Below are 71153 nucleotides of genomic sequence, written 5' to 3' on the forward strand. Positions count from 1 at the left end.
ATTTCTAGTCTTTAGTTTCTGCTTAGTTAAATCTTCAGCTGATTCTGCTATTTTTTAGTTATGTAGTTTCTTGATGTTTGGGAGCTGCTAGGACAGAATGTTAATTGCTAAAAATGAACTTGAAAGATGTACATTGTAGTTTTGGATACCTAGACTGATTTTCCAGAACTTAGAATCTATTTGAAGTCAAATATGCATAGGGTATACAATTGTTTATTAAGATAAGGAGAAGATATACATTCGATATACATATCGTGATGTGTATATCTTAGGTATGTCGTGTATATGATTAAAACAGATCGATACTAGACCACCTTCATAATTGCCTTTTCATCTGTAAGTCTAAGTTTTCTGTCTTGATTAATGCTAATGTGAAACAGTGGCAGTGAGTATTGATTATTTGTTCTTCTGTGATTTAGAGGTTACTACCCTATATTAAGCATTTTTTTGAAAACATGGTTTAAGATTTGTGTTTCACTATTTTATAAAAAACATGTCTCTGGGAAATTTCTTTTATTCCTGAAGTGCTCTTTTGTATGAGACTTAGCTGCTGTCCGTATCCAATTTACATTAGCATAATTTTCCAGAATACATGTAGCCTGTGGAAAATATGGTTTAAGGTTCCTGTTTCATTAGGTATTACGTAAGGTGATACGCTCAAATTACACCTATTAATGGCGTAAAGCGGACGTTGTCAAATATAGTAACCCAACAAGGTTGGGGTCGAATCCCACAGGGAATATGGAGAGAAAAGAGTACTAATCGTATGCGATACCAATCTTTAAATGCTTTAATCCTATTCCGGATAGTTTGAATTGATTGTTGAATAATGTAATTGAATACTTTGACTTAGAATGTAATTAATATGAGAGAGAGACTAAGGTTGTGTTTCCCAATTTGATTAGATATTATGCTTCGGATTTCAATGTGATATACTTCTAATGGTTGTTCTAAGAATATGCACTTGATCTCTTAAAGACTTCTTAATGTTTCCCAACAGTTAAGCAGTATTTCCTCTTTATGATTCTTCCGAATATAAAAGAGTTACAATCGAAGAGCGACCAATAATGCCAATTTAGACTTATTCTTATTCCTAAGTTAGTCTATTAAACGAGGGTTAACGCCTCGAGTCATTGTTATTCAATCTTACCATTATTGACTCTCTTTCCCAAGAAAAGTCAATATAATGGCTTCGGCTAATGCTTGCAATCATTACCCAACGTTACAACACAAAGATAGAATAAATAACAACAACCATTATGCATATATCAATAATAGAAACCCATTCACATAATACCCATCATGGGATTCACAACCTTAGAATTGAAATTAGCTACTCATAATGTTTCTTGACAGAAAAAGCTTAAAGATTAACATAATACACTTACAATACTAATACAAGATGGAATGAGAGTGAAGTTGTTGCCTTAAATGCTCCAATCACTTCAAGATTAAAAATCTAGGGTTTATGCCTCTAAAATAAAATCTGAATAATGAATTAAAACCCTACATTATGTATTTATAGAGCCAAAAATTGCGCCAAGTTTCTGGACAAAAATGCCCTTACGCCGCATTGTTACGGACCGTAACTCAGGTTACGGTCCGTCCTTCATTTCGTCATTTGACCACTTCGACGTTACGGCCACCATGCGACGGACCGTACCCTGTGTTACGGTCCGTCCTTCTGAAGCGTAAGTGGTGACAATTACTTGGCTACTCTCTGGAATTTTGGATGATGTTACGGTGAAGGGTTACGGACCGTAACATGAGTTACGGACCGTAACACTAAACCGTAACACTGAAGATTTTATTGAAACTCTCTGGAAATTTAGCTCATGTTACGGTGACATGTTACGGACCGTAACACTTCACCGTAACACTGATGGTTTCAATGAAACTTTCTGGAAATTCAGGCCTTGTTACGGTTCAAAGGTACGAACCGTAACATGAGTTACGGACACCGTTACGGTCCGTAACATGAGTTACGGACCGTCGCTTAGCTCAAATTTGTCCGTTTTTCCAGCATTACTTCTCATTTCCGATCCTTAGTTAATCAACCCTATAAAACACAAAAATAACATAAGAAACAATATAAAAACACTTAAAATCAAGCAATATTTCTAGTTACAAAGGCATAAAATGTGCCAAAATTCACGGCACAAAAATGCCCTTACGCCGCATTGTTACGGACCGTAACTCAGGTTACGGTCCGTCCTTCATTTCGTCATTTGACCACTTCGACGTTACGGCCACCATGCGACGGACCGTACCCTGTGTTACGGTCCGTCCTTCTGAAGCGTAAGTGGTGACAATTACTTGGCAACTCTCTGGAATTTTGGATGATGTTACGGTGAAGGGTTACAGACCGTAACATGAGTTACGGACCGTAACACTAAACCGTAACACTGAAGATTTTATTGAAACTCTCTGGAAATTTAGCTCATGTTACGGTGACATGTTACGGACCGTAACACTTCACCGTAACACTGATGGTTTCAATGAAACTTTCTGGAAATTCAGGCCTTGTTACGGTTCAAAGGTACGAACCGTAACATGAGTTACGGACACCGTTACGGTCCGTAACATGAGTTACAGACCGTTGCTTAGCTCAAATTTGTCCGTTTTTCCAGCATTACTTCTCATTTCCGATCCTTAGTTAATCAACCCTATAAAACACAAAAATAACATAAGAAACAATATAAAAACACTTAAAATCAAGCAATATTTCTAGTTACAAAGGCATAAAATGTGCCAAAATTCACGGCACATCATAAGGGCATGCCAATAAGAAATTCTATTCGAAAATGCTCATCTGAATGTGGTGTGTTTCTGTCCATATCATGAAGTGTCGCTCTGGATTTTCCTTCCTCTGTTTGGAATTATAAAACATAGATTAGAACCTTGCATGCTATTATTTGTTACAACATAGTGTAATTCCTCCCCTCACGTTGTCATTTAGCTATGTAACATGGCTTGTTAGTTTGGTACCTAGCTTCAAGTTTGTTTGGATTTGTCAAAGTCCAATCATGTTATATCCCTGCCTGTTTTCTTCTATGTTGTTTTGCCTTGCTAAACTGACTATGTCCAGAAGTTTAACATTTTGCCTCATTTTTGCTAATCTAAATCCTTTGGCATGAGAATGATAAGGGGCTCATGCCTAAATCTTTGAATATTCAAGTCTGCGATAGCTCCTTCTTGCACTTAGCTGCCATTGCATGAAAATTAATTCGGAACACTGATTGCAAATTGGTTTGAAACCTCACATGTATTCTTGATAAATGGCCATCTCCTTCATGTATTATTAGTTGGTTTTTTTTTCTCTAAATCTTCCTTGCTGCTCGAACGACAGTCATTACATTTTAGAACTAAAACGCATCTCAATTCTCAGAATCCTGCCTTGTCAAGTAACTGTCTGTAGAACTTTTGGAGATGAAACTGTGTGTTGCTTCAGTTTAACATTGCCAATAATGACTTTCTTTTGATTTCTGAAATCCTTGTCAATCTATTCTGATGGCAGATGATTCTTTGGTTTAAGTTTAATTTCATTTGATAATAAACTCTCAGTTTCTTGGACTTATTGGATACTTGCTTTTGCATTCCTTGATACTGTTTTTGTTTGCTTACTGAAAGGGATACTAGACACCTCCATTTACCATGTTTGTCATTGCCTCATGCTTGCTTTTGCATTCCCATGTCTAAATCTCCCCTTAGCCTAAAATGTGCTTATGAATTATGTCCATTTATGCCTTCTTTATAGTTGTGAATGAAATGTTTATCATGAACCAAATGATGATCCTGCGCTGCTCGCATTACACTGTCCTCAGATCTGCCCTATTCCTTCTTTATGCTTTCGAACTTTAATAAAGAGGACTTAACTGGTTTTAACCTATCATGTGTAAGTTAACAACGGATTAATCTTATTTATGCCCAGTTATTATATTAGAGGTTCTGGCCATATGGAACCAAGCAGGTCATATTTGGAATATCATCTTGAGGATTATTTTGGCTTGGCTTAGAAAGAAAGTTCAAAGTTCTCACAAGTGGGACAAAATTAGAAGTTGCCTTAGCTCCACAACAATATTTGCTCAATTGAATCAAAACTATAAAATGACCCAAGGTAGTTAATGAATTAGGCAAATCTGTAAGGAATTTGTTTTGATGACAAAGTGTACAACCAACCTTAGAATAGGGATCCTAGGTTCGCTGCATATATAGCTATATTTGTTGAGGTTTGGTATAGCATGTCATTTGATTTTTAATTGACTAATCTGATATTCGGTATGCCATATGTTTCCATTAAAGTATGGAAATTAAAACCATCTGCCTGCAGCCATTTTCGTGTAAGATTCATCAGAACATGCTATGAAGGCTTTTAAAAGGGTCTTAAATCAGTTTTAATATCTACAAATGTTCGTCCACATCATGCTAAATTTAATAAAGTCATAGGATGTTTCCAGGATAGCGAACATACTAACTGCACTCCATATGACTGTTTCTTGGGTAAACTTGAACCCATTTATGCGCTTGTGGACATTACACGAGTCATTTATATTGGAGATTGAATTCGCCCTTGCTCTATTTGTTTCTTTAGTTGTTGGAACATGATTAAAGGCTTGGATTTGTTTCCTCTAATTGTTTTGTTGGTGTGGGCCTTACTGCCCATTTTAATTAAGTTCTATATGTCGTCAGATCAGGCAAGTGAGCTTTGTTTGGACAATCATTATTTACGTGATGTTTTCCTTGTTCTTTCTTGTTCGGCTGCTGCCCTTTCTTTGTTCTTGTGTCTGAAGTATAGTTATTATAAATCCTCACCGTACTAATCCTTTTCTTTTTTCATTTTTTTGTGCATGACCATTTCGCATACGAGTCCGAGAGACTCGTCCTTCTCCGCATTCGGTGTTGGACTAAAAGCCCAACAAGATATTCTTCTCGTGACGCTCATTTGAAACAGTTCCTAAAAATGTTGGGCCAAAGCCCAATAAGAACAGTAGCAGACAGCAGCACTCCTAAATGGGCTGAACCCATTTAAATCATCTTACTCCATTTTATTTCTTTAGTACATTTAACTTGTATTTAATTTAGAAACTTTAGCGAATTAGTGGAGTTTAGTTTAATAATGAGTAGTTAATTTAAAAGAGAGCTAACAACTAATTCATAGGTGTTATTATTACTATTTTTTATTTATTTATTTATAGTGTCTATACTATTTATTTTTTAGAACGATTGATTTTAAAATATCATGACCACATATTTTGAGAATCAAGATTTACTCTTACTATCTTAGAAGTTTAAATCGTCACAAATTTCACACTAACGTTAGCTTATTTTTGGGAAATAAAAGGGCAAACTAAATTAACGAACAACCCTTTCGCTTTAGTTCTTTTCCAACACTTAGAAATACACATTGAAATACATATTTTAGAACAATTTTTAAAACTTTATTAAATAACTCTTTTAAATTTTAGTCATTTCCTCCACATATAAGCATTACATGTCCCGCTTTCTTTTAGTTTTATTTTTAACTAAACTCTTTTATGCAATTGCTATTTTCTACAAGTATTATTTTAAACAACGTTATTATTACTTTCGTCTTAAAATCTTAACAACATTTATAAGTCGTATTTTAAAATAGCATTAAAAGTACTCTTTGATACAAATTATTATTTTCTACAAGTTCTATTTTAAGTAGCATTCTTACATGTTTATCTATAACCTTAGGCATACTTACAAAGCTTCTTTTTTCTATAATACTATATTTACACTTAGCCTAATTAATTATAAGTCCGGTCGGTTAACCATTGTTAATGGGTCTTAAAGGATGCCTAATACCTTCCCTTTAGACTAATTGAACCCTTACCTAGAATCTTAAGTTTCGCAGATCTTAAACAGAGTTAACTTTAAACATAACTTTAATGAACTTTAGGTGTCCTAATTCACCATAAATAATTAGGTGGCGACTCCTTAAAAACAACAAAAACAGGAATCTCCAATATGTTGTACTTCTAATTTAACCCGGTTAAAATGGGGTATGACAATAATTACTACAATTGTCTTCTTATATTACATATTCAAAACTCAGACACTTTGATTTTAACAGATGTATTTGAATTACATTTTACTAGAAAACACAACAATGAACACCACAAAATATGTCACAATCTCAAGAAAAGGAGAGAAAATTAACACCTAACATTACATAGCAACCATATAAGGGGTTAATTTACACAAATGATCCCCTCTCAAAAATAATTCTAAAACTCTGTCCAGAGACTTTGATATTTATCATTGTTATCTAATTTTTTTTTTACAGTAAAAGACAACAATCAGTACCCATTTCTATCTAAATTTGGGAAAAGAAGAAAAAATGTCATTAGTTTTCACAGGCATAGAGTTTAAATGAAAAGGATGAAAGGTGTCAAACTATTTATGCAATTGGATTTGAAGAACTTAAAAGCATTGCTACGTACCTCTCCCCTAAAATCCTTGAAACTTCTATATATCCTTGTGGCTCCAACTATTGGTTGAAGTCTTAAGAGGGTATTGATTTCTTCTGTTATCTTTACTTTCTCATAATCCCTTTTCAAGTCTAGAATTTCCGCCTCAAATACACTTGAAACTTCGAATGGCGTACCTAGTGACCTAACATAACTCACCTAACAAAAAGAGTAAGATAAATAAATTTTTTGATATTAATAATAATATGCTTATGGCTCTTACCAAGTGGAAAGGTCATAATTAAGATACATTTGGTATAGGTGTGACATCTTTTCTCTTCTATTCTACCTTTTGGGGTAGTCTTCATCTTTAACCAACCTCTCTCGCGGATAAATCGAATGGAGCTAGTATGTAGGTGGAAGCATACAGTTGTGGCTCAAGGTGAAGTTAGTAAAGCATTTGCTTCAGACTCCCAAAATTTTGATGCCCCATAAAATTTTAATAGTGAATTTTACAATTTTATTTTCACTTACAATAATACTCAAGATCGTTAAAAAAAAAGGTACAATTTTACTGAAAAAGAAAGAAAGAAAAACTATCTAATTTTTACTAGAAATATTCTAGAACTTTAAATGAAACAACTCAAATCTTCATATTAATAAATAAAGTTTTTGCAACAAAGTCTAAGATAATGTATTGCAAATAAATGGCTAACATCTTATCAACTATAACTAATTCTTTACTTTTATTAATAACAAATATTACTATGTGAAGTCAAAAGGTTTTATGTCTTAAGAATACTATACTAAAAACAAGTAGCATGTAAGAATAGTTTGGGGTAGTTTAGAGTTCGTAGTATTTTAGATCCCCTTCAATTGGTCAATAAGAAAATGTAATTTTAGTTATAAATTGTAAATGAGTTGTGTATTTTATTTTGAGTGTAATGTTGTTTCTAGTTGTAACAAGGTCGTGTATACATTTGGCAGAATTTAGTAACTACTAAAAACTGATGAAAAACGACCTACAAAAATCGACCTCATCAGGTCGGTAAAGGCCTCATAACTTTTTTTTTCTTTTTTAAATAAACCGATCACATGAGGTCGGTAATATTATACAAAAATACGTAAAAGAATATACCGACCAAACAAGGTCGGAAATTTATAATTTAAAAATAATATTTTAAGATACCGACATCATGAGGTGGCTTATTTTAATTTAAAATATAATAAATTATGTTTTAGAACCCAACCTCGTGTGGTCGGTACTTTTTTATATTTAAAGAATAATTATTAAAGTTATCGACCAAATGAGGCCGGTCAGTTTAATAAATATCTACCCATAACTTTTACCCCATTTCCACGAATTCCCATCTCTCAAAACTGTCTCTTTTTTCATTCCCTTTCACCTCCACCATACCCTAGCCCACATCGCCATACCTTCGCCGCCGAGCAATCTCCGGCGTCGGCTTAGCTAGAGTAAATCAATTCTCTCCTTTAGCTGCTCTGTACATTTTACCCCAAAAAAATAGTGTATTTGAGTAGTGACATTTCTTTTGGGTGTTTTACTTTGGATATGGGTCGACTTTGAAATGATCAAAATTGGAGTTGTGTAATTATTTTGCTGCCCCAAAAAGTTGAAGAGAGTTAATTTTACAGTATGATTGATCAGATCGTCTAGATCTAGGTCAACTCTTTCTATAGTTTCCCATTTTATGTAAAACATGCTTATGTATGCATTAGTAATTTAGCTCTGTTGGTAAAATTGAGGTATGTTCAATTTAGTTAAGCGTAGAATCTCGTTGATATTATAATCTTCGGGAGTTTAATTTAGCTATATAAGTAAGCCTAATTAATTTTATCCAATTTCATTTTCTTTGCTTCTATTAGTGGAAATGAACAAATATGGGCATTACATATATGCTACTAGTATGGTGATAAAGCTCAACTTCAAGACATTTACTTTTTTGCTCTTTTGTGGGTTTCTCACTAATTTGATTTATGGGTTAGTGTATTTGGTTGAAAAAGTTTCTGCTTATGTTTCAGTTTTTGTTCGATATTGTTATCTGGTTTTATATGCTCAAGTTTTAGTGCAAAAGATACTATCACTGCAACTGACTTTCTAACATGTTAATTATCTTTGAATCACCTTCTTAATTTTTAATGCTTTTGCTGAAAAATAATAATTTAATATACAGACCACATGAGGTCAGTATGTTAATTTTTTCTTTTTTTTTTTGGGGGGGGGGGGGGGGGACAAATCATGTACCGACCACACTTTTTTCCGACCTCATCAGGTCGCTAATTATTTCCGACATGTCCATCCCCGGCCTAGTTTTGAGGTTGCTTTTTATTTTTCAGAAACCGATCTCGTGAGGTCGGACAAATCAATTTTGTTTTGGTCATTTCTCAGCAGTTTTTTAGTATTACAAAGTAACACAAACAATTTTTCTAGGAGAAACAACACCTGATATTCCAACAACGAATTGTTCTTCCGTATCATGAACAATATCATTCAAATTGACCTCTAGCAGATTCTTATCTCATTGACTTATTCTACTCACTCTCACCTTGTGCTTTTTTAATTCATTTCTTCTAGTGTTCTCCTTCCAATCCTCATTCACCTATCCATATCTATTTAATAGCAATGTTTTAAAAGGCGGGGCGTAAGGCAGGGCGTTTTACATACGCCTCGACGAGGCGTAAGCCTCGAGGCACGGGGCGTAAGCCCCATGGGTATTTAATTTTTAGTATTTCTTAAAATAATATAATTACAATAAATATTTTTAAATAGGTAAAATTACATAAAAAAAATAAAAGAAAACTGTAAATAAATGAAATATATATATATATATATATATATATATATATATATATATATATATATGTATATGTATGTATGTATGTGTGTGTGTGTGTGTGTGAGCGCGCGCGCGCTTAATCCTCACAAAAAAAATGATCAAAGCCCATTATACACTGCTTATAACTTATAATTATATATAACATAATTTTACAAGTATAAACAATATAATGAAATAAAAGCTATTATGAAATACAAAACAATTCTAACATTTTAAATTTCAAACACGGAAAAAAACACAGTTTCTTAAAACACTATTACTATCATACTATTCATTTTATCTCCCTATAAGCAAATAATCAATAAAATTTATCAATATTACAATTAAAACATAACTTCTTCATGAACAAAAAATAAAATTATATGATAATTCTGATACATAGGACTTATGACCAATGACAAGTGAAAATGTACAATTCCGCTATGTGTTTTTTTTTTTTTTTTTTAAATAAGTGATATTCACCCTCACGACATTCTCAAATAGTAAATATCCAATACTACGACTTGTTATATGAGTTACACCCAATCTTCTATTTCAATAGATGAAAAACTATTAAGTATCATTATTTTGTTAAACAATTATGAGGGTGAATGATTTTAATTAAGGAATTTAAAATATAATTTGTGTAAGAACTGTTAGGCGAGCCCTGGGCGTTGGGCGTTAGGCGAGTTTAAGGCGTACGGGCGTTAGGCGTGTTTAAGGCGTTCTTCTCCGTTCACACACCCGAACCATCTCAGTCTCGTTTTCCTCATCTTTTCCATCATGAAAGCCACTCTCATCTTATCCCGTATATGTTCGTTCCTAATCCAAAGATTATATAACTAACAAAATATAATTTCTGTTGAAAAAGATAACAGAGTCGAAGTGAGAGAAAATGATTCAGAAAAATAATTTGTTTCTGTACTTTTATCACGTTCATAGTCATGAAAGTCTCTTTACCTCTTTTAAACTCCAAATGCTCATTATGTCATCTAGAACCACCTCATTAATGGCAAACCTATGGAATATCTGTGTCTCTGTAAGTTCCCTGCTCGTACCCTCTCGGACTATCCACTTTTAAGTAACACATCTTTAGCACTAATTAAATTGGATATATAGCAAGTCAAATGAAGAAGCTATAAAAATAAAAACTCAGTAACACACTTTTCATACTAAATTTTGAGAATAACAAGGATATTCTGGTACAGTTTAGAAGGGAAGTAACAGAGTATTATGCCTCATATAATTTTGAATGCTGAAATCTGTAAGGAACATTCGGAATCTACATGGAACATCCGATTTTTCACCATACTAAATAGACGTCAAAATTCCATTCTCAATCTTATACTTTAAGTTGAATATTCTTACCAATGTAAAAATCAATTGCACAAACGCATTGTAATAGTAGTTATTTGTAACATTCTCAACAAACTTTAAGCTGAATATCCTTACCAAAATCAACCCCCCCCCCCCCCCCTGCGGGGTTTGAGACGGAATACCCGAATATTTTATATGGCAATATTGGTGCGAGATGAATTATTTCACCTGATGAACATTTTTCTTCAAAATCGAAGACCATTTCATGGCCATGTTCCAATTTCTCTGTTACCATTGGCAGTCACTATCCTTCTTACTGAAGATGAAATGTCAACACTTAGCAAGTCCTCCATTTTTGTATTTAATTTAATTTGCCCTGTGAAGTTTCAATTGTGGCCCTTTGTTTAGAAATAAGGAAAACTGGTAGAGACTGTGGTATAGAGTCGAATTGCAAGAGATTCATAATAATCTACTCCAACTACTCGGGAATAGCGAGTCATCTTTATTTGCGTCACATTAAATACTTAATCTACGAAAGAGTAACTGAGATAAGACTTCACATAAAGCAAGGTATAATACATGACCTGAAAACCAAGGAAAGTTGGGACAAAATCTAGAGAAGTAGAACTCATTTACATGATTTGTAGAACATAATGACACACTCGGTTCACAGTGATAACTTATCACTTAGTTGTCACTTAACTATCTGCTACTGCTTTTAAGTCTGCGATTAAACTAATACTGAAGCCAAAGGTTATGCAAGACAATTCATAATTGCTCCCGTCCACCATTCTCATCGTAAGGGTATATGAACCCTGTATGTATAAAAGTATTCTCTGTTAGGTTCGACAAAGCAAGCAATATAACATTTTCTTCGAATTCAGACAATCGATTATCAGGGAAATGAAACAAGAAATCCACGATTGGTTAATGTAAGTAAATTCTAAAATTCACGTAATCCCATAGCAAGATTTATTTCTTATAAACTGTACAATTTAAATATCTGCATTATGAGGATTCATCACAAATTGACAAGTTTTACACTGCACAACCCTCCTCCTCTATTCTTCGGTCCGGCAATAAGAGCAAAGGTCACACAGGCGGAGATAACGGTTCATTTCAGATATTTAGTTTAAATAAATCGGACCTTACTCAGACCAATAAAGAGTTGAGGCTACAGCCAAAGCCACTAACAGGTGACCTGACTTCTTCTAAGCTTCCTTCAAGGAAGAATAAATTATCATAAAAGACTGAAGTGGAAGAAAATCACTACAAAATCAGGCTATACAAGTACTTGAAGGGGGTGTGGAAGTTGAAACAAGAGAATTGAAACTCAAGGCCGGTTGTCACAAGGAATAGAATTAGAGAATAACAAAACTACAAGTTGTGACTTAAAAACATACATGATGTGTTTATCACAAACAATAGGATCAGAGCAAAACAGAACTATAAGTTGTGATTTAAGGCAGTGACTTAAAAACATACATGATGTGTTTATCACAAACAATAGGATCAGAGCAAAACAGAACTATAAGTTGTGATTTAAGGCATATACCATTAATTTCAGCGTTCCATGCACTAAAGAAGCACAGCGGATTGGTGCTTGAAACTTTTAAGAGTGTAGAAATTCAAGGAAGGAGACGAGCACCTTTTTATAGAGGAAAGTTGTACAGGATGAAACACCAGAAAATCATGTCATGAAAAGATTAGAGCAAAACTAGAAAGATGACTTACAGGAGGAGTAACTCCGGGTAATGCTTGAGAGTGAGAAATCACAAAATCACCAGACACGGGGCAATATGTCTCTTTACATATGTCATGGCTCTCTTGGTGGACGTGAAGGAATAAATACTTGACGTCAATCACCAACTTTCCGCCACTGATACTCTCATCTGCAAGAGAAAAACTCAGAACTTTTATCCCAGTACTGTACAGTTGTCATGCTTGATATATAATTTTGAGAGGTCCAAGCTTCCTTTGTACTGCAAATTTTACATAAACTATGCACAACGAGAACCTGCAAAAGAAGGGGAAAAGATACCTAATACCAACCCGACTAGAGCACATTACTATTATGAAGCAATGCAAGCAATAGCAAATAGCAAATAGCAAATATATATATTCCATAGCAAAGTGATCGCACGAATACAACTGACCATAAGAACATAACCAAGTAAAGTATTTTAATTGCATCCCAATATATTCAACTTTTCAGACTCAAAATTTTAACGCCGTAGTATCGTAGCCAATCCAACCAACAAAGCCAACAGGCCAGAAGTAGAAGGTTGCGTTTCCAAGCATCAAAGTGAAGTAAGAAACCAAGTTCACCAATGCCATTTTACTTAGAAGTAAAATACAACTGCTTGTACAATTGAAAGGAAAAATGACAAAGGCCTAATACATAGCACAGCACGGCAAATTGAATACTAAAGAACACATGTGCCTTGACCCCAATTTTCCCTCCACTCTTCCCTTCTTTCCAACTTTGTATAACTCAATAATCCCAGACAATCCAGACACCAATCTGGCATCATACTCATGCCACCATTTTCCACAATCACACAGTGTCCTAACTCCTAATATCGGCAAAAGTATTAATTATTTCAAAAGTTAAGAGGGCAACTGCCAACAAGTTAATTAAATTTTAACTTCTTAAGGATTACAGATGACTAAATACAAGATCTTAACTTTGGCTGAAAGACAAAGGATTAAAAAACAAAAATGAGAAAATGCATGATCAAGGTAGATCAAGCCATTACCTGTAGTTGCAGCAATACTGAAAGTGGTCTCTTTACCTCCTTTAACAGGATAAGGTGTTATATCTACTCCACTCACCTTAACTGCATAGTTGCCCTTCTTATCTACATTATTAAACCAAAAATAGTCCAGCTGTTAGAATCAAGATTATTGTTAATACAGTTTGTGCCTATGTTTTTCCGTTGATAATCTAGATTAGCATTTAGGAGAATCCATGGGTCGAACATTAAAATTATGAACAATTTAAGATAAGGTACAGACTATGGTACATGGGGCAATGAAGATATACTGCAGGATAAAAAAAAAGAATGAACAGTTCGTCCAAGGGCATTTACCGTGATTATGCCTCGCAGTCACTATTGGACCGAATTTATTCCCCTTTTGCCTTTGGTTATTCTCTCACATCATATACTTAAGCTAATTACATCATTTAACACTACAGAAACATAACTATATAACAACCATAAACTTACAAAATATTAAGAACATACGTACCTATGGAAATAAAAAACTAAAATAACCTGAAATATAAAATTTCAGAAACTTATTCACTTTAGTTTAATTAATTAAGAAAAGAAGTGCTCCTAATTATGAATACTTTACTAAATATACTTTTTTTCAGGTAGAACCCCTGGTCCTACTAATCCAGACTCGCATTTTGTAAGATGCATTCAAGGGAGAACTTTCAGGAATTTCTTCATTCCCAATGCTCGAACCACTAATATCTAATAATCTAAGGTAATTTCGAATGGTTCTAACATCTACTAATTTAAGGTAATTTTGAATCATTTTTGAGTTCAAAACTAAAACACCGTCACATTAGTAAATTAAGGAGATATCTGAGTATAAAGCGACCTACATTTTCATGCACATTTGTATCAAGCTTCCAAACTTCAGCTGAGGAGATAGTTACAGTACAAGAATAATTCTCTATTCCTTACCCAAAAAAGGCTTAAAAAGAATGGTATTAGTATAATATATTTGGAGAAAGAAACAATTATCACTTCGACTAATATTTTCTTAAATATTCTTTAAATAATGCTACTTTTATCCATAAGAAATTCCTCCTTTTTATGTATTTATAAAGTTTATTTGAAAAAATAAGAAATCATCATCCCAATGAAAATTATATGAGTAGACTATTGTACTCCGACCTTTCCTCCCAATTTGAGAAAACTAATGAATTAGAACACAATTAATCTACCTAGCGCACCAACGACTTATTTAACAAAAAAAATAATAATCAATTTTCCTAATGATAAAATCATACTCCCTTTGTTCCTATAACACAATTTCCATTTGGAAATAATTATCTCTACACTTACATAATTTCCTTTTCAATCCGTTATAAAAAAAAAAAAAAGATTTCTAAATTTGAAGATAATTAACTTTAGTGAGATGCTTTTATCACCACAAAAATGTCACTCCCTTTGTCCCAATTTAAGTGAAATATAGTATAAATTATAATAATTAACAACTTAAAATATTAAATAAACATATAAAAATTCCGGTCAAAACAAAACTTGGTTGACTCTCAAAATTCTAATTGCGCCACACGGGTACTAGACAAATACTAAAACATGTGTTAGATCACGAGTTCAATAAAGTTTTCAACCATTTCCTTTTTTAAACTTCGTGTTAATTCAACTAATACTCATATCACACAAATTAAAACGGAAAGAGTAGTAAAATTCTACAAATTTTGCCTTTTAAAAATAGGAACCAATCAACTTAATAGACGAAAATTAAAGGAAAGCAGAATTAAGGATGAAAAAGAACTAACTGCAATAGTCGAAGTCAGTGGATTTAGCTGATGCCAATGGAAGGACAATAACACACATTGAGAAGAGAAGAACAACAAATAGTTTCACTGAAACCGCCATTATTGATTGATCAAAATTTTTAGTAATGATGTGAAAATTAACAGTGAAGATTTGGAAATTTTATTAGGCTTTGGGAATTGGGGTACGTGGCAATGTAAGTAACATGTATGTTGACACGTAAGTAATAGGAAACCGATATTTTCCCTCATGCCGATGCCAACTCATCAATGCTTGGGATATTTCTTTTTCATTTAGTAGAAAAAAGAAATTGGGGTTATAATTATAATAACTAAAGAGGTGTATTAATAAAGTTAAAAAGAGTTATTTTTCGTATCATTATAAAGTTCTCTTAACTAGTCAACTTTTTCGCGCTTCGCACGGTTATTAAAAAAAATAGCGAATTTAATGTATAATCTTGTTGTAGCATAATGAGACAGAAGAGATATAATTTTCATACATAGTATGCAAATATAAATAATTTAAACATAATTAATTTCTCATATTAACTTCAAAACTCACAATATTACTAATTTCAAAATTTATTCACATACTTCACTCACTCTCGAATAGAACATCAAAAGATTGCAACTATTTAATAATTAGACTTTGATAAATCGAATCACAACTATTTTTGTTAAGATCCTAAATACTATTATCATCTCATCGGTAACATATCGGAGAAGGCGACAATGGAATGGTGGTAGTAATATACATTCCTTCTTAAATGAAATTATTGTTGCTTTCAAGTTCCATTTACTTCTTTCCTCCTAACTTTTCACGAAAATATTGTTAATTCCCGCTAACACACACAAAAACTTTGTAATTCATTTTGATTTTTGACTATACATAAACATTTAGATGAAAAAACATATAAAAATATAATTCAACAAATACGATATTCCTTGCGTGATCTGATCAAATCCTTAGAAAATGTACGATTTTCCCAAATTAAACAAACTTCTATAAACAATAAAAATGTGATATTTCTTTGGAGCAAAACATGTAGAAAAAGACAATACAATTCCATATCTCAAAGAAACTAAACATTCAAAACCTACCAATCTTTCTTTACTTACCTAATACTTAATATGACAAGTTCAGGTGAAAAGGCGATGGATAATTGAGAAAGCCAGCACAATAAATTATTACTTCCATCCTATGTACCAACTACTCCGATGTCTCTTCCTTTGTAATTTATCCTTGTCTTTTCCAAAAGAATAGGGTCTAAACCGAAAAATCAATCTTCAAAACTATCAGAGAGAGAGAAAGAGATGAGAAGTTGTTCTACCATTCCTTATATCGTGTCCATTACTAATATTTTGTTCAATGCAATTAATCTGACTGAACATCAATACTAATTTGTATACTTTCTGAACAATTATTTGCTTTGGATGCGAAAAAAATCTAAAAGCACATAGATATATCTAAAAGTAAATTAAAAAAAAACTACTATATAAAAGTATAAGATGTAGATACTAAAGTATCTTTTTCGTCAATAAATATCTTATCCAAACTTATTCTCTCCATTTTTCTTGATAGTAATAGCATCCCACAACCGACAAATCCTAACAAAAATCATCAAATTACCCTATTAGTATTCAACTTTGAACCAAAAATATAACATTCTTCAAATTCAATTAAAAAAAAAATAGAGTAAGCAAGTTACATCATGCAAGAAACTCACTTACAATCAATATATAGTGCAAAAGATAGTGTAGAAATAGGTAGAAGAATGAGTTGATAGTGTAATTATCTCTGATTAATATCAAGAATTAATATACGTGAAATCATTGTAAGTACAAAACCTTCATGCGAATGGGGGCAAAAAGAACGGTTATGTTTTCTTTTTAACCGAATAAATTGTACAAGAAAGTGAGCACTGAGTTGACTTGGGGGAAAGAAACGGCTTTAGATTTTATTGCAAATAAAATGTTTTCCACTAATTATTGCTTTTACTGTTTTACATGGGGTGAAATGTGAATCAGAGTTAACTGGCCTTTACAATTTATTCATTTAGTAGGCTCATGCTATGCCTCTTCATTTATATAATTTATTACTATAATTTTTTATTCGTTATTTTCTTTATATGGGCTTTTAAATATAATTAATAATTAAAAAAAATAGTCTGAAGCGAAAAAAATGATAAAAAAATGAAAAAAATGTCCAAAAAAAGGAGATGAAAGATAAATACATCTAATGCCCATAGAGAGATGCCACATAGGACTGGCTATTCCCAACTTTAATATATATGTTAATGAATCTATCAGCGCTCCGCGCGGTTATAAAAATCTTATCAAATCTATGATTTAATATTTTCCTGATACTCTAATATAAAAAAAAATATAAAATAAATTTTATGAACACTAAAGTTATCTTAATTTTTCTTTCAAAAGGTAATAATCCAAACGTATAGAGTTCACGTGTATTTTGTGAATCTTAAGTTTTAAAAAATCAAAACATCACTTGCATATTGATGTTTTGAGCAAATTAAAAAGCTAAATATTAAAAGTAACAACAATGATATAGAAACTGGTTTGAATTCCCATTTGTAAGTTGACTTGAACATCCTAATTTCCAACATTTTTTGTCTAAGCAAGTAACTCGAAGCCATCCGGAGAGAAAAATATCCAAATAAAGCTTTCACTTTAAATTAAGGATACATAAGCCTCAAGCACACATGAAATGAGCAAATACTATCTGGTATCGTCATGGACGGCCAAACAATAACAAAAGACAATAAATTTACGGTACGAACTTTTTCCCAAAATCATAATACGATGTACAAAAATATTTTATTTACACTTTCAACATTTGAAGATATTGTTGTTTATTTTGTCACTTGTTAGTTAACACGAAGCCACTAGCAAAACTAACAATCACTATATGAAGAGAAAAACTTGCCTAATAAATCTAATATCTACGAAAAATACTCAACTTTAACACGCAATTATGAGAAAAAAAAACTGTGCAGAATTTGTACTCAACATCCGGATATCATCATCAAATTAAGGAATCAACTTCCTCCGCGCTCAAATAGTCAAATTAAATCGAACCAAACTGTTAATGCGCACTCTGCTTTTGTCTAATTATTTTGAATATTAAAATATAGAAAAGTGAAGGAAGGATTCGAGTACATGTAAGATTTTTTTACAAAATATCCGAAGCAAAATTACATATGTAAAGGGAATACACAGGTTTGAAGCAAAAGCAATAAACAAAAATATGCAAAAGAAATCGAAACAAATAGAAAAACGAAGGGATAGGCAAAGCTTAAAGATGTTTGGCTATGTGTGAATAAATTTAAAGGGAAGCTAGACTAATATTTTTAATGAGAATTAAGAGGTATTATAAATGTGCAAGATCATATTCTACCGTTTCAAGCTTTTCCTATCCACTATTTCACATGAACAAATAAGTAATTTTAGAGGAAGAGGAAAAGTTTAGGTAATTTAATTTAAAAAGTATCTTTTGAATTAACACATCCAAAAGTGGGAAATATTAGGGAAAATGCCAAAAAAAAAAAAAGATGAATGCCAATAGAGGTCATAGAGAATTGTCACATAGGATTGTCTATGTCTAGTTTTATATTATATATAGATTGAACTGATTAAAAGTCATTCCTTCACCAACCTTTTCCAAGAAACGATCTAAAGAAGAACAAAATATTTTAAGCAAAGTTGGGTTATAGTTTATGTATTAGGCGAATTTAACCTTTAAATAGCGTCGTTTAGTGGCATATGGGGAGTAGTTGTCTTGTTACGGATAGATCCAACTTCGTGAATTGATAACAATACACCGCATTATATATATATATATGTGTGTGTGTGTGTGAGAGAGAGAGAGAGAGAGTCAAAATTTTACTTAGTGATTCGATGGAACAATTTAAATCACTGTAGACTAGTTTCCTCCCATTTAAGCCCCACTAGTTGATGTGTATTTTCTACCATTGAAGAAATTAGAGAAAACAGTTAATCCTACCGATGCCGTAGATAAGAGAGAATAATATCTATTAAATTTAATTAACGACTAGTGTCAATAATTTAATAGTTACCCAAAAAAAAAAAAGAAAAAAAAAGCTAACTGGAGGTGACTCAGAAGAATATAGAGTTATCAATGCGCATAAGTTTATAAAGTTTGAGTTTCAGTATAATAATTTTATTTAATAAAATTTTAATCCGTAACCTAATATAAAGGTAAATGACATACTATCACAAATTGATCGACGTTGTAAAATTTCTTATACTATTAAGTTGTATAACTTAAAATTCATTTACTGTATCCGTTCTTCCTAGTAGGGATGTTCATGAGTCGATTTTGGGTTAAAATTAAAATAAACCAATCTAGTCGGTTTTACAATTATCAAAATCAAACCAAATATAACACATATTCATCGGTTTGGTTGTAGTTGATTTGCTTGCTTTTTAAGAAAATTAACGGTATTTCTCTCTTTCATGTTTTTTCCTACAATTAGGAGAGAATTTTCTCTCATTTTCCAACTTATAATCCATTATTACTTTTATTGTGGTAGCTACAGTTTCTTGTGGAGAAAATGTCTTAGGGTTTTTATTTAAATTAAGTGAATAAAGTTTATAAAAAATATAAAAAATAAATCTAGGTAAATCTCATATAGTTGTTTCTTTAAATAAATGATCTCATATAGTTGTTTCTTTGAATAAATGAGTTTGAATTCATGAATTTCTTTTTAAAAATAGGCTTAAAGTATAAAGTTCATTAGCCTATTAGGGGTTGTTTGGTTCAAAGACAAATTATACATGAATTAATAACGCAGGGATTAGTAATACAAGGATTATTTTTGTTTTGTGTTTGGTTCCTTGCACTAAAATTGGACACAAAAGATACCATTTGAATTTTTAGTTATTTTCAAAATTTAAGAAATAATTTGTTCCAATTATACCCTTGGATGCTTGGCCATTATAGGTTTCTTGGAACAAAACAAGGCTAATTTTGTCACTTTAGTTTTTTTATCTATGGATAAGCTACCCATGGATAAGTTATCCCATGGTGGTGGTGGGATAAGATAATACACCCTTTGGTGTATTAAATAATCCATGTATTAGTTATACATGCCCCAAAATGCTCAACCAAAAATGATATTAAATAATACCACATCTAATACCATACTATTTTAGCTAAGACCTCCTACCAAACGAGCTCTTAGAGATAAAATAAACTTTTGCTTAACAATTATATAAATTATTTAAAAGTATTTATAAAAATTAATATATATATATATATATATATATAAAATTATAAAAATTATGTACAAAATTTGTCGGTTCGGTTTATTCTTTAGTTTGCTTTTAATAAAACCAAAACAAAATCAAATATTATCGTTTTTTAAAATTCAAAATCAAATCAAACCTAACCCAAGTAAATATCGATTTGATTTTAATTTTCGGTTTGGATCGTTTTTAACCAAACCGTGAACACCCCTACTTCCTAGTAAGTGTGGTGACCTTTTTCAAAAAAAAAAAAAAAAAAAAAAAAAATTATTACATAGGGGATAGGGGAAAGGGCAAATGGGGAAAGAGATTACAATGTGGGGATTCGAACCTTCACCAACAAGATAAGAGTTTAGATAGCCAACTAACTGAGCTACTAAATCCCTACCAGTGACCTTTAATACTGTGTTTCAAAATTGCCTAGACATCGAAAGAAGCCGTAATGACGACCAAAGCAATTAATTAATCGATCGAGATTTTGTACTTAGACGATATAGTTGAAAGAAAAGAAAAGACTTAGAAGCAACATCTGGAATTGGATGAGAAACTAGTTTTTTAGTTGTCCACCTGGTGGCATTCGGTGTTTGACATTCGTATTAGGCCCATCTATTTTGGATTCGTTTCGTGTAAGATTAATTAAAAGGCCAGAAAAGTACTCGCTACCTAAAATTTTTCCGTACCCAAAATTCAAATTCGAGATCTCTAATTAAGAGTAAATAGAGTTCGTATATCTCATCACAACCTTTGGTGGTCCTAACTAATTGGTCTTCTTCTCATACACTCAAATTAAAAAGCAAAACGACATATAGAAAGGTCTCTATAAACATTGAGAGGATTTTTAGGTAGGTAGGTGCAACTGTCAAGTGTAATACTTAAATTTATTGAGACATAATAAATTCATATGCACCTGCCTTTCTGCCTGTCTTTTTCGATCATGTTATTGTAATTCGTGAAATATTGTAATTGGTTTTAACCACTTAGACAAGGTGGGATTAGGCCTCAGTCCTAATCATTTTATTGCTTTCAAAAGTGGTTACACCAGTTACAAAAAGGGGTGAAAACATTTGTCAATGTCACCCTGAGATATCAGAGGATAAAAAGTTCATCCTTATACAAAAGTCTTCCTATGCTAGAAATAGCAAAAGAGAAAATGCAGAAAGCAGTAAAGATGAGCAATATGTTATCCTTCTTAATAATACATAGAAACTTGCATATATACTGCAGATTATAGCCACGCGAATTTAAATGTCATCAACCAACATTGCATAGCAGCATAGGTTATATAAGGATTTTATTCTATGCGGCAAACCAAATATTGTGCTTTAATAACTTGGAATTTTGCACTAGGGATTAGTTTCATTAATTAACCCGACTAATCAAACGGTCCCTAATTGTTTATTAATCCACACCCCTATTATCTTCCCTTATGCCTAAGATCCACAAAAGAAGAAAAATTAGGAACTAGAAAAAACAATAAAAAAAGAAACAATTGCATGACACAAGAACTCAAGATAATTGACTGATCAATGTTTCCTTTTCAAGGACTAATATATTACAACTGGACGAAAATTTTGAGAAAATGGGGTCAATGGAAGAGATAAAAACTTAGAAGCAAATTAAAGAAGAACTAATTAATCTACAGTTTACAGAGGGCAATTAGAAAGGAGAAGCGAGATCAAGCAATTATTTTCATTACCACCAAGGAATGTGGTACGATGGATATACAAAATTCTTTCACCCTTAAGCAGAAGTCCAATATTCGAACCTAGCTGAGAATGAAGAAATTTCTATTAGGAAGCGCTTGATCTTTAACAGCCCCTTACGCCCTCAAATCTGGATTAGTTGGGCCGGCATGAATTCATCCCAAAGGTCTAGTTGCCAAAGGAACAACCTCAGCCAAAGGAGTAGATTGTGGTGTTGGTAAAGGAGAAGTTCTACAAACTGGACAACTTGGATTCAACATAAGCCAAGGATCCACACATTTCAAGTGAAACAAATGTTCACAATCAGGCAACAACCTTAACATGTCCTTATTCTTGTAATCTGCTAAACATATAGAACAACAACTAGCTGTTGAGTCCTTGTGATTTACCTTAGCTTCAGAGTACAACAACTTAGGGTAACTCGAAAGGGTTGCCTTATCAAGCCCTATATCGACTATACAACTATTTTCTTGGACATCAAGTAGCGCGTTACGATTAATTCGATGTCTTCTTGGTGGTGGTAACTCTGTTGTTTGATTTCTGGTACAAAAATATGAAGTAAGAGTTATAGTTGTAATTAAAAGAAGAATACCTACAGAAACACCGATCCCATAACCGAATCCTCCGATATTACCCGATCCGAGGAACCCATCGGTGCTGGAACTTGGATCGGAGATGGTGGTGTTATAATTCATGATGTTTTAGGAGAATTATGGGAGTGGTTTTGGGTTTGGTTGGCCATTGGTATTATATGACCAAAATTAAGGGAATGGTCTAAAGATTATTTGGAAGTCAACGGTTTTTGATTGAAGGAAATGAATTTGGACTTGATAGAAACGAACAAATAAGAATAGGTACTAATATTTAATAAAAAGAGTGGAAAAGAAAGTGGTTTCTTGTGAATATATGTATGGATATATATATAGTTTTTTTCCCGTTAAGTTCATGCTTGGATGGAAAGTTTTGAGATGTCAACGTCCCCTCTAATCTATCATTTTCTTGTAAGATTTGTTTCATGTGAGCAACGTCTTTTTCTGCTACGTTTCTTCAACTTTAACCAATAGTAAATTAATTGTATAAGTTTTGCTTATATAGCTAGTTAATCATTTGTTTGACTCTCTCTCTCTCTCATCTTAATGAGTACTCTACTAATTGCACGTTCCGTGCACCAAAGATTTAGGTGGTCATAGGATGCCTATTTTATGTATTTTATTTTACATGACATTAATATAACTTCTTTGTTTCTTTCTTTATGTTCCAGAATTCTGGATTATAACTAGCATATCATCACACACAAATTATATAGGAAAAAAAAATAACATAAAGATTTAATGAGGTATAGCCACGTCTTCGAAAGAAATAGAGAAAGTTTTCTATTATGATCGATGATATGAGTAAAAGGTAAGTGATATTTTAATTAAAAAGACTTAGTTTGATGACTTCTCTGTGTAAAAATATTATAAGTAGATGACTTTATGTGAAATTACCCTTTGAAACGGGATAGACTGTAATAAATTCATGTAACCTGCTTCTCCCTTTCCTTTTAAATCATGTTATTAATTGTAATCCACATGATCAGTATTATAATTGATCATAACTCACTTGGACACACATGTAAGCTTACCCTCTATCATCAACCCACTTTACAGAGGACAAGGAGATGAGGAATTAAACAGCATCGATAGAAATTGATGCCATTGTTAATATATATATATATATATATATATATATATATATATGTGTGTGTGTGTGTGTGGGGTGGGGGGGGGGGGGGTGGGTGAGAGAGAGGGAGGAGAAGAATAACATTTTTGCTCCCTCAATTGCTCGTAAGTTCAACTTTTAATCCTTGTGATAGGCTTCCTCCGGATAAAAAAAAAAGTGTCCACTTATTGAATCAAGAAACAATAAGCCTTATTTTTCCAGATTTGCCCTTATTAAGTGTTATAAGTAGTTTTTTAAGGAGTGTGCAAATGGCTAAGTGGATTTTTTTTTTTATCCGGAGGGAGTATGACTCAACACATTTAGCCTTCAATTAATTAAAATATGTGTTTTGGTCCGTCCCTTTATGTATGACATATGTTATATTTGAACTAGTTTTAGAAATATTTTGACTCAAGAAGAGGAGGATATATATATTAAACGACAGTTAAAAATTCTGAAAATTTGTGATTATTCATAAGCAATGAATTCAGAATTGCACATTTCAAGTAATCGAAGATTAAATATGCTAGGTTAGATATCACGAGGCGTAAAATTAGAATAGAGAGAGACCAAAAGTGTTATTAACCCCAAAAAAATCTAAGCATGCAACATCAATCCTGAAGGTCTAGAAGCCAAAGGAACAACCTCAGCCAAAGGAGAGGATAATGGTGTTGGCAATGGTGAAGTTCTACAAATTGGACAACTTGGATTCAACATAAGCCAAGGATCCACACATTTCAAGTGAAACAAATGTCCACAATCTTGCAACAACCTAAGCATGTCATTGTCCTTGTAATCTGCTAAACATATGGAAAAACAAGTACTAGCTGTTGAGTCCTTATAATTGACCTTAGCTTCTGAATATAACAACATAGGATAACTCAAAAGTGTTGCCTCATCAATCCCCATTTCCACCACACAATGTTGTTCGTCGCGATTTATTGTTGGTGTTTGATTTCTAGTACAAAAATATGAAATCATTGTGATAGTTGCAAAGAAGAGGACAATTCCACCTGAAACACCAACGGCGTAGTCAAATCCTCCGGCTTGTTCCGATCCGAGGAACCAGCCGGTGCCGGAATTTGGATCGGAGGTGGTGGTGTTATTCATGATCTTGTGAAATTTAACGAGTTGGTTTTTAGGAGAATTATGGGAGTGGCTTTTATTTGGTTAGCCATTTGGTATAAGACTAAAAAAGAAATGGTCCAATGAAAAGATTTTGGAGTCAACTGTTTACGTGAGAGATTTGAAAAGGAAAAAGAGGGAAGATTGGTGGCGTTTTGGTTGAAAGAAATGAATTTGGACTTTAAGAGAAATAAAGAAAAAGAATATTAAAAGAGAAAGGCAAAATACATCAAAAACACCCATAAACTATACCCAAAATGTCAATATCACACCTAAACTATACGAGCGACCCATTACACACCTTAACATCTTAAAAGTGATATTTTTTACCCCTCCAGAGCTGATGTGGCATAAATAAAATTTATAATTCAAAAATAGGCAAGTGAAGTCAAAATTAAAATAATTTTTTTAAAATTATTCCTCCACCACCACTGCCCCCCCCCCCTAACAACCCCACCCCACGGCCACCCCCATCTCTTCCAGCTTCAAACCACCGCCACCGCCACTGCCACCCCGCCCTCCCTTCTCCTCCACCTTCACGCCACCCTACACCCCCAAACTCTTTTTCTTCATTTCACCAACACCACCCTCCCCCCTCCCTCCCCACCGCTGTTCTCCTCCCCCTCCCCGGTCAAACTCCACCACCAAAGCAACAATCCTCCATCGGTATACTTGTGAAATTTCCATTAATGTAACGTTGATAGCAAATCTGTTGCTCTAATCTACCTATAAAATAAAATGGGAAATATTGCAGAAATTTGCATCAAATGGGAAATTTTCTTCATTGTTGTTAAACAACAATGAAGAAATTGCACGGACTGCCCTTCAAATGGGCAATGAAGAAATTGCACGCACTGCCCTTCAAATGGGAAACAATGAAGAAATTGCACGAACTGCCCTTTGGGGGGTGGCAGGAAGGTGGAGGAGAAGGGGGTGGGGTTGGGGGTGGCGGGAATGTGGAGGAGAAGGGGAGGGGTTGGGGGGGATGGTTGAATAAAGAAGAGGAAGTTGCAAAAAAAAAAAATAATAATAATAATTTTAAAAAGAAAAAAGAAAAAGTACTGAAAATAATAAAATTTATTTTATTTCCACGTGGCGCTGACGTGGCATGCGCATGTGGAACACCACACGCTGTGAAAGTGGTATAATACCTTGCAGGGTGGTCTTAAATTCACTTTTAAGATGTTAAGGTGTGTAATAGGTCGCTCGTATAGTTTAGGTGTGATATCGACATTTTGGGTATAGTTTAGGGGTGTTTTGATGTATTTTGCCAAAGAGAAAAAATAAAAGTGTGGATGAAGTGGTTTCTTGTGAATAGATATGCATATGTATACTTCTTTTTAAGTCATGTTCAATTAAATTCGGAATTTGGCTCGTCAGTAATATTTCCGACGAATTTCCGATGAAATCTTGATCAATCCTATTGAAAACGTCCGTAGAAAATTCTCATTTTTTAGCGATATTGTGTGGACAGTGATAGTATAAAAATATTTAAATAATCAAATCAGTTAAGATAATAATAAATATTTTTATTTGATAACATTAATTAGTAATCTAGAATAACGTTAAGTGACATGTTATAACTGATTAGTTTATACTTGGCATATAAAATTATTAGTATTTAATATATAATTTAAATTTTGGCGGTTTTTGCTTCATTTCATGCTTGAATGGAGGGTTTGAGATGTCCCAAGTTCTCCTATAAGTCTAATCTATCACTTTCTTGTTAGCTTTGTTTCACGCGAGCAACGTCTTTTTCTGTTACGTATGTACCAAGTTCTTCAACTTTATCCAATAGTAAATTAATAAATATAAATTTTCCTATATAGCCAGTTAATAAATTATTTTACACTCTCTCTCTCTTCTTAATGGGTCTACGAATTGCACGTTCCATGCACCAAAATTTTAGGTTTTTGCATAGCATGCCTATTTCATTTTCCTGTATAAGTTTTCTTTCATCTGAGCAACGTCTTTTTCAACTTTGTCCAATAGTAAATTAATTACATAAAACTAAGTTAATAATTTATTGGAATAATAGCAATCTTTATCCCTAAGTAATTGATAAATTTATTTTGATCCTTGTGATATATGAATTCAACATATATAACCTTCAATTAAGTAAAAATTCATGTTTTGGTATCTTTATTAATTAGAAAATATGTTATATTTGGCTATTTATAGAACTATATTAATATACCCTCAAATATAAAGTGATAATATAAATTTAACGTATTAAATGAGTAATTAAGTGGTGTGCGGTTAACAAATATGATGAATTTGTAAATATTGATCACGAGCAAAGGGATCAAAGTACACATTTCAATTAATTGGAGGTTTAATATGCTTAGTCAGACACCAGAGGAATTTAAACCAAAATTTATCAATAATCGAGGGACCAAAAATGCTATTAAACCTTAATTTATTTGATTTTCTCTCTACCTTCCGTGAGTTATATGAATTGCTCCAGGCACCCTAGATTTAGATGGTTGTGTCTCATGCCTAGCTATTTTATGTATTTTGACTTTTAGAGGACATTAAAATATTACTTTTGTTTAACTTCTATACATGCAGTAAACAAAACCAAAAAAAAAAAAAGGTATCCTATATTTGTGCAATATGAGACTAGCTAGTAAATAGGACATTATATTCTAGGAATTGATAACTATGTAACAATTTTTTCTGTAAAATTATCATAGCACAATTATGATAATCATAAATATTAAAGGTATATAAGACGCGTGTCCGCATATTTTAATTTGGAAACACTAAAATTTATTACAGCACTTCATAATAATGTATAGAATATGATAAGAGGTTGAGTTTTCCTAATCCTAAATTAAGAAAAGAGAAATATGAGATATTAAAAAAAAAAAACTTTATGTACGAAAGTTAATCAGAATTTCCAGTACTTCGTGTACTGTTATCGAGTTACTAATATAAGTACATTTTTCGTTTCACATTACATTTTAAAGAGAACAAAACTCAAGAATACATGCTAGGAAAGTTAGCGTGGGAGCATTATTACAGTACAAATATTTTCTTATAAATTGGATACAGGTCAGTAACGATCAAAAAAATGAGAAAATTATTAATTCTCCTGGATAGGGTAGGGGTAACTACAGTACATGTAAACTATGCAAGACCTCATGAGAATGTAATTAAACATATAAAAATATGCTCTATTTAATTAACTGAAGTTTTACTTTTTAGACGAGATTATCACATGATGCACATATTTAGCTCATGAAAAAGAACTAAAAATGGACCTGAGGAGGCGTATTGAGAATGCAATTGACTATATAAAAGTATGTTTTTTCTAACAATTTAACCTTTTAGATGAGATGATTACACATTTTAACGAAATTGTTTTCAGAGGAAAAAGAGAGCCTATTAAAGACCTTCACTAGTCGTTATATCATCTTCCTTGCCCTTTCATACTTGAGTACTATATATAGAATGTCGTAATTAATTCAAGAGTCATGATTTGTTGTTAGTTTATTAGTGTAGTCACTAATTCAACTGTGAGAGTCCCCCAATCAATTGTTCATTTAAATAAGTTCCATTATTTCAAATAAAAAATTATAAGTATCAATTAACTGCATGCAACTTGTAATGATATGTGGTGCAATTTCCACTATGAAAATAAGAGTTAAGTTGTTTAAAAATAAACCCTTCGTAAATTCTAAACAATGTGTGCTCATTGACAACACATATTGAGCATACAAATCGTTAATAACAAACTTAACATACACATCATTGACTTTGGCAACTTGTTTTTTGATATTGAAATTCAATCATATATTAGAATAAAATTCCAAATGTTTCTGATAATTTTGCTTGAATAATTGCATCAGTTGACAAAGAGTATAATTTCTCTTTTCTTCAAATAACACATCCAACTTGCTTCTTACAACATACCTAAGAATTTTTTATTTTTATTTTTTTAAAAACAAATCATTGTTTTTTGTGGAATATATAGTACCATTTTTTTATGGGATTAGTTATATCTCTCTAAACCCACCCTGGTTTCTTGTTTAATTAAGTTCAATTTCTGATAAATTAAGGTACCTATTTTTCTATTGATTGCAAGATTAATACATTCTATATATATTCTCATCTTGCTTAATCTTGCTACAGCACGAAGTCTTTATCAATAGGAAGATATAACTAATTTTTAATGTGGATCTACACAATTTTAATAAATGTTTTTTGTAAAATAAATCCTATTTTATCCAAAACTTGAACTTAGCTTGGAAGTGTGCGCACACCCTCAAGAATAGGAGGCAGTAACAAAGTGAATATGAACTCCTCCACAAACTGTTAAAGCACGCCCAGTCAATTGTCAATCTTCAGCCCAAAATTTCGGCCAATCATCACCTTTCCGTCGTTTGCTAAGAAAACATAAAATTTCAGTGTGTAACTTGTATTCACGCTTTTAATCTGTCCATATTTCCCCCCCGGGGGGTCCCCCGGGCGGGGGGAGTCATAATTTCAAATTGATCATAATTCGAAACACAATGTCACGAATCAAATATATATAAAGAAGAAAAATATATAATCTGTCATGAGCTTAGATACCAAGCCTAGAGCCCAATCTCATATACCTGTCAAATGTTGATAAGCCCAATCTAGTGAGCTCATGGGCCAATGTGAAAGATTTTCTTAGTATGAGTGTATGATTAGGTACCGAGTTTAAAATACTGCTGAAAATTAGTTTAAAAGATTTAGGGAAAATACATAAAAAAAAACCCCCAACGTATACTCAGATTAATTATGACGTACTCAAACTTTGCGGACGATCTATTACCCCCCCTGAACTTATTTTTTCTGTATTTTTGTGCCCCTTTTTGACTGACGTGGCAAAAAAAAAAATTGATGCCCAGTTGCACAGTGGAGAGTGTTGCACACTCTCCGCCACATTGGTGCCACGTCACTGTCACATCACTGCCACTTTTCCTTTCTTTTTTTCATTTGATTTTTCTTTTATTTTTTCTTTTATTAATTATATTTACACAAATGTACCTCAAATTAACCATTAAACTATTAATTATATTTTCTTCATCACTAAACCCTTCTTCTTCTTCATTTCAAGAAATCCATCAACCCATTTTCTTCCTCCATTAACACACACACATTCAACCCATTTTCTTCCTCCATTAACACACACACACATTCAACCCATTTTTTTCTCCATTAACACACACACATTCAATCCATTTTCTTCCTCCGTTAACACACACACACATTCAACCCATTTTTTTCTCCATTAACACACACACATTCAACCCATTTTTTTCTCCATTAACACACACACATTCAATCCATTCTCTTTGTTACACTCCATAATAATCCGTGCTACTTGTATTAAAACAAGAAAGAATGAGTTAAGAAGGTTCAAGGAAAGTTAATCGAGTTAGTAAGAATATCGTTATATATATATATATATATGATTTCCTTAAGTATCCCAAGGTGACACGGTTACCTAAAGGATTTGAAATCGCGCTATGAGTATGTATATGAGGTAATGCGAGTGACCTTTTAAAGTATTTGAGATTATTAGTAATGATATAGAGGATGGACAAAAGATATGAATATACTTTTGCGATTGGAGTTTCGTCAAAGCTTTGTGAGTTCTCTAATTATGTTTAAGGTTATTGTGATTCTCTGGACCTTTTGAGACGTGTATATGGATTTTTGTTGATGTATATAAGTGTGTATATGTATGTATAAGAGGTTACATGAGGTTGGAAGAGGATTAGAAGTTAAACGAAATGAATCGGAACAACTCCAGTAAAATTTCGGACCCAATTTTAGCCTATATTGTAGGAGGCATATCTCCTAGTATATGAGGAGTTTTAAGATGTTTCAAAAGTCTAAAATGAAGTTCATCGAGTCTAGTTTGCAACGCAACAAACCGCTCGTCAAAGTGATATCGGGATAAGGAGATATGGACGATGCAAGTTGGATTATTAAGTGGGGATTAAGACTTAAATATTTACAAATTTTGCACTAGTGGCCGTGTGGGGTCCACTAGCACATAACAAAAATCTGATTTTTGCCCATGCTTGAGTTGGGGGACGTGTAAGACCCCCTTGGGCAGCAAAATGTCCAACTTTGTTGACCAAAGTTGCATGCCACAATTCATTTCCCAATCCCACAAATTGAGCAAGAGAGAGAAGCTCTCATCTCAAGCCCTAGAAAGAGAAAGCCACGGCTTCCATGGCTGTTCCACCACCAAAAAACGGCCAGCTCTTCCATTTCCTTCTCACCATTAAACCCGTAAAGTGTTCTACACATTCACCATTAAGTTTCAAGTGAAGGAGAAACCATAAACATGCCATCCATGCCCTTGAAGCTCACGGCCAGAACTTGGTTCTCCAAGTTGATCAAAAAAATCAGTTTCTCCATCAAATCAACTCCTCATCAAGTGCATAAAAACGTGCAGTAGTTGTTGGAAAGAAACAAGGAGGTGTAGCATTTCAATAGGGTTGAAGATTCGGCCAAGATTGAAGAACAAATTGTAAGGTAAGAATGATCATTTTTTTCTTGTGTTGTATGATGATTTGAATGTACAATTCGTGCATGTTGTTGTTGGATTATTGTTGTGGTTGAAGTAGGAGGCTGAGCCGTGAGCTTGGTGAAGCCATGGTTGGTTTCATTTTGCATGTATTGTTGATGAATTGAATGTGTGTCAACATATGTAAATGAACAAAAATTGTAGAAGTTGGTTTATGATGTTGCAAGTTGGTATTGGACTATTTTTCTTAAAATTTAAATGAGCCGTGTGTTGTAGGCTTTAATGGAATCATGTTTAATCTTCCTGTACATGTATTAGAAGTGGATTGAATGTGTTTTAGTATGGATAAATGGATGAAAATCATGAAGTTGTTGGAATGGTGTTGAAGCCGTGTAAGGGGACTGTTTTAGGGGAATTATGGACTGTTTTGTGCCAAGTTTTGATTGTTGTTGTTATGGACATTGTGGTGTATTGTATGCATGTTGAATATGTGAATTGAGGTGTTAAAGAAACGAATCATGTTGAAGTATACAAGCAATCCAAAACTGTGGACTGTTTTAAGGTTAGAAGTGAATTAGTGTATGTTGAATGTTGAATGTTGTTATGAACATATAGTGAAAGTGAAGTGCAATGATTCAAGTTGAAATTTAAATGATTTGGGGGCTGTTGTAAGAATAAAAATGATGCTAAAACAGTTCCAAGAATCGTGAAGGTAATGTTATTAAAAGTGTTGTTGTCGTTGTAAGTTAAAACTGGAAAATTGCTAAGTGAAAATGGTATTGTGGTATGTGCTGTTTGGCCGTGAGTTTGGGACTGATTTGAATGATGTGCAAGCTGTCCAAAGTCCCCTAAGTCATGTTAAACAAGTTTGGATTGATATATGAAAGAATGATTAGCAATGTTAGCTTGTAGCACTAGTTGGTTTGAATGCGAACGAAACGTCGTCTAAATGTTAGAAAGGAATTGTTAACGTTAAAATACATATGGAATTCCCTCGTAGACTAATCATAGCTCTTGATATCTTGATATAGGATAAGTACCATTGGGCAGCAAGTACAAGTTATAATACGACTAAACGCTAAAGGTATGTAAAGCGCAACCCTTCTTTCTTTTGGCATGCCTTAGTTTTCAATAGGCTACATTACGAGCCTCGAGGAAATTCTAAATTCGAAATCCGAGTACGTTATGATCCTTATATATATTCCTTGGCACTCTTATGTATGATTTGATGAAATATGAACCATTATGTCTTTGAAATAATCGCTTTCCGAACTTTGCATAAAAAGGTTTCACTTTAAAGAATTTCGTAATTTGTGAACGCCATATCTTTCACAGAAAGGCTCGGATTGCTTCAATATTTTTGTAGAAGTTTATATGGCATATAATGAGTATATTTTCCATAGGCGGGCCCGACTCGGGTCAATACCCGTCCGTGGGTCCCGCGACTTTCCTTTATGTAATTCGAACGACTTTTGAAAGAATTTGGTATGATTATCATTTCGAATTTCAAGTATGGTCATTTACTTGTATTTGAGTCTATGATAATGATTTTATGCATATGGTTACTCATGACTCTGCTCGTGCGTTCTGTTATATCTTTCGCCGGTTCCCGGGCCGGTTCTGTTGTCGTGCGCACTTTGATATACTCCGGAGTTATGCTGTGTTTATGGTTCACCGAGCTACTCGCTAAAGAGGGTCGGGTTCCACTTATATTTGGTGTTATGCTGTGTATGGCGTTATGCTGTGTTGTGATATGTAACGGGGATACGGAGATTTAAAACCTTCTGGTGTTATGCTGTGTTATGGCGCCATTGACGGGCGGGCGACTATATTCTTCTGTACCTTATGCATGACTTATATTTTGAAAGTAAACATTTTGATATGTTGGATTTTTACTTATGTTCTGTACTACTATTTCGTTTATGCCTCAGATTTGTTTCTGTATTTTCTGCTTTGCATACTCAGTACATATTTCGTACTGACCCCCTTTCTTCGGGGGGGCTGCGTTTCATGCCCGCAGGTACAGACGCACAGTTTGGTGATCCACCAGTTTAGGACACTCTTCTGTTGTTTGGAGTGCTCTTCTCATTTCAGAGCATATATTTTGGTATACATTTGTTCCCTGTGTATGTATACATTTGTTCAGGGGTACGGCGGGGCCCTGTCCCGCCATATGTTTCGGTTGGTCTGTTTAGAGGTCTGTAGACGTATTTGTGGGTGTGTGTGCCTACTTCTGTATAGATGTGTTTGTATGACCTTGTTCGTTATGGTAGCCTTGTCGGCGTGCACTTTGTATATGTTTTGGGCCGTTGCGCCATCTGTTAGCCTTGTCGGCTTTTGATACATCTGTTAGCCTTGTCGGCTTTGGATACTTTTGATGGCCTTGTCGGCTTTTGATACATTTGATAGCCTTGCCGGATTTTTGATATATATATATATATATATATATATATATATATATATATGTATATGGTTGTGTTGAAATGCGTTTGAGACAGTTTGATATAATTAAAGGCAGCGTGTGACAATTGTGCAGTATATGCTATCTGTATGAGATTTGATTTGGATAAGTGTGTTACGAATTGATATGTTTGTCTGTCTGGGTGTCCAAGTAGGGCACCAGTCGCGGCACACGGGGTTGGGTCGTGACAGAAGGTTCAGACGACTTTTGAAAGAATTTGGTATGATTATCATTTCGAATTTCAAGTATGGTCATTTACTTGTATTTGAGTGTATGATAATGATTTTATGCATATGGTTACTCATGACTCTGCTCGTGCGTTCTGTTATATCTTTCGCCGGTTCCCGGGCCGGTTCTGTTGTCGTGCGCACTTTGATATACTCCGGAGTTATGCTGTGTTTATGGTTCACCGAGCTACTCGCTAAAGAGGGTTGGGTTCCACTTATATTTGGTGTTATGCTGTGTATGGCGTTATGCTGTGTTGTGATATGTAACGGGGATACGGAGATTTAAAACCTTCTGGTGTTATGCTGTGTTATGGCGCCATTGACGGGCGGGCGACTATATTCTTCTGTACCTTATGCATGACTTATATTTTGAAAGTAAACATTTTGATATGTTGGATTTTTACTTATGTTCTGTACTACTATTTCGTTTATGCCTCAGATTTGTTTCTGTATTTTCTGCTTTGCATACTCAGTACATATTTCGTATTGACCCCCTTTCTTCGGGGGGGCTGCGTTTCATGCCCGCAGGTACAGACGCACAGTTTGGTGATCCACCAGTTTAGGACACTCTTCTGCTGTTTGGAGTGCTCTTCTCATTTCAGAGCATATATTTTAGTATACATTTGTTCGCTGTGTATGTATACATTTGTTCAGGGGTACGGCGGGGCCCTGTCCCGCCATATGTTTCGGTTGGTCTGTTTAGAGGTCTGTAAACGTATTTGTGGGTGTGTGCCTACTTCTGTACAAATGTGTTTGTATGACCCTGTTCGTTATGGTAGCCTTGTCGGCGTGCACTTTGTATATGTTTTGGGCCGTTGCGCCATCTGTTAGCCTTGTCGGCTTTTGATACATCTGTTAGCCTTGTCGGCTTTTGATACTTTTGATGGCCTTGTCGGCTTTTGATACATTTGATAGCCTTGCCGGCTTTTTGATATATATATATATATATATATATATATATATATGGTTGTGTTGAAATGCGTTTGAGACAGTTTGATATAATTAAAGGCAGCGTGTGACAATTGTGCCAGTATATGCTATCTGTATGAGATTCGATTTGGATAAGTGTGTTACGAATTGATATGTTTGTCTGTCTGGGTGTCCAAGTAGGGCACCAGTCGCGGCCCACGGAGTTGGGTCGTGACACTCTTCCTCCATTAACACACACACATTCAATCCATTCTCTTCCTCCATTAACACACACACATTCAACCCATTTTTTTCCTCCATTAATATCACACATTCAACCCATTTTTTTCCTCCATTAACACACACACATTCAACCCATTTTCTTCCTCCATTAACACACACATTCATTTGAAGGCAAATCAAACACCAAAATATATCCTCCATCGAAATGGCATTATGTTTTAATGGGTCAGACCCATTTTCATATTGGTCTGAAATCTCACTATAGATTTGGATCACAATTATTGATGTAGAAACGAATTACTCTAATTATTTTGGGCTAACATATCCAGTGTTTTCTGCTGTTGTTGCTGCTGCCCCCCCCCCCCCCCCCCCAAACCGCTCCTCTTGCCCCACCCATTTGAAGAAATTGCCATTTGAATGACAAACTGTGCAATTTCTTCCTTTCTGGGCTATGTTCAACCATGGCGGCGTCGGTGGCAGCGGTGTGGTGGCGGCGGTGTGGCCGCGGCGGCAGTGGGAGTGGTTGAGGAGAAAGAAGAAGAAAGAGAAAAAGGACAAAGAAGAAGAAATAGAAAAATAAATTACAATTAGTAGCTTTAACAATTGAAATGTGGAAGAAAGGGAGGGTGGGGGTGGTTGAGAGAATAAAATATAAATAAATTTTTAAAAATTAATTTTTATTAAAATATAATTTTTTTTCTGCTTTCACTCGCTATTAATTTTTTTTTGCCATATCAGCCAAAAAAGGTACAAAAATACAGAAAAAATAAGGCCAGGGGGTTAATAGGTCGCCCGCAAAGGTTGGGTGCGTCATAATTAATCCGAGTATACGTCGGGGGGGGGGGGGTTTATGTATTTTCCCAAAGATTTAAGAACTTTAATTTTTGAACATTATAGAAATTTTATACAAATGAAATTGTGTCAGACATTTTTGAAATATTCTGAATAGAGAGTGTATCACATAAATTGTAATAAAGAATATATAATTCTTAAAAAATGCTACAGTCTATTCACGAAATAGTTTTTTGTGGAAGAGCAATAATGTTAAGGTTGTGTAAATTGTGATATCTGACCCATGAGCTACCAGAAAGATGATCAAATGTGCAATGTCGAGTTAGTAGGTTCGCTTAGAATGAATATGATCTTTTATATATATATATAGTTTAAATAATTTTCTTTTTCACATGAATATAAAATTAGAGAAAAAGTAATGAATTCAATTGAATCCTTAAGTTACTCTTACTTTATCTTTTCTTTTATTTTTTCCTTTTGACTTTTCCTTTCATAGCACACTTTTTGGTACCACTTTTACTTTCATAAATATTTTTCTTCATTAAGTATACAAGAATAAATTCTTCTTTGACAAAGTATATTTATCACAAAGATGATGTTTTCTAGCTAGCGCCATCTGGCGAGAATCTCAATTTCCACCTATCAACTGCTTAAAATTGCAGTATGACAGTCATACAAACAAGTAAAACAACACTCATCAATATTAGAGTCTGAATTTAAAAATTTATGAGTTCGCAATTTTAGTCTTTTTATTGTACTATATTTTAAGATAATAATTTATACATATTTAATAAATTTCTTATAAAATTTAAATCAACGATACTGGGTTTGACCGATCCCGTGACATACACACTAGCTTCGCCCCTAATTATTTCTAATGACTTATATCCTAAAAGGATAAGTAAAGTTATTCTATTGCTGCTTTTTCATGTTTTTAGGTAACTGAAAGTGGCTAAGATATTTACATGCAGTCCTTTTTCTTTTATTACTTAAACCCCTCGATAGTCGAGTATCTATTATTTTTCACCAGCATATGTATTAGGTAACATTTGGACATTATGAAGTTTTCTTTCATTTTATTGATCACTAGATCACGACCTTGTATGTGATCACATAACAATCTTCGTTTCAAACTATATTAACTTATAGTTTGATATGAAATAACAAAATGTTATTTATAAGTATTTACTTGTCTAATACAATATGAACTAAGATTAGATTTTAATGAATGTATCGATTGTCCTGATGTGCCACCATCTTAACCAAACCCTTTTATCTCGTAATTTATGCATTGTTTGTATCATAGGTACATCGTACGTAAATTCCAACTTTGTTGAAGTTATCAACACCTTTCACCAGTCAGCAGTCGCTAATTGCTGGATATATGAAATTTCTCCATCCTAAATTAAAATTTCGGTTTCAAGTCTTAAAAATAAAAATTCTCGGTAGGAAATATTTTTCACTTTGATGATCCCGTACAACACTGAATTAATCGGATCACGCCATACGAATCTGAATTAATTGGACCTAATATGGATGACTATAAAATGAAAACTAAGAACTAAAAATACCTTTCTACAATTCCAAGCACACTATCTTGCTTTATGCCTACTTTACCGACCTTCAAAAAGGTTTCATAATTCTTTTAATCTAATCCATTAAATCAGATATCATTATATTCATTTTGAAAAGATTAGATGGTAAACCACATGCCAAAATGTATCAAAAATATGTCCTGGTAATGTGCTCAAATTCTCTATTTTTGAAAAGACAAGATGCATATTTTTAATATGTGAGTTTTGCCTTTTATTTACTCTTTATCTTTCCTATATATTTTTTAATATTCAACTTTTTGTTTGTTCTTTTAGCTTTGGAAGCTTTTGGAATAACTATGCTTATGAATCCTCATCCATAAATCTGCTTTGTTATTTGCAAATTCGTTATATTCAAGAAATATAACCATGTTAGCTATCCACCTTGGTGGTCTCATATCAGCTGAATCTTGCCCCATACAATCATTAATTTCTCTTGAGATCTGCAACTCTGCTCCCTTAAATTCTTTGTTTCCTTCTTAGCTTATGCTTAAAAAAAAATATAAACTTTCAACTAGAGTCCCTTCAAAGAGCTTTAGATTCTTTGCTAAATTATTCAACTTTTGAAGGTTTGTTTTCTCTCTTAATCCTTCATATGCTTGTTTGTTTATGTTGTACTTACATGATGACTATGAATTATATCTCTAGCTAAGAGACCTTTTCCTTATTTGATGGAATTCCTTATGATAATCTTCAATACAGGCAATTCTGTAATATTCAATTTTGATAATGTAGAATATTAACAAAACATTTGCATAGATATATTATTAAATATGTTTGTACAGCCTTTGATGTATTGTTAGGATTCCTTTTGCCATTGAGTAAAGGCATACAGTTCAAAGCTGTTCAAAGTTCAAACGATCTCAGATAACCTCCAATCTATTCAAACTCATCAATAAGAGGTCCAAAATAGTGTAGGAGAGCTATTCCCATAATTTAATTAGGATACATCGAAGTCAAAGTCAACACTCGGTCAACTCAAAAGTCAAACCCTCAGGCCAACAAGGTTAATTTCAGAAACAAATTATATAGACGCGTTAACACATATATCCTTAAAAAGCATCAGTTAAAATATGATTTACATACATTTGTAGCCTGTAGGTATGTTCATGTATACAAAACCATTTCATACTATAGATTTAAGAATTTTACAGGACAATTCCCTTTTTTCTTGGAGATGCAATATGAGGGACAGTGGTAACATCTCTCAGTACAGAAGTAGACTGGACCAGACGCTATCATGTCATGATCTTGTCGATGATGATATGCTTAAGACCCTCGTCAAGAATCAAATCCTACGTTCATCAGGATCTGATTTTCACGGTCAGTCCTAAGTCAATTTCAGTAATATGTCATCAAACTAATTAGTATTATATCTATAACATCAAAAATATACTTCTTTTTTCTGGCAGAATGTAGTGAAAATCTAGTAGATAGAAGAACCAAGGAAGTGGCAAACTTCCTGAGCATGTTGAGGAGTGCATCAGTAACTGATTCCGAGGCATCAAATGGTGGTTGGAAAGTAGGCTATCTTAAGATCACTTTTTTCTAATACTTGAAACCACACTCCAGCTATGTTTATGTTTCTCTTAAACTAGTTTTACAAGCAGTGGATGTTACTTGTCTTAGGACTAATACTATCTGAACCCCCTCGCCAAATAATCACACCGTATGTATATAAGATTAAAAATACATTTTTATGTATATATAGTAGATTTTGAATCACCGTGGCTTCTTCGTATGTTAACTTCTTTATATTTTAAATCTCCTCAGTGAAAATTTTGGCTCCACCACTAAGTTCTATCTAGAGCTCCGTTTTTTTTTTTTTTTAACCCTCTCTTGGCAGTGAATTTTGGGATACTAGAGATAACTGATTCTCTAGTTCTCTTTTACTGGCAGGTAAAACAGGATACTGAGGAGATCCGTGTTATGTATCGAGAGGGACCAGAAGGCACGCCCTATCACACCCTCCTAGCTGAAGGCTATGTGGATGGTCCAATAGATGTTTGTAAGCTAAATTAATAGATGTCAACCATATGTCTCTGATCTTCAATGTTGGAGTGTTGCTTTAGTAGTGGAGAAGCTTAATGTAAGCAAAAAATTCTATCACAGGTTTATGCATCTCATGGGAGGCAGAACTCTTTAAGAAGTGGTGAGAAAATGCAACTTGTAAAATTCTTAGATCTTCCTGCTGCATTATGAGAAATAATATGTATCTCAACTTGTGGCTTGTGAGAGAACAAAAGGGAGAGTTAAAAACTGAAATGCTCTTAAATAACAAAGCAACTATTTTGTGTATTTATTCGTAATCTACTGTGCAATACATGTGAATTAAACTAATCTTGCAGAAAACTATGTGAAGATTTCATTTCAAGTCGATTGGTATGATAACAATTGCATTCCCGACTAACAATTAGTTTTAATCTGTGCCAATTTCTGATCAGGTGGCCACAAACTACAATTCCAACTTTTAAGATCGCGGAATCCGTGTGCTTGCAAAAGATCAGAACTGGTGAACAAATATGCTTAGTAAGGTTCGTCCTCCTATGGTAGTATTCGTTGCATTCTTGTCGACCACATAATTAGCTAACATGTAATTACTTAATTTGGAAGAAAGGATGAAGCTTTCAAGGCCTTTGTCAGCAAGGGAAGCTGTAGTACATTTATTTGCATTTGAATATTTTCAAGATGGTCTTATTGTAGTGGTTGCCAATTCGGTAAGCATGAAAGTCCTTATTTTATTTTTCTTAACTATCTAATTGTTGTTCACATGGGCAGTTAATGTAACTGATAGCAAGCTATAGTTTATGCTTTTTCGCGTGTCTTTTTCCAGATCTCTGACGTAGATAACATTGATACAAGTACTCATGGATATTCCAAAGATAGGATACCCAATGCGCAGGATGTAGTACGGGTTGATCTTGTGGGAGGTTTTGCTCTACAGAAAGTAACAAATAATCGGAGCTACTTCAGGTAACATATATCCAAATGCTAGGGAGGTTCAGCAAGGTTTCACCTGGTCTATTCTATCTATACAGAAGTAAAAACAGAAGCACTAAAAGATGATTAACTACACCAGGAACATAAGTTTAACATTGGACGTAGTTAGAATAAGATTAGATAAAGTAATGATTGAACTAAAGATTGCCACTTTTTATTATCTATTGTGACTTTCTTCTTCTACTTTAAAATTTGCAGGACAATCGGTAATTTGGATATTAAACTGGATTTTATTCCTCCAGCATTAATTAACTTCGTCTCAAGGCAGCTCGTAGGTGGCGGCTTCAAGCTTTATAAAAAGGTTAATGCCAACTCAGAGATCATTCTGTTTTATATTTATTATTTGATTAAAAAAACACTTTTTTAATGCACCTGCAAGTAATTTTACAATTGTTGCAGGAAGTAGCTTCAGTTGCTAAAGGTGATGAAGACTTCAGCAAGGCTCTGAAGGATCCAATGTATGCTCGAATACGTGAAGCTCTTTACTCCGATAAAATACCTAATGGTGATATAGCTTTAGAATTGCAAGACCTGAAGACAAATGTAGTTCCTGTTGATGAAGAAACTAGAACATACAATGATGAAAAATGTCCCGAGCAAAAGGTTCATAGGGACAACTGTATCACTAATTTACCAGAACAGGAAAACTTTGAGGTCAGAGATAAAAATATACATGGTGAAATCGAGGAGATTGAAGTCGAAGCCAGTGAAAAAGTCGAACATCTTTATGAGGATGACAGGAAAGTATGTGATTCTCCGGTCAATCAACTTGTACAGAAGTCCACTGAGAACAAGAATTTTGGTATTAGCCCGGAGGTCAAACAAGCTTTAGGAACTTTAGATGAGGCTATTTCTATCATAAGGGAATATAGGTGTAAGCTGGAAACTAGGACAGTTCCTAACACTAATGTAATGTTAGTAGATGCGGAGACAGACAGTCTACAAGATTCAAAATCATCAGAAGCTGATAAGGATCGGAGAAATAGCTCTTGTTCCAGGTAAATTTTGTTTGATTAATACCTGGCTTCTATTGATGATTATACATGTTTTACCTGAAGCTAGATTATTCTGCATGAAATGGTTAAATCTGCACCTTATAAATTTCAATTACTGACTAAAGTTTCGCCAAATGAGCACATAGAAATGGAAAAAACCATTGTAGTCATTAGATATTAGTCACTTATCCCAAAGGGAAATCTTGAAGTTCCAAACTACTAGTGCAGAAAAGGTTGCTGAAGACCAAATTTAGTTGAAGACTTGAAGTGTTACCCCTTTAAGTACTCGGCATTCCTTTCTCATGCATATTGCCTTCGATCATATGCTAAGCAATTTCTTTTCTAACAATTCCCTACTCAATTAGTAACACATTTTTTCAGGCGCATAAGTTCTGGTTTGTGCATAAGGGAAGCACACAATAACAAGATTGCTCCAGCATCACCTGATGTTTATGCTACAATTCCTGGTCAGGCACATCACATTGCTCTATGCTCTTCGACAGATCAAGCAATGACAGGGAAAATAATGGAGAATATATCAAAGGATGATAACATGACGGCTGCTCATGCAAATGGAATCCATGAGAAGGAGCTCGGTGAAACTAAAACTAGAAAACTACCAAGATATTGCTGCTTCTATTTTCTCTCTGGGCGGGTGGCTTAAGAGTGATCAACAACCAGTGTTCTGTGCAATTCAATATTTCTGGGTAACATAGTCAGATATGAAAGTTTATCTGAGCTCACGAGAAGTATAAATCTTTTTTTTTTCTGTACCTTCGAGAACATCCGATAAAATTGGATTAATCTGAAATTTCATGTATCAGTGTATTGTGAAAAAATGTAAAACATAATTCCTTGTTATTCAAGCAGGAGCAGATTGTGCAGGATTTGAGGAGTTAACATTGAGAAACTGGAACTTTAATGTCTATTTCAATTTCCAGCATCCAATTTACAAATATCTGACTGCATTATGCGCAAACCAAATCAGATCCTAACCATCTAAAAGAACAAAACATTCTGTGTGCCAATACTAAACGATACGCGAAACATAGATAAAGGATAGAAATTCGGAAGATAAAATATATTCGAATTGATAATTCAAAACTGAGAACAATCCAGCAAAACTACTTCCAACACAAGAAATTACAATAGGAAAAATGGAAAAGTAAAGCTAATATACATGTAAATATTGAATGGACTTGGTGTTTTTTAGCTACATATGTTGCTAATTCTTATCGTTAACGTTCGTTTTTGCAAATAAAAGTTATCCTATTACTTTCTAGCTGCCTCACTTTGTTGAGCAGCTCTTGTATGGTAACAGAAGCATCCTTTAGTTTGCTCTTTAAATTCTCTTCTTCCTTATCCCGATTTCGTCTTTCTTCTATAATCATGCGAGCTAGCATCTCACTCCTGGCTCTTTCTTTCTGCCAATGGCGCCAAACCTGTTGTAAAGTATTCTTAGTACTCTGATTCTCTTTTCTCAAGTCATTCGACACATTATCTTCCATCTTCACAACTGTATATCCTGGAGTTTGACCATGTTGCCTATTTGATGTACTCGCTTGCTGAGTGTGATCTCTTGGTTGTGCTGGTACTGTGTTCTCGTGTTCTCCTCCAGTGGATTTTGATTTACAGTTATCGTCATGACAGTTTGTGGGGCTGACGTTGGAGCTAAACGGGGAACATGATTTTCTTTTAGGCGCGGAGGCGTTTGCTGGAGTTTGATCAGTTTGTCTATTTGTTGTACAGACTTGCTGAGCTTGATCTCCAGTCATAGTTGCACGTCTTTCTTGTATTGAAGAATGAACCGGGGGCGGCAATTTCAAGGGCCCTACGTAAAAGCAGGATGCTTCCTGCACTGAATTTTCCTTTACGGAAGAATGTACAACTCCCTTCTCGCGTTCTACTACGGAGGTTGTGGGGCCGAAGTTACATGAGCTGCTTTTAGGTGCGGAAGCGTTTGGCTCTTTCTCATCAGCAGAGACAGCACTCTTTACATTGCGACGCTTAGCATAACCAATGAAATGGCAATTTGAAGACCAATACTTCTTCTGTATAACTTGTAGACGAGCCTCGAGTCTAGCAAGGACAATCGTTCGCTCAAAGCCCTGTTTATCATGAGCCGGTTCAACAAAATTAGCTTCCAAGACGCCTATCACACCGCGACCATCGCTCCCAGCAGCATTCCAAACCCTCCAGAAAGGCTTAATAAGCCTATTCTTGTGATACACATTGAATCCTTGAATATCAATGTGATGTTTTGCATCTTTCACAAAACCAATAGTTACTTCAGCTGCAGAATTTTCATAACCAACGGATGCCGGTCTGTACGTAATATCCTCGGATAACATCATGTCATTTACCAAATTATGATGTTCGACGTCTTTCCCCCTCAAAATTATTCGAAATCCAGGAGCAAGCCTCAGATACAAAATCGAAGCATAACTCCTTAAAGAATGTTGATAAGTTAGAAAATGCCTCGAGTTAGGATATTCTTTCGCCATCTCAATCTTCTTTTCATCTCGACTAACGCCCCTTATTTGGATGTCATGTGGATCCGTGTCAAAGTCAAGCTCTGTGGCTCCTTCCTCGTCCTCCCAAAGATTGTATATCACAATTCGCGTGCCTTGTTCGCCTTTCAACAACTCAAATTGCTGGAAGAGATCCGCTTCGCATTCAAAAGGAGACCATTGTACTATCGTCTCCGAATTCCTTTTCCAATCATCACCCGAAGATCGAACCAACACCTCCCAACTCTCTCCTCTCTTGACAAAATCGATCATAGGAACAACAATGTCTTCTTTCCCAGTGCTCCTTAAAAAAGTATATGACAACATTCCAACGCTCTGTGTCAACGTGTTAGTTGCTCTATCTCTCCCTCGGGAAAACACAATCACATCAGCTCCTAGTCTCATACTACTCGTTTTGAAACCGTTTCCATATTGGCCAATAGTGTTTGCTAATTTGCTTTTCGCGGAGTATCCAAGAGACATGCATTGGCGCATTCTATCAGGAGTCATTCCACCACCATTGTCTTCAACTAACAACATTTTGCTACACTTGTCTTTCTTATTGTCCAGCACGTCTACGCCTACATACGTAGCACCATTGCAAACCTCGTCCATCGCATTGTCTAGAAGCTCAGCGAAAGCACCCAATGCCCATTTATGACTGGTGGCATTTGAATGCAAGAATTTCGGGTGAACTCTTACATGATCCATCCCAACTGTTTGATCACAACCAGCTGAGAAAATACCAGCACCCTCTTTATTGCCATCATAATCTCCAGCTTTCCAAAATTGTTTACAACTAGTAACTGGAATAGTAGCAGGGGAAGCTATCAATTCATTCTTTGGACGAATCGATAAAGGAGCAACAATAAGAGGTTGCTGCCATGATGCACTTTCAACTTTCATCTTCTTCATAGGACTTTCTTCGATATTGTTGAAATAAGAACCATAACCATAATTGGTTATAGGAATCATATGCATAGTTGTGTTTGTGGGGACGTTGGTAGTGTTCTGAATATTGTCTAAATCGTCTGTTAGGTCGATGATTTCTTGCTTTATAGGCATGGTGATCATGTTGTGAAAATTAACTAAAAATCAAAAACTCAGGTTTTTGGATGTTGAGGAAGAAAAAGAATCTGATTTCAAAGAAGTGGAAAAGAACCTAGTGGTACAAGAACTAATACTGATTAAAAAGTTTGTGATGAAGAATGTGAAATATTGAGTTACTTTTATAGAGGTGTTTGGCTCTTCCTTCTCCTATATGAACATGGTTTGATGCAAATATATAGTCTTGGATCACATTAAACTTTGTTCTCCATGGTTGAGGGTATAGTCCAAATCCAAAAAGGAAAAGGAAAAGAGAACTAATTTGTTAGTCCAAATCCAAATAGAAAAAGGAAAGGAAAGTTAGTGCAATAAAGGAATGTGTTGGAGATACTCTTTAGTTTTATTGGTTGGAGTCCATAACGAATTGGTATTTGTTATAAACCAAAACCTAAACAAATTGGAAAAATATAGAATCAGAATTCCCAAATACTTAAAAGACTAAAAGAAATTAGCTGGAGTTCTACTCCTATTTTGCATTGGTTTGCGTTACAATCCTGTAATATATATTGAGGATTTTTATTTTTACTAAACTTCGCTAAAATTTTATCCAGGTTTTTACCATACGGCGCCAAAAACTGTCCTACAATTAATGTTAGATTTTGTATAAAATAGAATCGCAGTGGTAAAATTTTGTTATAAATTTTAAAAGTTACTATCTATAATAATACAATTTTATTCCACGTGAGGTGCACTTACGGATTACGATGGGTAAAAAGTCCCTCAACATTCCGTATTTAAGTTTTCTAAAAGGTGAATGAGTCCTTTTTTGAAGTGAACGAGTCGAATATCCCTTTTTTAGGTGGATGAGTTGAATGTATCCCTTTCTGAGATGGACGAATCAATATATCTCTTTCTGAAGTGGCTGAGTTGAATGCGTCCCTTTCTATACGGACGAATCGAAGGGGTGCAACATTTCACAATTGAAGTTTTCTGATCTTATAGTGTAGAATAGATCGAGCTATGCTTGATACATCTGCTTCCTTTAATTAGTCTTGGCCATAGAATATTATTCTAAATTTTCAAAACTAATATTATGTCGGTCTCGTTGTTTTTTTTTTTTTAATTAAGTACATGGACCAAAATAAGAATTTGCCGACAAACCAGGGACCAAACGTGCTATTCCCCTTTCCTTTTTTCTTTTTTTATTTATATCCTTTTTTGCACCACTATTTAAACTCATTCCATTTCTTTCACCTGTTCGAGAAACATCGTTGTGAATTGTTGGCCAAGCAATTGAAGAACAATGGGTTGGGTGTGGAAAGACGACGACGTATCCAAGGATGATTTTGAAAACCCTAGATCATCCTCAGGTGATGGCGGTGAACGTTGCGCTACCAGGAAAGTTGTTAGCACTCGTTGCAAGACCGAAGAGACCGAGCCTGGAAAGTTTATGAGGAAGTGTGAAAAGACTGAACAGACTTTCAAGGATTGCATTGGCAGGTAAAGAATTTAATGTTATGTTTTTCGGGGTCCTTTTATTTGGAGTGTACAAGTTTATTTTAGGTGGATATTAGACACACACGGCTTTAAATTTGTCGTGATTAGTTTGCATCAAACTATACTTTTGTCAAAAACACACCTGAACTATAACTTTTTTTTTTTTTTGGCGAGTTTCACACCAAAACTATCAGTGGTTCCCCTTTTCTGGTAATTGGCCTAATCAGTTTCGAGGTGTGTTTTAATATACAAATGGTGATAGTTCAGGTAGCAAAAGGGAACATTAACTCTGGAATAAAATACTCTTGTGTGAGTTTTTAAGTCACTCTCCCATGATCTGGTTTCGTTTGTATAAGCTGATTTATTTTCTTTTGTAATTTGGATTAAGGTGAGTGCATCAGATTTGTGGAAACGTCTCTTTTCTGTTTAAGAATAAAATACTAATTCTTACTAGGGAGTCTAGTTCTCTTTATGCTCAAATGTCTAAATAGGAGGAGTTGAGAGATGATTTGACTGTTCCCCTCAAGGCTGGTAATGTAATTAGGTGAGACATTCCAACTTAGGATTTACTCAGAACTAACCCTTTGTTATCTCTGTAATCAAACTACAGACTGTAAATTAGAAAACGTTAAACAAAAGTTTTAGTTTCGAGCCCACAGAAAATTGTGTTTCCTTAAGGAATTTAATCCCCTCACAATTGCCCAAGGTTTGGATTAATTCCTCCTAGGTAGAATGAAACTCTATTTTGCAATACTGGCAATCGAAATTGCAGAACTTCGGCGAACTCAACAAATTATAGTAAATCACACGACACTTACTTTTTAACTTTGAAAACAATGCACAGAAGAGGGGATGTAGAAGAATGATTTACAGAGAGTATAATTTTCGTGATTTCACAGTGAAATGAGGCGAAGCCTCTGGAAATTTATAGCCAACCAGTTGGAGCCGAACAGGTGCAAAGATACCTGTTCGGAAAGAAGGTGTCACTTCTTTTTGGTCGCGAATTGAAACATGACCATTGGGAATAAAATAATTCCGTGAATATTAAATTAAATAGTTAAAAGCGCGCTAATTAATCTTAGGAAAAAGGAAATTAACTAATGAAAAATGAAAGGTATTTTTGGTCTAAAAAGATTATCAATCAAATCCGAAGCCGAGCAACGACGACGGGGCGAGGGGAGGTCCTCTTCTCAACTCTTTATGAGCTAGAAGATGTGCTTCTACGTATAAGCACACAAATGTTACTTTCTACCTCCAATGTGGGAGAACGGTCACTTGGAAAAAGTTACTCTTTCAAATTTCATTTCCCTCCAATTTTATTTTCCTCCATTTCCCAATTCACACTTCATCTTTAAAGCCCACTACTTGGTGTCTTTAAATCCCAACACCCTTCTCTTCACTTGGAGATTTGAACTAGCTCATGGATTTTGCATTTTTGTGGTTATAGCTTTATACACCTCTTACTTCTGAATTAGTTAAAGATTGCAACATATTTTCGGTAAACAGTAACCATTGTTTTTTCAGTCTAATGAAAGAGGCTAACTCCAGGATTGTAAAGGGACAGTTATCTCTATAAAATACTCCCTCCGTCTTAACTTATGTGAAGATGTTTGATTGTGGTTTAAAATAAGCCATAGAAATTTATGTGGTTATAATCATTTCATTAAGGGTAAAATGAGAAGTTTGAAGGTAAATTGTTACTGCTAACTATGGAAAAATGACATTCTTTTTGGACTGACTAAAAAGGAAAGAGCGTCGATAAATTGGCAAAGAGGGAGTATTAAGTATGACAGAATCTAATATGAACTAGAACTAGAACCTCAAAAATTTCATTAAAGATTATCAGGGGAATACTAAATGAGGAATACTTTGTAAGTCATTTTTCGTGTTTTATTGGCATAGTTATGGTTTGGTGTTTCTAGTTTCCACTCCCATCGAAAGCACAAATATTTATCCAGGATAACTGCCACTTATGTGTTGTACTCTTTAAATACTCTCTGTCCCCATTACCTTTTACCTCACCCTATGAAGACGATCCAAAGAAAAAATTAAAGACTTAGGTGCTATATGTTGATTCTTTGTTGGAACGGAGAACCCATAAGTGGCAAAATGAAAAATAGACAAAAAAGGAAAGAGGATTCCGGTACTTATTGGAATTCTTTTGTTGGAATAGAGAACCCTTGAGTGACCCCCTCCACACCCCAAACCCCCAAAAAACAAAACAAGGAAAGAGGTTTCGGGTTATCCTGTATGTACTTATTGGAAATGGTTTTCTTGGACAAAGACATTTCTACTTGACTACTTCTGTTTCATAACACAAGACTAAGGGGTAAAATAAAGAGTTGGAACTCTGTTGAGGTGATTCACGAAATGTATTTCAGTTTGAGATAGCATCCCAAGGATTAATACAACATTTTGATGTTTCCAGCAGGAATCAACTGTCTAGTTTATTTTACCACCTACCATAACATGTTCAAGACGAAATTAAACAGGGGAGGAGGATAATTAGTTGACCTGTCCACTTTTCCCGAATTATAACAGCTGGTTAATCTTAGAAATGTCTAATCCGATTGGTCAGGACATGTTCTCCATAAATTATGTTATTCTTGGCCTTTTGTAAGTCTCAATTCCTGTTAGCAAGTGAAAGATACTTCGTGTGAAAGAAGAGGAGAATTTGTTAATAATTTGTTTGTTAACTTCCTATTGGGTCTTATGCTAATAATTTGTTTGTAACATGTTGCTAACTTCTTGCTTTTCGTCAGGCCTTCTGAGATGGTAGAGTCTAATAAAGAATACACCGAGGAAGATGTCACAGACCAAATGTCTAAAGGTTCACATTCTATAGAGTCAAGTGTGCCTTTTGACTTCCCTGGGCTGCGTGGTGACATTGAGAATATTGAGCGAAGCTTCTTCAGTAACCTTGATCGTTTCTTTGAAGCAGCCGAGGAGATGAAGAATGGCTTCTTTGGTGCGTTCAACATTCCTCGAGTCTTTGATGATGACATGTCACGCTCACCTGAGAGAGGTGGTATTCCCATCGAATCTCATCCTCCTAAAGAAGGTTCTCCTCAACCGACCAAGTCCGATGGAGAGGTTGATCTTTCTGGCCTGGCAAGAGATGTTTGAAGCTAAGGAGATCTTCTCAAGGCATATCATTCACGATTGCAGTAGATTTGTGAATATGTTGCTACTATGTTTATAGACACCTTAGATTTTGCTTAAATTGAGGGGGGAGATATGAATATGCTTCCACCTCAAATGAATATGTTTTGGTTCCAGCATAACTGACTCGTTGTCTTTGCTTTAACCCAGTATTTGACCTTTAGCGGAATTTTTTTTTAGGTGCATATTAACTTTTCTGATGATTCTCAAAGGACAAATTTTATGATTTATCTGTTTCTGGTATGAAGCATCATGAAGAGGGAAATGCCACGGACTAGCCAAAAGTTCATGCAAAAATCTAATCTAATGTTGTCCAATCCTTTTCGCACCCTGCATAAAGCGAGGAGGAAAATTGCAAGAGGTGAAGTCAATTTTTTAATTAACAGAAAAACGGCAATTAATGAACTTTGGCATCTATTCAATTTTTAGAGGATTCATTAGCGTAACACCCTATAAAACAAAAAAGTACACTCATTTTTATGATACATATTCTCGTCATTTCATTTTTTAGTTGAATTCACTAATTGTGTTATATTGGTACTGAAATATTATTATATGCTAATTTACATTTGATGTGAAGTCCATTAGTAGAGAGCATATCCGCTCTACTTGGCTAATGGTAGGGCATTGTTGTGCCAAAAGAGCAAACCCATGATCTATTCTCAGTAATTTAGAGGTATATCTGCTCATTGGCTAACAGTAGGAGCATTTTTGTGCTAATAATATTTAGAGTCCAGAATATTTGGCCCTTTTCTCTTGTTTAATATACAAAGTTCTATTAAAAAAAAAATGGAGTGTAATGTTTTGTAATTACAGAGAAATTAAGGGGGCAATTGTTGTAATCATTATAACTCTCCCGTATATTAAATTGTAGCACATTACTCCCTCCGTCTCATAATAAATGTCACCTTAGCTAAAAACACGCATATTAAGAAATCAAGAATACAATGTGAAGTTTACCAAATTACTCCTATATAATAAAAATAAATTACTTTTACCTTTTGATTAGAGTATGCATAAGAAGTAAACCTTTTGACATTGAAATCTAACAATACCAAGTTACTATGTGACTGTTCCAACCATCAATTTTATTGTCTAAGGGTAGAATTGAAAAAAACTAGTCAATTTATGTCTTGATTTTCTAAGATGACACTTATTATGGGATAAATTTTTATTAAAAGATAACAATTATTGGGGACGGAGGGAGTACTTGTTAAAAAAAAAATTCGCCAAACGTGTCTTTGAAAGATTGTAACTGAAAAACCTGTCACTTGTGGCCGTTCCTCTGTCCCTCGGCATTCTTTCTCTCCTAAAAGAATTTCAACAAAAATATAGAGAGACAGACATTCAATTCCCAAAAACCCTTATCCCAAAAAGAGAAACAGGTTAACATTTATACGCATGTATAATGAAATTGAAACACATAATTAGCTCTGGTAAAACCCAATAATCTCTTCAATTTTCACGTACAATCATTATTATCATTACCAATTTGGGTTGCCCCTTCCCTCAATTTCTCGCTGAATGTTTCTTCTTATTACTCATTTGGGTCTGAGAATTTCATATTAAATTCGTCAACATATCCAATTTCACGTATTGGGTCTTCTTAATTTTTCCTGGAAAGGGGCCTTAAACTTTTAATTGTCCTCCTCGTAAGTTCTATATTTCTTAATGTTGTTATCCCCTTTTTTTTTTGTTTCTTCAATTATGAGTTTTTGTTTCATTAGCCCATATGAACTAGTTTGGAATTGAGGCAGGCATAGTTGTTGTTGTTGCATGTTTTTTTGCTTAACTATCTCTATTGCTTTTTTATTGTGTGAGAAGTGACAACTTTTTTCTTTTTTCTTTCTTTTTGCCTTGATTAGAAATTTTTTAGAGGTACACATTGGATTATTTTACTTGTATGAGTTGGAAATTTACTGCTTTCCTTAGTAGTTGTCATGTTTTCTTCACTACCGCATTTCCATTTTCATAGCTACTTTGATTTGCGATATTTGAGCCGAGGGTCTTTCGGAAGCAACCTCTCTACCTCTCAAGGTAGGGGTAAGGTCTGCGTAGCGGAGCCAGGATTTTCTGTAAGGGGGTTCAAAAATATGAAGAAGTAAACATACGAAGAAGCCAAGGGGGTTCAACACCTACCATATATACATAAAAAAATAATTTTAACCTTCAATATACACTGTAATTTTCTGCCGAGGGAGTTCATCAATTTTCTGCCGAGGGGGTTCGGATGAACCCCCTCGGTTACACTTGGCTCCGCCCCTGACTCTACCCTCCCCAGATCCCACTTGTGGGATTACACTGGGTATGTTCAAGGGTGGATCCACAGTGGTGAGTGGGGGTTCCCGGGAACCCATAACTTTTTCCAGCACCTTGTAATTGTATTGAAAAATATATTCAAGGTATAATAATAATTAGATGGGAACTCAGTAACAATTTGGATGCTTGGCTCAGTGACAGAGCGCATCTGCGCTAGAGATGCGGGATCGAGCCCCTCCTGTGGTCTTTTTTACTTATTAAGCTCATTTTTGTATTCCGAAATATCTTTGCTGGACCCACAAACTAAAAATCCTAGATCCGCCTCCGTGTATGTTGTTGTTATTGTATGAGTTGGAAATTTATTGGGTCAAAGGTTTTATCTTTAGATTATTTTGAAGAATGCTGATTTTGAATTACAACTGTTATCTGCAGTTGAAAAGGTCATGCTTTTGAAGAGGATTGTAGAATGGTTTACTACTTCAAATTGCAACCCTTTTTTGACGGGTTAAATTGGGCTTGATATTTGAGTTCAAATGTGTATAGTAGTAACAGATACGGGAGGAGAGGAGCGTAATAATAGATGGGAAATAATTGTGTTCATGCAAAGTTTTCAAAGGATGGGTTCTTCAACTTATTCTTTTGGCGGTCTCGAACACCGGATATGATTACAAATAAGAAAAAACCAAAGGGTATTGAAGAACCTTATACAGACAAACAGCCTGAACGTCATAACTCTATTCAGAATAAACCCCCAGAAATGGTGACGATAAACAGGGAAAAGAGTAAACTACCAGATACGGAGAACACTCAGGTAGTTAAACCGGAGAGGAGATCAGTTGATTTGAAACCTATAGAAGCAATTGGACCTGAAAAGTCTGGCAACACTATCCATGAAAAGGTAAAAATGAAAGAGCCTGCAAAACCGAAGAAGCCAGTCAAGAGAATGCTTAGCGCAGGACTCCAGGTTGATTCTGTATTGAAAACAAAAACGGGTCTTCTGAAGGAGAATTATGATTTGGGAGAGAAACTTGGACATGGCCAATTTGGGACCACATTCCTCTGTGTTGAAAAAGCAACAGGGAAAAAGTATGCTTGTAAGTCTATAGCAAAAAGGAAATTATTGACACCTGAAGATGTGGAAGATGTAAGGAGAGAAATTCAGATAATGCATCACTTATCTGGACATCCTAACGTCATTTCAATAAAAGCAGCGTACGAGGATGCTGTGGCGGTTCATGTTGTGATGGAATTATGTTCAGGAGGCGAGCTTTTTGATAGGATTGTTAAGCAGGGACATTACTCAGAGAGACAAGCGGCCGAGCTTGCGAGGACAATAGTTGGTGTAGTAGAAGCCTGCCATGCTCTAGGAGTGTTGCACTTGGACCTTAAGCCTGAGAATTTTCTCTTTGTCAACGAGAAAGAGGATTCACCTCTAAAGATTATAGATTTTGGGCTATCAATGTTTTTCAAGCCAGGTATTGTCCACTTTCTTCCATTTACTTCCTATATATTTTTGGTTTCTCCTGTTTCCCCATTTCTTTGAATTAGTTTTAGTGGTTTGTATGCATAAGAAAAAAATCATTTTCTGACAGATTGTTTAAGCACCTGTAAGTAGGAAATTTGGTACTTGACAAAAGAGCCTAGTGGTAGGGAAGTTCAGGAGGGTCTGATTTACCGTGTCAAGAGAAAAAGTAAGAAGTTTGGTATCATAGAAGTAAGACGGTAAAGTAGTTGGCGTTTCCATTTGTCTGCTTGATAAGCAATATGCTTCTGTAGTTAAAGCAGTCCAGTTGATATGGATAGACTGAAGTCTTTTTCATGTCTCCTTGAAAGCTCCAAACTTACTGGTTTGCGCATTCTTTTTTATTACTCTTATGTTGGCAGATGATGCTGCTTCTGATTTCATAAAAATTCTATTAAGTAGAAAGGTTATTATTGTCCTTGATTGATGTTCACCATCATATATGGAAAATATCCTTAGCATCAGTTGTTCTAAATAAAATTCTGTCACTCTTGATAAGATGTGCTTTCTAGCATGCACCAGTCTTCTTTGTTGATTTGCTTTTTGCTTTTAAATTGCCTAGTTAATTGAGCTATGTTCTTAACCACAGGGCAAATATTCTCTGATATTGTTGGAAGTCCTTATTATGTTGCTCCAGAAGTTCTGCTTAAGCGTTATGGTCAGGAGGCAGATATTTGGAGTGCAGGTGTAATAATTTACATTCTTCTTACTGGTGTACCTCCATTTTGGGGTGGTAAGTTGATCTTCTCAAGTTTTTTGTAGTTTACCATGGTTTCCTGGTTATGTGAAGTACCAAAAGCAGCTTCTCATGTTTTCTTCATTCATTTATTTGGATAGAAAGTGAGCAGGAAATATTTGACGAGGTTTTACGTGCCAATATTGACTTCACATCAGACCCTTGGCCTAACATCTCTCAAGATGCGAAAGATCTGGTAAGGAGAATGCTTGTAAGGGACCCCAGAGAGCGACTTACCGCACATGAAGTTCTATGTGAGTAGTCATTGAATTTCAATTTAGTATTTAAAATCCAGCTTATCATATATTATGCTTAGAGATGTTCTGAGCAACATTTTGCTTAGCAGCAGAGAGAACATGGTGAAAGCTTAATGTCTTTTTGGTATTTCTTTGGTCTATTTGAGTCCTCAGATATTATGTCACTTTTAGTTCAACTAGAATTTCAAACATATCTGTCTAAAAGAATAACAAAATCAGAGCAGCGTATGTATGTCTTGAATTCTAGTTGAACTAAAAGTGACATAATGTCTGGTGCAGAATCAGAAATTATAGTCGCAAGTAGATCTTGAAAGCAGTTGAAGGAAACAATACTATTTTTAAGTCAATTCAGAGAACAGGCAGTCTTTCTATGGAGATGGTTTTGGTTTTACTACTTCTCAAATTAGATTCCCTATATGTGTCCACATTTGCATTTTGAGTTCCAGAACATGTTGTCATTGAACTTTCTAGATTCCGCTCATTTATTATTATTATTTTCCCTTTTGCAGGCCATCCTTGGGTGAAGATTGATGGTGTAGCTCCAGATAAGCCTCTTGATTCTGCAGTGTTGAGTCGCTTAACCCAGTTTTCTGCCATGAACAAGCTTAAGAAAATGGCTCTCATGGTAAGACATTTGTAAGCTAATATAGTTTCAATGAGATTTACTGCTAAAAGTGGATGTCAACCACCACACACACCCCCCCCCTACCCCACACCCCCCCCCCTCCCACCCCACACACACATGCAAACCCCAAGAAAAGAAAAAAGAAGCCAATTTTGAAACTTAAAATTGCAGTTAAATTTTATATCTCCCCACATATGCATGAAAAGTTAATTTAGTTCAAGATTCAACAGGTTCTGTTGTCTTCTAATCACAGAAATTTGTTTATTTCATACAGGTCATTGCAGAGAGTCTTTCTGAAGAGGAAATTGCAGGCTTGAAAGAGATGTTCAAAATGATTGACACAGATGACAGTGGACATATTACTTTAGATGAACTGAAGATTGGACTAAAGCAATTTGGGGCTGATCTTAGTGAGACAGAGATACGAGACTTGATGAAGGCGGTAGGTTATAGACTTGTAGTCCTCCATAACTATTCTGTATCAAATGTCATGTTTCTAATCAAAGATATCATTAACTTTACTCAATCACGGGGTTTAACTAATTCCAATGACTAAGTTTCCATATAACCATGAAGATCATCAAATTAGGCTGAAATAGAGCCTTCCTCTATCTCGTTTCTTTTTTGTCTATGTGAGGATTGTAAAGATGGGAAGCAGAAGTGGATTGTTAAGATGGGAAGCAGAGGTGTAAAATCCTTCAGAAGTGCTCACTGTGCATTGCTTAAATACTTTATCCTTCTCTTGTATAGTTTCTTTCTATTAACTTCTGAATTTTGCTCTATAAATCGGTAAAACACCCTTTTAACAACTGTATGCATCTATCTCTCTCTCTCATAGTCTGATACTGTTGAATGAGGTCAAGTTTGGAGAAAGCATGATGTTTGCCTCTCTTTTAAGGCACTTTTGTCTGGCTGTGGTACAATTAAGGCCTTCAAAGGAAAAATGGGCATTTCATTTTTCTTGTAGCCGAAAATGTTTGCCCATCAACTATCTAGTTCTTTTGTTGTAAATAAGTCAGTCACAAGTTTAATAATGCCTTTTGTTTATATCCATACAAACTAAGTCTAGAAGGTGCCATCAAATGAATTCCATCAGACAACCTTTAGATCACCAACCAAGAGGAACTCATCTGCAGTTCATTTTCTTTTCCAACTCCTTTCCAAATTTAATCTCAAACAAAATATATCAGTTGTGAAATCCTTTCGTATTTTGCAATTCTGCAACAGGTTATGCTTGTGCAACTGTAATTTTGTTGTTTCATGTCACTATTAAATGTACCTGACCATTAAATGTACCTCTCTATGAAATTGCTATTGTCTGTTAGTTATATCAAAATATCCAGAGTGCCCCCGTGCAGTCAAATTTCTGTCACCCGATTTGCTTGTTTGGATCAGCTAAGAAAGCTAACTCATTATTGGAAAAGGTTAAGGTTACAGCATTTGGTTATTTCATTGTGCTATTGAGTAGTATCACTTTTGGATTGTCACCTAAAGAAAGTCTTTGTGCTTTGTGAAGAATAAATCTGTGAACCTGTTTGTCCTTTCGGAATTATGCTCTCGTTATGAGCAGCCAGCTAAGCTGTGCTCTTTGTCTAAGAATATTTTCTAAGCAACAGTATGTGTTTGTGTGAAGATATTCTTTCATTAGATAATTTAAACATCTCTCTTTTTGCTTAACTCCAATATTTTCTCCCAAAAAAATTGCAGGCTGATGTTGACAATAGTGGTACCATTGACTATGGGGAATTCATAGCTGCAATGCTTAACATCAACAAAGCTGAGAAGGAAGATTATCTTTCTGCTGCTTTTTCATATTTTGACAAAGATGGGAGTGGTTATATCACTGCAGATGAACTTCAAAAGGCTTGTGAGGATTTTGGCATGAAGGATGTCCGCTTGGAAGAAATCATTCAAGAAGTTGATCAAGACAACGTATGTAGTTCTACTGGCATTTCTCTATTCCAAATATAATTAGTAATGCACGAAAGTAATGGTAGACTACATAACGTTGATATCAACACGACTTTCATCTCTGACAAAACCATATTGAAGACACATATTTTGTGATCATATAATGAAAATATAATATTCAGCTATATCCAAACTTCTACGTCAGAGTATCAAAATGTAACGAATAACACATTTAGAATCTTTTGAAATGGTCCGTGTCTTTTAGAACGTTACTGCACCTGATGATGCTTTTCCGTTCTTTTTTATTACTGCGTCTTTGTTCAGTATCTGTTCTTATATTTCAGGATGGCCGGATAGATTATAACGAATTTGTGGCGATGATGCAAAAAGGAAATGCAAATTTCGGTAATAGACGCTTACACAATAATTTTAGCATCGGATTTCGGGATGCAACAAAGGTTTGCTGACACAGGAAGATAATTGTACCTCCTTGTTTCTTCCCTTTTTCTGTTTTTAGTTTTTCTCCTTCATCAGCCTCCCATGATTTTGCTGTCACACTATGATCTTTGCACTTAATTTTTCTTTTCTTCTTTTTCTGCTTTTAATATTTCTCCTTTTTCATTTCTCCATGATTTTGAAATGTACAGAATTGTATAGTAGGGTCAAGCATCATTTTAGCTGGCACAGAGCAAATGCCAGCTCTTATTAATTTACTCCCAAGTTGTATTAGCTTCTCTGTTTAATATGTATTCTAGCATAGGATGCACTCTTGTAAAATATTTCAAGAAAATAAGGTAATGCTTGTTCATATTTCTCCTTTTGTTCTTTCTTTATTTGAGTACTGATTAACTTCCACAGATTGTAGGTTTGAACTTCTTATTAATTGTACTCCATATTAATCCATTATTATCTGGTAAGTCTTAATCCCTTATTTAAATAGGTTTTGTCTGTGTTGCACTTCCTGCATTTTACTAGGATATTAAGTAATGTTATAAACTTATTCATTGTACCAAAGTGAGTACAACAACAATGAAGCACAACTTCTTATAAAGGGATGGAGATAATTTATCATAATTGACTAGCTATCCATGGCAAATGCAATGACAAGTCCTGATAAGGAACAATAACTACTGTTTGACGGTGATTTTGAGGTTTAAATTCCATCAAAAGATGGATCTCATGTGTTCTTCTACTTAGTTGCTTCTGTTTTCTTGATATTTTTTTCCAACCCTACTCTGGAAAATCAACAGTATTCTCACTCTGGAAAATCAACAGTATTCTCACTTACTCTCAATATTGACTCGAATTTTTCAACTTACTGGTGGATAATGGAGGTCTTCTACCGGTAGAACAGACCCAGTTGCATCAAATGAGCTGGTGGGTTGAATTTAGGCAGGTTAAAATGATGAGTTAATAAACGAGCAAGTTAATAATCTAGAGGTATTCAAAATGACTGGATGAGCTAAATTTGGAAGGGTCAAATGGGTTGAATTAAAAATGGGTGGGTTACTTGGGTTGAGATGAGCTTGGTCAAGATAGGCTAACCAATGGGCCATTAACCCCGGTCGGCTCAATTCTTATTTCTTTATTTTTCTTATAATACTAAACGGTCTATGCCCGTGCTGCGCACGGACCCAACACTTTAGATTATAGTGCATCTATATGTATGTAGTTGTCTTTGAATAGTGATTATATATATATATATTATATATTATGTTTAAAACACGATTAATATAACATTGTAGTTTGTTCTCCGTATCTAAAATTTTATTATATTAATGTTTGCTACGAATACAAAATCGGCAAATTTATTAATATTTTTTAAAAGAGAATAAAAATAAAAAAGTAATTAAATTCTATCTTATTTTAAAATATAAATATTTTAAGTATATTTATTTTAGTGAACATAACAAATAAATGACATGGCGGAATAGCAAATAGAACAATTTAATATTTAGATTAGATCTCAGGCTAATATAAAAAAAAAAATTGTATGGTTTGACTACTTAACTTTTTGAAGAAAAGCAATTTCATTTGCTCCCACTAATGGATTGATACGCACGTAGCAATGAATCCATCATTATTGACTTAATGAGATACTTTGGAAATTACACGAATATTGTTTGATTTTTTAATATGGAGTGCACTTTTTTCTTTTGGACATTATTAATTTGCACTATTTTTATGCATATATATATATATATATATATACTATGTTCAAAACACGATTAATATAACATTATAGTTTGTACTCCGTATTTAAAATTCTAATATATTAGTGTTTACTACGAATACAAAGTCCGCACTTTTTTTTTGACATTATTTTTTTTTTAATATGGGGTTCAGTTTTTTTTTTTATATTGCTTGATTTTGTTAATATGGGGTTCACTTTTTTTTACAGTGAGTTTGGAGATGGTGGGTTGCTTTTTTTTTTTTTTTTTTTTTTTATATTTCTTGATGTTGTTTAGTATGAGGTCCACCCTTTATGGGGTGCACCTTTTTTTTTTTTTTGAACATTATTAGTTTGTACTATTTTTATGCATATAATATATATACATATACTATGTTCAAAACACGATTAATATAACATTGTAGTTTCTGCTACGTATCTAAAACTTTATTATATTAGTGTTTACTACGAATATAAAGCCAGCACTTTTTTTTTTAACATTATATTTTTTTTAATATGGGGTACACTTTTTTTTTTTTTTTTATATTGCCTGATTTTGATAATATAGGGTCCACTTTTTTTTTCCCATGAGTTTGGAGATGGTGAGTTCCACTTTTTTTTTCTTCCTTTTTTTTTTATTGCTCGGTGTTATTTAGTACGGGGCCCACCCTTTTTTTAAGGGACAACGGACGACGAAGCATGGGTCTAAACCCATGCTTTATATAGTTTCTTCTTTTTTTTGTTTTTATTTTTTATATTGCTTGGTGTTGTTTAGTATGGGGCCCACCCTTTTGGACATTATTAGTTTGCACTATTTTTATGCATATAATATATATATATATATATATATATATATATATATATATATATATATATACTATGTTCAAAACACGATTGATATAACATTGTACTTTGTGCTCTGTATCTAAAACTTTATTATATTAGTGTTTGCTAAGAATAAAAAGTATGCACTTTTATTTTGACGTTGTTTATTTTTTTAATATGGAATTCACTTTTTTTTTTTTATATATATATATATATATTGCTGGATTTTGTCAATATGGGATATTATGTTCAAAACACGATTAATATGGGGCCCACAATTTTTTTTTATTAAATTGGAACGGCCCACAATTTTTTTTTTATTAAATTGGATATATATTACTACTATTAAGAAGAGTGTATATATTAGAATTATGAGGCCCACAATTTTTTTTTATTAAATTGGATATATATTTCTACTATTAAGAAGAGTGTATATATTAGAATTATGGGGCCCACAATTTTTTTTTAATATTAGTTATTATTTTTTTAATATATATGGGGCCCACAATATGAGGTCACAGTTTTTTGTTTTTATTAAACGGACGACGAGAAAGTGAGTTAGACTCACTCTTCTTAATAGTAGTAAAGTAATGTTTAATTACATAATGAGAATGTGGATTTATTGTTGTTAATCTAATTTGATTGTCTCATGATTCAATTACCCCATATGGGTTTGTGAATTTAATAGTCAACTAATCAAAACGATCGAAAATACTATCCATTATTTGACATAAACATGTTTTACAATTAATAACTATTGGTGCCTTACTCCTTATAATTATAAGGTTGCATAATTTTGAGTTGTACCAAAAAATTATACAAACTAATTGAGTAGATAATGCAAATCTGAGTGGGGTGTACAAATCTTTTCTAATCGAAGTGATATGTTAAGAGAGATTTTGATGGTAAAGGTAGGTCCATCCCAATTAATTGAGGAGTCATTATCCTTAATAATTTTGGGGTTATTTCCTTAGTAGGAGCTTTCGTTTCGGGTGAGAAGAACAAATAAACTGGAGAAAAAGACTTGGGAAATCAATATTAGGTAAAATACCAATTCAAAATCAATATTCTTAGTTGTCACTTGAAACTTGAAAATCTTGTCATAATGAATAGAAATTATCATGTCGCTGCAATCGGATTTGATATTTGATACTCTACTACAGTTGAGGGGTCGCATGCCCCATACAACTGTTGCTTCTCTTCAACTTGTCTTCTAATGTAAAAGTATATACTAGGAGTAACTTGTATTTACGGTGGCATCTAGTTAACTTGCACATACTTTGACTATTATATCAAGTATTTGTTATTTTCCATTAATATAGATATCGAGCTATGGCAGAGTTAACTAAGGAAGAAGGTTCAATGGAATCCACTTCGTATATATTTGAAGTCTATTATAGTAGCAAAATTAGTTCAATAACTATTTAAGCTCACAAAATTCTAATATTCTAAATTTTTGGCTCAGTCATTGGTATCAGATAACTTCTTCCACGTTTTGATGGTTAGCTGCTATATCAAACTATAATTCCCGAAATTTGAGAGGGTACATGAAATTAGCTCATACAGATAAGAAGAAATCACCTAGTAATATTTTATATCGTTGTTGTAATTTAAAGACCAATCTTTGAGATTTGCAATTGAATACGAGGGTACATCCTTGAATGCATAAACTATGTTATCTTACTACAGATGGATCTAGTTTAAGTTAAGGTTTAATACATAAACAACTTTTTAAATTTGTTAGTAAATTTTATTTAGACATTCATACTACGATTTATTTCAATTGAGTATCTGAACACATAATAAAGTATTACAATTACGATGCATACTTGATGAATGATGATTGATTGGTGTATTTGTCACGTAGTTTTTTGTCAGAGAGCCATTCCATCTATCATAACTCTTAACCAATTATAGCGACATATTACTTGTATGGTTTTATGTTTCAATTAAATTTAGTTTAGTTTAATTTGTGCTGATACTAAAATATAATTTACTCCTATTCACATAGAAGATTTGTTCATACAGCGAAAAAAGAAGAAGAGATAAATAACTCCTATATACCGATTACCGGATAGGTGTTTGTTTTTTCTACTTCAAAGACAATGTTTGAATTAAAGCACCGTCTTAATTTATTATTTAAAGGAAAAAAGGTCCAAGAATGTTCCCGAAATATGCAGACTTCTTCATATCATTATTCGTTATATTTCGGATTCACTCTTATTATTGATGTTAACAAATCGTCTCGTATTTGTTCAGGTCAGTAACGAGAAACTCTAGCATGAAATGAGTGAACTTTAAATAGCAAAAACTTAGAGAAAAATAAGAAATTCAAATTCATATATTAACTTCTACTTACAATTTAAAATTGTCCTTCATTATACTTAAATGGTTCGAGCAAAAAGAGACTTTTTCAAATGACAACAGTGAAATCAAATAATTAAAAATTCAAAAAAGGATTAAAAAGACATCCTTAAAGTATAATAAATTCACCAACTTCGTTTTGATCCAAAAAAAAATGTCCCTCCAGTTACTAGTTTGGCCCAAAAATATCTCTATCATTACTTAATTGGGTAAAAATCTCCTTATTTCATATAGAACTTAACCGAACATAATTAGAAGACTAAGCGTATTTAAACCTACAAGCATGCATTAAAGACGTAATTGGGTCAATTTAATACATGGTGAAAGGGAAGAGAACAAAAAGTCTTCTTAATTGTGGGGCCCAAAATCTAAAAAACGTGGGACCCAAACACGTTTGTGTCATGCCACGTCTGCGACAGCCACATCGTAGTGTTTCATAATACATGGAACTCCCCACGTTCTCTTACTCTTCGCTATGCTCAGGCTTTTTGGTTGTTCAATCATTGGCTTTCTCCCTCTTTTTTACTTAAATGCCCTCATTTATTTTTTCACCTTTAAATCTACCTTTTCACTGTTAATGTTTTAGACTTAACCCGTTTGGATTGACTTATAAGTTGCTTATACGCTGTTTTCAGCTTTTTTGAGTGTTTGACTGATCAGCTTATAAGTCATTTTGTGCTAAAATAAGCTTTAAAAAAAAAATTGGCTCGTTTAGGTTAACTTATCTAAAGCAGCTTATAAGCCAAAAAAATAAATAAGTAGGGAAGTTAGACTACCTCAATTTTTATTTTATTTTTACTTATAACTTTTTTTAAGCCCATCCAAACAAGCTCTTAAAAGTCTTACTTTATTTCTTAAACTTCATGCACAGTCAAACAGAGACGAAATCAGGATTTAAAACTTATGAGTTCGGGGTTCTAATTATTTAAAGTTACTGGGTTATAAATTAATAATTTGTACATAATTGATAAAAAAAATTAATACAAATATATGGTTCGGACCAAAGCTACTGGGTTCGGCCGAACCCAAGCCCGAAAGACTAGCTCTACCCCTACAGTCAAACACCTGCTCCCTCCGTCCCAATTTGTGTGATGTAGTTTGACTGGACACAAAGTTTAAAAAATAAAGAAAGATTTTTGAATCTTGTGGTCTAAAATAAGTCAAAGATATTTGTGTGGTTATAGATCATCTCGTTAAGCGTAAAAGGTAAAGTTTAAAGTTAAACTGTTATCAAATATGGAAATATATTATTTTATTTGGGACGGACTAAAAAAGAAACTGTATCACATAAATTGAAACATAGAGAATATAAAATAGGACGAAAGGAGTATTATTTTTGACATCTCGCTCGGTGCTCAGTTTTCATTTCTAAGTCTAACTAATTTAGATTCATATTAGGAAATTTTACTATGGGTGTGAAGTGTTCCCTCTAAAAGAAGTGTTTACACCGAGTTCTCTAATTAAGAATAATAAAATATTTGCCACTGAATCACAAGCACTTAATGGTAATAAAAGCGTCCTTACCATATTTCTATATCCTACATATTTTTACATACTGATTATTATTTCCTCCATCCCAAAAATATTGTCTTATTTTACTTATTAGTTTGTCCCAAAAAGATTGACACATTTCTATATTGAAAAATAATTTATTTTTATGAGATGAATTGCCGTCACACAAATATTTAAAGCTTGTTTTGAACCACACATTTCAAAAGTCTTTTTTTATTTTTTAAATTTTATGTCAAATCAAACTAAGACAATTTTTTGGGACCGAGGGAGTAATATACATGTTAAGGTCCTTGTCAAACTTCTCACCACAATGGTGGTATTAATTTTTCTAAAATTTATTTACGAGATAATCAAAATTTCACTATCACTAAGGTAAATAGGTAATAACCCAAAAAGTCATTAAAGACGTGTCAAACATGTAATGCGAGGTTTGCATGCATGTTCGACTAAAGATTTTTTTTTAAGCTAGTACTTTATAAGATATTCTTCAATTCTATTACTTCGCTATTTTCATTGAAATCTTTTCATTTTTTTGTCATGTTCAGATAATAGTAAAATCTTTCTCTTTGTTTTGCATATGCAATAAAACCATAATTCGAGAGATAAAATATTATGAAAAAGTAAATTAAAGTTTTGTCACATTGAAAACTAATCGGCCAAATGTAAGATTTTATTTTAGTCAAAACCGTTTAATTTGTTACATGCTTTATTATACAGGAAAGAAACAAATATATATATATATATATATATATATATATATATATATATATGGACCATTAATTGATAAACTGAATCTGGTCCAAAATTTGTCATCTTTTAGTTGAATATTACAAAATTCTAAGAAGACAAACTATTGATTCAATAATGTAAATGGTACATATTTTTGGTCCATTTATTCCCAGCAAAAAGAAAGGTGCATTTCCTTAACTTTATTTTAGCAGATAAGGTTCTCTTTGACAGGAAATTTTCATGATTGATACAACTACAAAAAATAAAGGAAGTTAATAAATATTCTCCTGCGTGTTGAATGCATGTTATGGAATTACCTAAAATAAAAAATTAACAACCAAGGCCACCATTTATTTTAATTACTCTCTATATGGTACAAATTATATCTTAATTTTGACTAGGTGATTAATCCAAGATAATTGGAATGACCCATTGACCATGTCTAATAAATGAACAAAAATGATAGAATTAGCTAACAATTAGTCTATTGTCTCAAGTACCAAATCAAAGAATATTCATCAGGCTAATAATTTTTTGTGTTATTTAAAAGATGTTGACGTTCATTTGGAATATTAGGCATTTAAATTATCACCGACGTGTTCTCCACATGCTATCTCTGGGACAAAATTATTGAAGTGTACAACGATGTATAATCTATTTATGGATATAATAAAAGTTATTAAATAAATGATTATTTACTGCAGTATGATTTTTCTCGAGAGTGGATTTCACTAGATTTTATTGTGAACTAAAAATTACTTTCTCCGGTTAAAAAAGAATGTCAACTTAGTCTTTATCTTTTTATTCAAAAAGAGTGTCTACTTACCAAATCAAGAAAGAATTAACTTTACTTAGGAGTTAAATTAACTTACTTAGGAGTTAGCATTTTCTTAAAGGATGTGCAATGGCAAAGTGGACACTCTTTTTGAACCAGAGGGAGTATTAGGAGCGTACTTCTTGAAAATACAATTAATGGCCATTATTACAAATACCTAATTACTTATTTATAAGACCAAATTCAGTACTCAATGTTTATTTCATCACTTTCAATCCGTCTTACACCCTATGTCTAAATTTATATAGCGCACTTTCCTTTTTAAATATTTTTAAAAAATTATCTTTTCATAATTAGAAGCAATAGAATTTGCATTACCCTAATTGAGATAATTTATAATCACATAAATATTCAAGGATTGTTTTAGATTATAAATTTCAAATATTTTTCTTAATTTTTTAACCCCCCCCCCCCTCCCCCACTCCACCCCCACCCCGAATGAAAAGAAGGTCACTTTCGTCATTTCCTAAATCAGTGAAATCCATAATTCATATCCCTTAACTTCCCTTATTCTTTCTCTCCTTTCTGTTTCCAGTATTTCTAACACAGTTTTTCATTCCATAATAGCATTTGAATTCCAGAGTTACATAATTGTTGTACCATTCTAAAGCAGACTTTGCCACCAATCATCTCCAAGACCACAGAAAAAAGGTACCCTTTATTCTAAACTCTCTTAGTAGTGCTCATATTTCTTTGAAATATTGAAAACAATGCTACATCATTCATTCTTTGTTAAGCTTTGTATTTAATGCTGTTGGATCTTATGCTGCTTATATTTATGGAATTGGAAGGGATTTGTAATCAACGGACCTAGTGCATTAGTTACAGGTTAGTCCTAACCAGTAGCTTTTGTTCAGAACCTGCATATTTATTAACTAAGTTTGAACGGAATAAATGAATATGGGCTGTAATAAAATCTCGAACTTGAACTCATAATGTTCAAATCTTGGATCTTACTCATTGAAGTAGAACGTTGTTACTTATATGCTCTGCTTAGCTGTTAATGAATTGTCACTAAAGTCTAATATTTTGTTTATCTGATGAGATCAAGAACTAAACTGAATCCTGTGTTTTGGAATTTGAAAAGATTGGTTCTGATTTATGCTTTCGAGAAGAATTTTAGTTATTTCTTATCTCTGTTTAGTTGTTCATGAGTTATTACTTGAATATCCTGTTATACTGAGATCAAATTGGATTATGGGATTCTTTCTCTTTTGTCCTCATTTATGTGTTTTTGTCATTTCTTTCGAGATTTGTTTTTTATGAAAGAAAGTGAGTTGAAGATCCCTTTATACATTGGATATAGGTTTGTATTATTTGTCTTCCAAATTTCCAATTACTGATTGAAACAAAATTTCTTCAGTATTTATCTTTGTTTTGCTTTAGATATTGTTGGTATATGGAGTCAAAGGTCGAGCCACGATTTGAAGACGAGCCACAATTTGAACTTCATGGGCTCTAAATTTCCACGATAGAGACATCATGTGTTACTAATTGGATTCTAAATTTAATTTTTATACATAAATAATGAATTTCTTAATACAAATATAGAGTTTAGACTAAAGCTATTGGGTTCTGTCAAACCCGAACCTAATCCTAATAGATTAGCTTACAGGCTTGTGTAATTTGTGTTCCAATTATTGATTGAAACATAACTTTCTTGAGTGAACATCTTTGTTTTGCTTCAGATATTGTTGGTATATGGAGTCTGAAAATGGGGTTCCAGTAGAAGTGGAAAAGATTGTTGTGGCTGAGGAGCAAAATGTGGATTTAAAGAAAGAGGAGAGCATTAGTGAGGATAAGGCTGATGAGATACCAAATTCATCTGTAGCCAAAACTGAATTATCTGAAAATGTTCCGAAAAGTAAAGCTAAGGTTTCCATTAGTGGTACTAAAAAGAACAATAAAATGGCTAAGAATTCAACAGGCTCGTCTGCATTGAATCGTTCGAAAAAGGGAAGTATTGCGAAAAGCCTTTCATTCCCCGCAAGAGGCGCCAATGCTGACATAACGAGGAAGAGCATTGATGTTTCTACAAAGAAATCGGATTTTAAACCTTGGATACCAAATGGGGTGACACACGAGGCTTCACATTCCAATGGAACAGTACTCTCACCAGCTTCTCGTTTAAAGAAATCTGTCCCAAGTCTTCGTCAATCGCTGGTAAACTTCTCATTTTAAAGCTTAAGCTGTTAGAGAGAGCACACTCTTATTTATTTAACTATATTCTTAAAAAATCGTGATCTTTTGATGCAATATCTCACAAATTTCCTTTGCTGTTTCTGCATTAAGTCTGTGAAGTCTATTTCGGCCAATAGAATTGCAAAGAAAGCTACATCTGAAGGGTAAGTGAATTTTGCTACTTGCATTTGTTCATAAAAATTGGTTTTCTTAAATCTAAAACGTTTGGCATCTATCCTTTAGCTGTTTACCGTTACATTATGTGTTGTTGCCAATGATTGTTCTGATAGTTATGCTAAATGTTTGTATTTACAGATTAAACGATGCAAACACAACACCTACTAAAGCTACATCGCCTCTTAAAGACGATGAGGATGCCCGTTCTGCTACTTCCTCGTACTGCTCTTCTGTTGTTACTTTCTTGTTTATTTTGGTCCTCAATTAGGGCAATAGTCTAACTTCTTCTTCTTCTTATTCTTCTTCTTCTTCTTCTTCTTCTTTTTTTTTTTTTTTTTTTTTAATATAATCAGCAATGCAACTCGTGGCAGTGCTGGATTTTCGTTCAGGTTGGAAGAACGTGCTGAAAAGCGAAAGGAGGTTTGTCGTTTAACCTTTGGTTCCTATGACTATCATGTACATATTAGCTTAGGCCAAAAACATTACAGCTCAGTTTCCTTATTCATCAGTTCTTGGCAAAGGTGGAAGAGAGGATACAGGCCCGAGAAGAGGAAAAGAGTAACTTGCTAGCAAAATCCAAAGTTAGTTCAAACAATACTGATTTTTCATTGCTGAATTTGTAACTTGTAAAGGACTAGTCCGGCTAAGCTCTTTTCTTTGTGGATTTGGGATTTCATTCAGGAAAACCAAGAGGTAGAGATAAAGCAATTTAGGAAGAGCTTGACATTTAAAGCTGCTCCTATGCCAAACTTCTACAATGAACCCCCTCCTAAAGTTGAACTGAAGAAGGTGAAGTATTTGATATTTGTGCAACATTGAGATAGATTTTAGCTCTTCTAGCATTGAGTAATCGTATTTCCCTAGTGTGACAAAGCTGGCACTAGACTCCCTTTTACAGTAAGTCCATACTATTGTGCTAGAGGAAAAGAGACAAAAAAAAAGTATTTTTGGTTGTTTTTTTTGTGACAAAATGCGTCAAGTCATCAAGTGTGAATCTCGTGAACATTGTTGTTCCATTACATGATATGCCCGTAATGTTTGTAATTTAAAAGTGTCTATGACGCTGTGGGTTGCTTGAAAATTTACAACTTGTGGAAAATAGTGCTTAAGTTTACTTGTTTTTTTTTTTTTCATTATATGCTTATGTTTTTGCTAAATGTGCAGATACCAACAACACGCGCCATATCTCCTAAGCTCGGAAGAAATAAGAACTCCACATCCATGACTAATAGTTCGGAAAGTGGAGGGTTCAGTCCAAAAGTGATCAAGGAACAGCATAAGTCACCCGTATCCAGTAAAGATAACGTTGCTTCAAAAGGGAAGCCGGTTAAGAAGAATTCACAGAGTACAACCGCTCAATCTCCAAAAATCTCGGCCACTAAAGTGAAACCTGCTGAAAGAAAATCAAAACTTGCTGAAGCAAAGGGTTCAGATGAGAAAAAATGTACAGAAGAAATGGAAATTCAACCCGATGGTGCCCCTAAGTCTGAAATGAATCCAGTCATCGTGCAAGCTGAAGTCAGTGTTGAAGGTTAAGGAAGCACTTAATGAAGTTCTTTTTCTGTATTTATTCATAGTCTTTTTTTTGTTCTCTGAAAGCGTTTTGTTCTTCGTTGAGTTGTGAATATGGTGTGTATGTTGCGGTTACAAGTTGTACATGTTCGTTCTCAGCTTCTTCATTCTTTTTCGAATATTTCAGTGTACCGTGGTTTATCATTCTGGAAAATTTTGTGCTTTGTTAGTTGTGGATTTTATGTGTTAAACTTCATTGTTTTCTAAGTCAGATTCGACATGTCGTCTTCTTTTCTTTCTATGTATCATTCTGAAATTTTATATCTGGTTTTACTAAAATGCACAACTCTTTTCTCAAAATAAACTTATGTCTCTACAAAGTTGACATCCATTGTCACAACTGAGAGAAAAAAATGCATATTCATTCACAGATATTGTACATTTCAATTCAAGCTAAGCACCTATAGTTACAAAGTAAACATTTGCCTGAAATGGTGGATTTTCTTCAAAATTACTCACTGATGATATCATCTAATTATCCTGAGGGAGTCTGGTATATGACGGGTTCTGCGAATTACTGAACACATTGCTTTGGTGATGTGCAAATATGAAAAGGTATTTACTATGCATACGTATAATAAGATCAGACTCATTTTAAACCTACTGACTTTGAATTATGGATTCAGCTCTGTAATTATCAAATATACATGCGGGAAGTGGTCATATTCTAAGAGATAGTTGTGAATAGACTAGATGGACCAGACCAAGTTGAAGTCATTGGACCTAAGGAAAATTTAAGTTTTTTTTTTTTTTTTTTCGCGGATTGCCCTTCATTTGGGGTGGTCTTTAATTTTTGTGTTCGCCTAATACCCCGAGGTTCTGGGTTCAAACCCCAGTTTAGTTAAAAAAGAAGGAATTTTCGCAAGACAGATGTTTAGATTTACAAGGCAGAGTTTTGATTGCTACTCTCCCTTGCGAATCAAACTCTACCTTGCGAATTTTTTTAAAACTTTTGACTGAGCAGGGGTTCGAACCCGAAACCAAGGAATTTTTAGAGAAGGCCAAAAATTAAAGTCCCCCCCCCCCCCCCCCAGCGAAGGACAATCCTGCAAATTGTCCGCATTTAAGAAAGAGCCAAATGATGAAATGGCCCATCAAATTGTTATTGGACTTCGTCTTGGATCCAGGCTGAGGGCACGGTAGATCGAAAAGAGGAAATTGCACCATTTGTCCTTCAAGTGGGCTGGTCTTTAATTTTTGTCCATTAGCAATCAAACTTATGCCTAGCGGGGAACTTGGCATAAGTTCTTTAGGAAAAAAGTCATGAGGAGCATAACTTGTGGGATATTAAAATACGAAAATATAAACTTATATCTTACGAAAGAGTTATTTATTATGAGGAGCAAAACATGAAGACCAGATAGGGACATAAGTGCCAATGACCATTAGTAAAGGGTATCACTCTCATTAGGCTATGTGAATTTTGTGCTCGTCCTCCTTTTTTGTTGCTGTTTCGTTGCTTATTTCCCTCTTGTAATTTCTCTATTTCGGTTCATTAAATACAATCAATCTTCCCTGTTGTTGAATATTTGGAGTAGTGTTTACTACAGATAGCCTAGGGAATACAATCAATCTTCCCTGTTGTT

The 71153-nt window shown here is 33.9% G+C and overlaps 8 protein-coding genes across 17 annotated transcripts; 4 read left to right on the forward strand and 4 right to left on the reverse strand.

Annotated features, from left to right (window-relative positions):
* Window positions 1–11118: 11118 nt before the first annotated feature.
* LOC132607238 (uncharacterized) lies at window positions 11119–15288 on the reverse strand. The gene is made up of 4 exons (XM_060321121.1): window positions 15129–15288; window positions 13348–13449; window positions 12323–12480; window positions 11119–11403 (listed from the first exon to the last, which is right to left on the reverse strand). The coding sequence occupies exons 1-4, from the start codon at window positions 15226–15228 to the stop codon at window positions 11287–11289; spliced, it is 477 nt and encodes a 158-aa protein (XP_060177104.1). The 5' UTR covers window positions 15229–15288; the 3' UTR covers window positions 11119–11286.
* A 6629-nt stretch (window positions 15289–21917) lies between these two features.
* LOC132605458 (RING-H2 finger protein ATL70-like) lies at window positions 21918–22999 on the reverse strand. Its single transcript, XM_060318601.1, has one exon. The coding sequence runs from the start codon at window positions 22807–22809 to the stop codon at window positions 22270–22272; it is 540 nt and encodes a 179-aa protein (XP_060174584.1). The 5' UTR covers window positions 22810–22999; the 3' UTR covers window positions 21918–22269.
* A 1413-nt stretch (window positions 23000–24412) lies between these two features.
* Window positions 24413–24925, reverse strand: LOC132608317 (RING-H2 finger protein ATL70-like). Its single transcript, XM_060322355.1, has one exon. The coding sequence runs from the start codon at window positions 24923–24925 to the stop codon at window positions 24413–24415; it is 513 nt and encodes a 170-aa protein (XP_060178338.1).
* Window positions 24926–37691: 12766 nt separating this feature from the next.
* On the forward strand, window positions 37692–42563 carry LOC132607239 (uncharacterized). Of its 7 annotated transcripts, none has more exons than XM_060321123.1 (11): window positions 37692–37827; window positions 38836–39004; window positions 39094–39203; window positions 39581–39689; window positions 39794–39833; window positions 40126–40215; window positions 40299–40398; window positions 40515–40654; window positions 40880–40982; window positions 41081–41679; window positions 42058–42563. In XM_060321123.1, exons 1-11 carry the CDS (start codon window positions 37807–37809, stop codon window positions 42338–42340), a joined length of 1764 nt encoding a protein of 587 aa, XP_060177106.1. In that variant the 5' UTR covers window positions 37692–37806; the 3' UTR covers window positions 42341–42563. The 7 variants fall into 7 exon arrangements, with proteins under 7 accessions (XP_060177106.1, XP_060177108.1, XP_060177109.1 ...); XM_060321125.1 differs by having other exon boundaries at window positions 37762–37881; XM_060321124.1 differs by lacking the exon at window positions 37692–37827 and adding an exon at window positions 37910–38250.
* A 299-nt stretch (window positions 42564–42862) lies between these two features.
* On the reverse strand, window positions 42863–45500 carry LOC132605459 (protein MICRORCHIDIA 7-like). The gene has a single exon (XM_060318602.1). It carries the CDS (start codon window positions 45258–45260, stop codon window positions 42915–42917), a length of 2346 nt encoding a protein of 781 aa, XP_060174585.1. The 5' UTR covers window positions 45261–45500; the 3' UTR covers window positions 42863–42914.
* A 959-nt stretch (window positions 45501–46459) lies between these two features.
* Window positions 46460–50077, forward strand: LOC132607241 (fra a 1-associated protein). The gene is made up of 2 exons (XM_060321129.1): window positions 46460–46733; window positions 49493–50077. Exons 1-2 carry the CDS (start codon window positions 46537–46539, stop codon window positions 49854–49856), a joined length of 561 nt encoding a protein of 186 aa, XP_060177112.1. The 5' UTR covers window positions 46460–46536; the 3' UTR covers window positions 49857–50077.
* A 1051-nt stretch (window positions 50078–51128) lies between these two features.
* On the forward strand, window positions 51129–58014 carry LOC132607242 (calcium-dependent protein kinase 26-like). Of its 2 annotated transcripts, none has more exons than XM_060321130.1 (8): window positions 51129–51544; window positions 52584–53626; window positions 54263–54406; window positions 54511–54663; window positions 55176–55291; window positions 55566–55733; window positions 56999–57223; window positions 57547–58014. In XM_060321130.1, exons 2-8 carry the CDS (start codon window positions 52732–52734, stop codon window positions 57667–57669), a joined length of 1824 nt encoding a protein of 607 aa, XP_060177113.1. In that variant the 5' UTR covers window positions 51129–51544; window positions 52584–52731; the 3' UTR covers window positions 57670–58014. The 2 variants fall into 2 exon arrangements, with proteins under 2 accessions (XP_060177113.1, XP_060177114.1); XM_060321131.1 differs by having other exon boundaries at window positions 51129–51328.
* An 8118-nt stretch (window positions 58015–66132) lies between these two features.
* LOC132607243 (protein WVD2-like 4) lies at window positions 66133–69744 on the forward strand. Of its 3 annotated transcripts, XM_060321134.1 has the most exons (9): window positions 66134–66288; window positions 66429–66465; window positions 67326–67800; window positions 67930–67982; window positions 68134–68214; window positions 68349–68415; window positions 68505–68576; window positions 68677–68784; window positions 69160–69744. In XM_060321134.1, exons 3-9 carry the CDS (start codon window positions 67339–67341, stop codon window positions 69529–69531), a joined length of 1215 nt encoding a protein of 404 aa, XP_060177117.1. In that variant the 5' UTR covers window positions 66134–66288; window positions 66429–66465; window positions 67326–67338; the 3' UTR covers window positions 69532–69744. The 3 variants fall into 3 exon arrangements, with proteins under 3 accessions (XP_060177118.1, XP_060177117.1, XP_060177116.1); XM_060321135.1 differs by lacking the exon at window positions 66429–66465 and having other exon boundaries at window positions 66133–66288; window positions 68517–68576; XM_060321133.1 differs by lacking the exon at window positions 66429–66465 and having other exon boundaries at window positions 66135–66288.
* Window positions 69745–71153: the final 1409 nt, after the last annotated feature.

The sequence above is a fragment of the Lycium barbarum genome, chromosome 8, assembly GCF_019175385.1.
Source record: "Lycium barbarum isolate Lr01 chromosome 8, ASM1917538v2, whole genome shotgun sequence".
Taxonomy (NCBI): Eukaryota; Viridiplantae; Streptophyta; class Magnoliopsida; order Solanales; family Solanaceae; genus Lycium; species Lycium barbarum.

Coding starts and splice junctions, on each gene's coding strand:
- LOC132607238 (XM_060321121.1), bottom strand. CDS start 15,228: ATGGCGGTTTCAGTGAAACTATTTGTTGTTCTTCTCTTCTCAATGTGT. Junction 13,450..15,128: donor CACTGACTTCGACTATTGCA/GTTAGTTCTTTT, acceptor TTAATAATGTAG/ATAAGAAGGGCAACTATGCA. Junction 12,481..13,347: donor CAGTATTGCTGCAACTACAG/GTAATGGCTTGA, acceptor TTTCTCTTGCAG/ATGAGAGTATCAGTGGCGGA.
- LOC132605458 (XM_060318601.1), bottom strand. CDS start 22,809: ATGAATTATAACACCACCATCTCCGATCCAAGTTCCAGCACCGATGGG.
- LOC132608317 (XM_060322355.1), bottom strand. CDS start 24,925: ATGAATAACACCACCACCTCCGATCCAAATTCCGGCACCGGCTGGTTC.
- LOC132607239 (XM_060321122.1), top strand. CDS start 38,785: ATGTTCATGTATACAAAACCATTTCATACTATAGATTTAAGAATTTTA. Junction 39,690..39,793: donor GGATGGTCCAATAGATGTTT/GTAAGCTAAATT, acceptor ATTCTATCACAG/GTTTATGCATCTCATGGGAG. Junction 40,983..41,080: donor GCTTCAAGCTTTATAAAAAG/GTTAATGCCAAC, acceptor CAATTGTTGCAG/GAAGTAGCTTCAGTTGCTAA.
- LOC132605459 (XM_060318602.1), bottom strand. CDS start 45,260: ATGATCACCATGCCTATAAAGCAAGAAATCATCGACCTAACAGACGAT.
- LOC132607241 (XM_060321129.1), top strand. CDS start 46,537: ATGGGTTGGGTGTGGAAAGACGACGACGTATCCAAGGATGATTTTGAA. Junction 46,734..49,492: donor TTCAAGGATTGCATTGGCAG/GTAAAGAATTTA, acceptor GCTTTTCGTCAG/GCCTTCTGAGATGGTAGAGT.
- LOC132607242 (XM_060321130.1), top strand. CDS start 52,732: ATGGGAAATAATTGTGTTCATGCAAAGTTTTCAAAGGATGGGTTCTTC. Junction 53,627..54,262: donor ATCAATGTTTTTCAAGCCAG/GTATTGTCCACT, acceptor TCTTAACCACAG/GGCAAATATTCTCTGATATT. Junction 57,224..57,546: donor AAGAAGTTGATCAAGACAAC/GTATGTAGTTCT, acceptor CTTATATTTCAG/GATGGCCGGATAGATTATAA.
- LOC132607243 (XM_060321134.1), top strand. CDS start 67,339: ATGGAGTCTGAAAATGGGGTTCCAGTAGAAGTGGAAAAGATTGTTGTG. Junction 67,983..68,133: donor AAGAAAGCTACATCTGAAGG/GTAAGTGAATTT, acceptor TTGTATTTACAG/ATTAAACGATGCAAACACAA. Junction 68,416..68,504: donor GTGCTGAAAAGCGAAAGGAG/GTTTGTCGTTTA, acceptor CTTATTCATCAG/TTCTTGGCAAAGGTGGAAGA.